Here is a 69796-nt window from a genome sequence, read left to right as displayed (position 1 = left end):
GATCTCGCCGGAAGCCTCAGACGCGGGGTTCGGATTGGGGCCATCTCAGTTGGGGGGAATCTTGCTTGGTGGTCAAGAAACAGGGGAGTTGTCAAGAGCGAGGTGGATGTTCAAGAGCAAGAATGGTCAAGAGGAAGGAAGTCGCTCAAGGGGAGGGGGTGAGCTCGGCGGAACTTAAAAACCACTCTGAGAATGGATTGTGCAGGCGGGCAGCCCCCCAACTCACTCATTCTAACCCCTTCCACAGCGAGCTCCAGACCACCTGCACCACTAACACCACTCGTGATTTGAATCCAAAGACACTAAAGTTTGGCGGCTTCAAGATGGATACAAAATCTCGTCAGCTCCAAAGATTTCTGTTTTTTCTTTGTACCCAAACCTTTGCTGATGATGATCCATTTTACAGAAAAAGTACCTGCTTTTTTCCATTCCAGATTTCGGAACAGAGACAGTCGGACGGTTTGGAGGTGTGATTTGTGTCAGGGGGGCGAATTTTTAAGCGTTCGTTATCACGCCTTGGGGAAGCTTCATTGGGAAAATCTTCGTGGGCACAACGAGGAAACCGCAAGGAAATTGCGTGAAAAATACGAGGCAGGATTGGAAGACAGCCCATCTCAGCCGGAGGTGCAAGATACTTATGGCGACTTCAGCAAGAATCGAGAAACTTACAATCATCAAGATGACCTGGACGCTATGGCTGCAACCGCACGACTTCAGGAATTGCCATTCTTCACGCGGTTGAATATCGATGACGAAATCAGCCTTCAAGATCTGATTGATGCGGAGCTGGAGGAAATCCTTTGCCAGGAGGATGCCGGCATGTTTGATGGTCCAGGACACCAGGAAGAGGAGGTCGATCCAGCAGAAGCGGCGAAGTGGTTCCCTTTCAATAATAAGATGGTCAGTACGCGTGTCTGAAGACACAATTGCCGCATAAAAGGAAACTGAAAATGTGAAAGATGGCTTACCTTATTTTCTGATTCAATACGCAGGAGCTTGTTGGTTCACTATTAATTGGTCACACGCACTCGATGATCTCGCAAGCCATATACAACAAGATTCGAGCGGCAATGACCATCTGTGACATCCGCCTGCCAGCCTGGGCAACCGTCCGTGGCGCCCGCATCCGCATCCGAAAGCTGCTCCAGACTCAACTGAAAACCAAGCAGAGTCCTTTTGGGACCCCTTGTTTTTCCCTCAGCCTCAAAGGAATTTTATCCCAGGTAAGGCAAGAGATTATAAGAAATTGGTTTTGTTGGTGTGGTTCCCCGGAAGACATTTAAATTATTAATTGAAAGATTTCAGACGACTAAGATTTATTGCTTAGTTAGAATCTGTACAACTTGGTTATATGCGTCTAGTAACATTTGATTGAGAGAGGCAATATCTTATTTACCTAAGAGCAGAAGAGAGGCCGCTCTCTACCGAGAATGAGAATGAGAAAATAGAAACTGTGTTGAAGCTGACTCTGATTGAGTAAGAGCAATCTATGGAGCAGTGCAACGCATTAGCCTTTGGAGAATTTCTCTCATCTGACGGTGAGACTCTAGAGTCCTTACGCTCTGCGACCTATTTGGTCCTTAGGGTCCGTCTGGTTTGCAACCAAAATTCCACCACCTTCTTCATCTTCCCAAATCAATTCTTTGATTTGGACCAGCAACTCTTTTTTCCACCAAAAGGTTTGAATCTTTCAATGGTGTATTACCAAATGCATCAATCCACTCAAACAGACAAAGCCCAGGACGAGATATTGCCATCACTTTTGATAATTATTATGTACTGCGGTTTCTTCTCTCCGGCGGTTATATGTATGATCATTCAACTCAGACCTATTCAACAGCCGCTGTAAGACTCAAAAGGTGTTGTGAGACCCTTTTGCTGAATGGCGAAAGGTATGGGTGAGGTGCAAGCTCTGCCTTTCTGTATATCAGAAAACAAGACCACCAAGGTAAGCTTGGCAATTTATTTTGTGATAGGATATGTTTGAAGATGAGATATATAAGAGGATTGTTGTCGATGTCTGAGGTTGATGGGGTTACTGATGTATGAGATAGGTGACGGTGACTTGATGTCTTGAGTGGGGCTTGAACCTAGGTCCTTGGCCTGGGGGTATATAAGTTCAGAAAGTGATGAGTGATGAGGATGAGAGGGAGCTAAGCTCAACCAGGAGTGGAACCGGGGACTGGCTACTGGTGAAAGGTGTGTGACTGAGTGGTGATATAAATTTCAAATAGAGTGTGAAAGGTATGTGAAACTGAGTGGTGATATGAACTGATAACTGTGATATGGATAGATGATAATATGAGTGGTGATAAGTGAGTAGGAAATATATACTGCCGGATGGCATGAGGATCTGAGGGGGAATGTCCCCTGATGGGATGAGGAGAAAACAACTGGCAGGCAGAGGCCTCCTTATATAGACAATGATGAGGGAATTTAGCTCCAGGGGAGCAGCTTTGAGGGAATTTGGCTGGTGGGAAAGTACAACTGAGGGAATTTAGCTAGACTATCTACAATGTGTCCCTTTGATATGCAAACAAGATCATATATATTCACACAAGGATTTTCCAAGACCATAGGTATGCAAATGAGAAACAAACATATGCAAAGAGAAAATAGGAGGTGAGGACTGATAAAAGGAAGGAAGAAAATTAATTCATGTGCCATATGCATTATGCCAAGTATGGTAGCCAAGAGTTGAGTCTGTGTGTGAACCCACTCGACTGGTGCGTGAAAGGGGTGATTTGCGTATCTTCTGATCCGGTAGAGATATGAGGGTGGTTTCAGTGGGTGGCTAGGGGTTATTTTGGTTCTAGATTCCATTTCTGATGTCCATATGGCTGTATCTTGAGGCGTTTTGTGAGTACACATAAAAGTTTGAATTTTTCTCCTACAAACACAGGAATAATGACCACACCGCTCAAGAAGTACTCCAGATTTTCCAAAACAATGATGTCATCTGCAAGTCTTTGGGTTACAACTTCTCCACTGCAAATCCGCTCCCGCCCCAGCAGTATCCTTTTGCGAAAAACACCAAAGTTCCTAAAGAAGACCTGCTTGAAGTACCTCAACAGTTAATCAAACACTGCTCAAGCAAATCAAATAAAACAACATGAAATGTTGCAGAGAGGATGTTTTATTGTGGTGAGTCACTTTTACATTTTTGGGAATTAATTTTGCATTTTAACCATTTACCATCATGTATTGATCCACCTGATTGTTACAGATTCCGCAACATGGCTCCAAATTACTTGTTGGATCAGTTTAATCATTGTGGGAACAATATTCAACTGTGAGGTCAAAGTTCTACATCCATTTTAATCATTTCAAGCTGATGGGAATCAATGAGCTTTATTCGATGCGGGAAATATGCCGGACAAAGACTAAGCAGTATTTCAATGTCAGAGTGAGTACTGGGATGTTGAATAATGAGGTTGTATCAAACAACTCACTTTTATACTTTTTTCCCAGGATGTGCAAGCTTGCATCAATGTTCAGCATAATTGCAAACGAGGAAACTGCCCAATCAAGAATACCCAACCAGCACAAATAGAGCGCCAAGAAACGGAAATCAAAATTGCTCAAGTTGAACACACCGACAACAGACACTTTGTGATCAACACCACATCATTTCATGACCCTTTTCAGCATCATCAAATTTCTCAAACTGATTTGCCCCAGATTTCCAATCAAGACATGGTTCAGTGTGTTTTAGATGGCTTAGAAAACTGGGGTCTACATCACTTTGAATTTGAGAAAAATAATGTGGGGGGAGAAGATGAAAATGATGTTGATGATCCTATTTAGCTTTAACCAATGTGATATTGTTCTTCCTATTTTTCCTTTTGGTTATAATGCTGCTCATAATTTGCGTTGACAAAGATGCGTGCAGTTTTATTAGAGGCTTGACTAGGTGCTGATTTTTTGCTCCAAAACATCCAAACATAACATAAAATAAGAATAATTACATGTCAAAAATTATTGGATGGGTGGGGGGGGCTCATGGTTGCTTTTTTTCAACTCACCCAAGCATTATCAATTTCATACCTCACAGAGGCCCAGTTCCGCTGAACTTTATCTATATTTTAGTTTCTCAAAAGAAGCGCGCAAATCTCTTCTTTCAAATGATGCAATTATTATAGGTTTCCGTGGAGCAGCGTAGTTTTTGCAGCGCTTTATTTCCAGCCTTTTGTTCTAACAGCAACACGCGCGCCTCCAATAGTCACTTGACCAAACTTCAAACCCTGAAAAATACACCTTCCCCTCAACATTATCCAATTATTATTAGCTCAAATTAACCGCCTAGATCTCATTTTTTGGTTGGTTGTGGTTACAGATAATTTTGTGGAGAAGCGCAGGTTTTATACTGGTTGTTTTCCTTTCTTATTGCGAAAGACAACTTCCGCTGATCCCTATACCGGTTCGGGAAGCTCAAAACACTCGCCTGGATCTTCCCTTTTGATTGATCTAGGTTTCAAAGAATTCTGACGAGCATAAAGGTTTTTACAGCGGCTTCTGTGCAGCCTTCTTCTCCTACGGCGGGGGGCGCGCCCCCACAACTTGACCAAACTGGGACACTCCTGCTAAGATGCCCGCGTTACAGGGTTGTTTGGTGTCCATTGGATACTCAACCAAGAGTGTTTTGTGTCCATCGGACACTTTGGATGGAGTGTCTGATGGATGCTCAACTTTCAGGACTGTGAAGATGTCCATTGGACACTCTTGATCTGGAGTGTCCGCTGGATGGTGTTTTTTGATGTCCAGTTGACATTGCTGAGTGCCAAGTATCACTTGGACGCTTCTGCAAGCGTCCAAGTGATGCTCAGCGCACCAACATCTGCTGGATGTTCCCTGGGCATCCTCTGGATGCTTCTCAATCAGGAACATCCACAGGATGTAGCGCCTTTCCAGAAAGGCGCCCCGTGGTGTACTTCCGCAGGTACCGACCCACAGGTACCTAGTACCCGCCAATAGTAACTAGGGGCAAGCAAAGCTGTGCAGAATGGCAATTTTGGCGCAGGTACCTGCCTGAATTTGGACCCAGACTGGACACCCACACCTGCACCCGGCAAATACCTGTGCACTTCCACAGGTACCCGCCCGCAGGTGCCAAGTACCCGCCAATAGATGATAGGGGCACTGCAAGAAAAACTCTAGAAACTGCTTGCAGTTGAGATTCAGCAAGCTTCAATCAACGGTGGGCCAGCTACACTAACCGTAGCGTTAGCGTGGCGTGGCGTAGCGGAATTCCGCTAAGTTTTAGCGTAACGTTAGCGGAATTGCGCCTTCTCTGCGCTAACGCTACGCGCAAAGGGTGCGCAGCTAATTTAGCTGTTAGCGTAGCGTTAGCGCAGATGCGCGCAATTGCGCTAACGCTACACATGCAGGGCGCAAAAGAGCGCGCGCTACGGTGCGCCACAGTGATTTTAGCTGAAAAAAGGCCTTTTTTCCGCTAAAATCGCTGTAGCGCAGCGTAGCGTAGCGTAGCGTATTGACTGTAGCGGCGCGCTAACACTAACAAACAATTGGCGCGCTGTTAGCGCCGCTGAAACATAGCGCAGCGCAGCGGCGCTAACAGCGCGCTAACGCTACTCAAAATGGGCGGGTGCTTTTTGCCGCTACGCTAACACTAAGTGGCCCTGTAGCGTAGCGGCCCACCCTTGCTTCAATCAAGCTTCAGCTCAAGCTGGAGTCAAGCACCCAAATTCTGTGCTGGGGCACCTTAAGTGTGTACCTTGTTCAGCATCTCAATGTTGAACATGCTGTAGTGCTGATCATGCAGTAGGCTGAGGCAAATGAGCATCCCCCTGAGCACCCTTTAATTTGCTTTTATTAAACACTCCATGAACCATTGAATCCAGCCAGAATAACATAAAAAGGGTATGTACACATGAAAGGGATATGTACAGATGAAAGAAATATGTATGCATGAAAGGGGAATGTGAGGAGGTGTATTAACACATAAAAGGGATATTTAAACATGATGAAAGGTGTATGTATGCATGAAAGGTGTATTTATGCATGAAAGGGGTATGTGCAGTAAGGTATTTGCACATGAAAGGGATATGTAAACATCAAAGGGGTATGTAAACCTGAATGATAAAAGGGGTATTAAAAGGGATCTAAAAAACTCAAAGGGGACATGTAAACATGAAAGGGTCATGAAAACATGATGAAAGGTGTATGTACACATTGTGAAAGGGATACATGCACATGAAAGGGATATACACACATGAAAGGGGTATGTGCACATAAAGGGCTACATACACATTATGAAAGGGGTGAATGCATACAAAAGGGATAGATGAACATTAAAGGGGTATGTGCACATGAAAGGGGAATTTGCACAGGTATCAACTCCTGTACTTAGTTTATTGTACCTTAGACTCACTCTTGCATAAATTAGACAATGTGCATGGAATCAACTGATTCTTGCATGAGGCACAGCTTGCCTTGAGCTCTTGCATCTCAACTGCAAGCAGTTTCTAGAGTTTTTCTTGCAGTGGGGCCAGCTCTAGAAATATATGATTCCCGTGGTAAATACCTTGTTTCTGCCAAGTATTTGATATTGCTTTGCAACGTATTTGAAAATGTGTTATAAAATAGTTCCAGTAATAACTAGAGTCAAGTTGGAGCTGGTTTTCAATTGAATTCAACTCCTTTCCAAAGTGCCTTCAGCTCAATTGAGCATAAGTTAAACATAAATTCATCATGAACTCAGAATACATTGAGGCTCAAGTTCCAGGATATATCTAGCAGGGTTCTTGAACAATATTGTGCAATGGCACTTGCATCCAAGTGCCAAGAAAACCCCCATGGTGTTAGGGCCCGCTTTTGCATGTTTAAGATGAGCCCCACACAAAATTTGTGAGTTAGGTGCTAACCTGGGGCTTGTATAGGGCAACTGATGAGTTAGAAAATGGCTAGTAGGACACTGTGGTATGCTTTAGAGATGGCACTTGGCACCAACACTGCAAGAGCTACGCTTCGCTACGAAAAGCGGCGCTTTTGCGTAGCGAAGCGGAAACACACTACTCTGGATCCAGAATAGCGTTAGCGCTAGCGGAAAATCGCTGCTTTGAGCGGTAGCGAAGCGCCAGAACCGCTACTGCAGTTTTGGCCTGCGCGTAGCGAAGCGCTTTTTTTGCCGCTTCGCTAAAGTATAGCGCAGCGGAAAAATTGACGCTTTTTGGCGCTTTTTGGCGCTAATAGTGCTTTTTAGCGCCAAAAGCGTAGCGAACCGGGTCGCTTTTGTGTCAAAAGCGTAGCGAACCGGGTCGCTTTTGTGTCAAAAGCTTAGCGGGCATCCCTGCCTTTTGGTGGAAAATGCCAGAAATAGTACACAAACATCAATCCTCCATCATTTTATGATGTGCAGTATTGATGTTTGACTGGTGCTATGGTAGCGCAGCAAAATTGCTACAGTAGCGTTTTTTCCGCTACTATAGCGAGAAGCGTAGCGAATTGCCGCTACTCTGCGCTAAAAAAAGCGTGCTATTTTCTTTAATTTTTTCCCCTTAAAAAATGTAGCAAATAGTGAAGCGCCAAGTCCGCTACAAAAAGCTTAGCGAAGCAAGGCTAAAACCGCTATGCTTTTGCTACGCTGCTGCTTTTTGTAGCGTAGCTCTTGCACTGTTGTTGGCACCCGCTGGTGGGTACCCGCCACACTTCAGCACATAATTCTATGCGCTTGCAGGTACCCATTTTGCGCGTGCAGCTCCCTGCATGTATTTTTACTAGAATGGAACCCCTGGCACCCGCCATGGGCGCCTGCAGGCGCATAGAATTATGTGCTGAAGTGTTACGGGTGCCAAGTGCCATCTCTAGTATGCTTTATGGTTACCCATCTAGCCCATTTCAAAATTTCCTTTTTTTTTTCTCAAATGTACACTCTGAAAACTCAACCAATATGGCGGCACCACTGGATTCTACGGCCAAAACTACACAGGAAACCATGGACAACACACCTTACACCCCTCTGGATCACAAGTTACAACCCCTTCTAGACACCATCAGTCAGTTACATGCACAAAAACACCATACTCAGGTCATGTAATCTGTTACATGAACCACACTTAATCAGGAACATGTAATCTGTTACATGGACCACTCTGACAGCTTGTCTACCCTTTACATGTATTTTACCTCATCAGCTTCACTGTCAGCGCCGGTCTCTTGTGTGACACGGGGCTGATAGGTTTTAGGTTCACACTGTAGCGGCTAGGTAGCGGCCAGCGGATAAGGGGTTGCACTATAGCTTTAAAGCCAGCGGAAAGAAACCTCACCTCGATGCTAGGAAGCGGAGGGGCTAGCACCCTTACTTAAGTAAGGGGACGGGGCAATAAATCAAGCCAAGCGCTGTTGCTCAAAACAAAGAATGAGCTACATCACCATAACCCTTAAGCCACCTGCTCAAAGTAAGCTATCTTTTGATACACCTCCACTATCACTACATTAAACCTTCCAATTGTAGATTGGGGGGCTTGTTTTAGTTTCTAGTGACCCAGGAAAGGCAGAGGTTCCCTCATACATCCCTTTCCGCACTCAGCAAAAGGTTCTCAGGAACACTTTTAAGCTATACACCTCTTGGTGTAAAGTGCAAGGTCTCTCACAACATCGTGGTTGTGTTGGTACAACGTCTTTCACCGGAGGAGGGAGTCTTTGGAGACCTTGTGGTCAAGGGTTTGATTTATTTTGGTGAGGGCTTGGCCTTGCACCACCATTTTGAAGAAGATCAACTTCATGTTGCGCAATTACTTCACAAAAACCATTGGATCTGCCCAAGCAAACAAATAAGTGAGTGGGGGGAGCCTGAAGAAACAGCCCAAATGATCTGAGGGCACACAGCTCACCAGTAGCGGTATGTATTTTGGTGGGTGGAGTTTTGTTGATCTTGTTGGTGGTGGAGTCGAGGGGCTCATGCTGGTCTGGAAAGTGGGCCGGGCAAAGGATGGAGGGGGTAGGGAGGTCAGCTGTGGAAATTGGGGGGGGGGGGGGGGGGGCAGGGGATGGAACTGCCTGCTCACCAACAGAAAACTTGCTTGGCGGGATGGTCTTGTGATGGTCTGGATGATGGGCAGCTGAAGGAAGGCGGAGGGGAGGTCAGTTGTGTGCTCCTGACAAAAAAACTGGATGGATAGGAGCTGCTCACCAACTGTGGAAAAATAAATGTGTTTGGCGGGGGGGTGGCTGGCTGGCTGGCTGGCTGGCTGGGTTGTGGGTTGGTGGGGGCATTGTTGCTGGAGGGGGGGGGGGGGGGGGTGGGAGGGAAGGAAGTGGAAGGAGGGGGAAGGTTTGGAAGGTCCAGTGGCGGAAGTTGACTTGCATGTTTGGTGGATATTCTGACTGCTGGACCCGCAAGCTTTCCTGGCCTTGCTGTATGTTGCAACATAAAGTACCCCCGCCGTGTAGGAAGTCCTCCATTCCCTAATATGAAAAATGAAGACATCACTAATATCCTTCTGGAGCTCGTAAATAGTTGAAACACCATCCTATCCAAATCAGGATATCCCCTCTTGACCTCGCTGCTACATATTTAGAAAAAAATTGCCGCAAGGGGGCTTGGTCTTATGCTCTGGGATGCCGGTGAATAGGAAGCAAAAGAGAGTGTAAGATTTTGGTCATCACAGAGCTAGAAGAAATGACAAGAATGAAAAAAGAAAGAAAACAAGATCAAAAGAACAGAGAAGGAAACATCACAGTACTTACCTGGGATGCCGGTGAATAGGAAGCAAAAGAGAGTGAGGAAAGAGAGTTCACTGGCACCACAGGAAGGAGTCTTTTAGAGAAACAGAGAAACAAGATAAAAGCATAATCTAACTACATACGCTAATAGTGAAACATAACCCAAATCCATAACACTTGGAAGTTAAGGACATCTTTGCTTATGTTTGATTGCTATGGTCAAGATTCCTGGAGGGTAAACCCCGATGCAAGCCAAACCATCGCGTTTATTTGTCAAACAAAAGGTACATAAATACATAGTCTGGGTCGGAACCGCGTTGATGTTTCGTAGTTGACCGGCCGTGTCCATTGTCAGTGACCAGTGTGGTGTGGTGCGGCAAAGGCGCGGCGCGTTCAGGTTGAGCTTGCTTCAGACTACTCGGATCAAACTCGACCAGGAACCTCCAGATATCTCCCCAAACCTCCACAACGCATCCAGAGCTTCTTCATCAACGATCACAGTCATGGCTTTTGGCCACAAACGAGGCGGGACGAAAGTCTCTGGAGCCAAACTCAAGCCAGCAATCCCACCGCCAGTCCCCTCTAATGGATCTAATACCGCGAAAGGGAACTCGAAGAAGGGCAAGGGAAAGGAAATGGGTCCGGTTCCCCGCGAAGTCGAAGAAGAAGAAGATCAATACGATCGCACGTTTATGGAGTCGCTTCGCAGGGATAAACCGCCTCTTACTGGATGTATCGTTTGTCTCAGTGGAATCTCCGAGCCAGTCCGGGTGTGTACATTTTCCATATTCCACACCCGACATGCAGTTACCAGAGGACTGACGACCCGTTTGAGGTTCTTCCATTTCACAGTCTCAAGCTATCGCGTATGCTGAGAAACTAGGCGCCAAAATTGAGAAAGCCCTGACGATGGACGTCACTCACCTCATTTGTGATAAGCCTGGTAGCGACAAATATAACGTGATTGATCATTTTGTTTGTATTGTTTTGTAAAAGAAAGCCTGACTGACTACTGCTGGCTACTTGCATGGTAGATAGGTTGCCATTAAACACTCTATTCGGGTAATGCTTCCTCTATGGCTCGAGACTCTCTATTCATCGTTCACCGAGGGGGAAGATATAAACCTCAATGATGTCAGTGGATTTTTTGCCTTTCTTAATTGCTCAGAAAGCATACTTATCCTACCGGCTTTCAGATCACCCAGCGGTACACAATGAGGCCATTACACAGTCTCAAGCTCGCTATCACTGGTAGGGCTTCTTCTTCTTCTCGCACACCGTTCATCAAGCTGGCCGAGGACAATGGGGCCACCGTGTCGATCGACTTAGAGAAGGATTGCTCGCATCTGATCGTTTTGTCATCGGTACCTCCCAATGAAATCGACCCAACAATATTTGAAATGGAGAAGGTACAAGCTGCCCGGAAGGCCCAAACAATCAAAGTAGTTTGGCAAGAGTGGCTAGAAGACATCGAACAGCGTCAAGGTTTTCTTCCTGAAAGTCCATATCTTGTCAAAGAAGACGTCCCTCGGCCTGGTCGATTGGTTCTCTTCGATTCAGAATCTGCAAATGCAACTATAGATCAGAAAGAACTCGTCCGTGCCATGCAGGCTGACAAATTCGAGACCGCGGTCACTCTCAAGAATATGAACACAGGAAGTCAGAATGCTATCATGGCGTCTATCATAGCCCAACAAGATTTGCCGATTCGCCGACACCCTTCCAATCTTTCATTCAAATCTGCGGACACCGAAAGGCATCGCAGAAATATGGAAGAAGAGCTCCCTCATATTTTTCTCCATAAGACAACTTTATCAGACCAACCACCTCCTTGCTCTCATGGTTCAGCAAATAACTCTACTGTCTCTCATTCTCTTTTGAAGGATATGTCAAAAGAGAGTGGGCCTGCATCGATCGTCAAGAAATTGCGATGCGCGAAGTCAGAGAAATTCGGAAACTCCGCATCATCTCGCGACCAAACTGAAGCAACCCACCGGATCGTTCCTGGTCTCTTTCGTGGTCTCAAGATTTCATCTATCGGCTGCATGCCACTTCATCAGCGAAAAATCGCTAGTACTGTGACCCAATGTGGTGGACAAATTACCGAGACGCATTCGACAGCAGACTATACTGTTGTCCCACTTCTCAAGTGAGTGCGCTGTTTACTCTTTTGATGACTCAATCATAGCTTACAGAGATCCGCTTCAAATCGTAGCCCGCCTGTCATTCCTCCTGGGTGTAATCCAGTCGGTCATCATTGGGTTGAGCAATCCTTATTTGAACGCAAGATTATCAATCCCGACAAACACTGGAGTGGCCGGCCCGTCCGGCTAGATTCTTTTCCCAACCCTGAGCAGTACTCATTCTCGTCGTGTGGTTTCACTGGTGTGGAAGAGCACATTCTTCAGCAAATACTGAAGAAAATGAACTTGAAGTATGTCGAGCACCCTCGAAGATCGGAAGTATCTCATTTTTTCATTGGACCGGTCGAAAATAGTTCGCGAGTGGACAGAGTCAAGTCGTGGCCTGACAAGGTCATTGTTGATTTCGAATGGTTGGTCCGAATGTGTAATGGTCGACGTATTTCAAGCAGTAGTCCACCACCACATTTAGCTCATGCAACAGGAACAACTCCTGATTCAATGAGCCGCCAACCCCAAGAAAGTACCGACGCCGCTGTTGATGATACAATTCTTTCGGAATGTGTGATATTCATGACCAGGAAGGCCTCGGTAAGCTTGTTTCGTGATCTTGCTTTACCTTGGTTTTCTGACTTGTGCATTTTCGGTATTAGCTTCATCCGGATGCAAAATTCCTAACTGATTGTCGTAACCTTGGCGCAAGAGTAGTCGATAAATTGAGTGACTCGGTGACACATGTGGTCCATGCCACTGAGAGATCCAATGATCCGCTAAGGGAATTGAAGTGGGCTCGCAGTAGGAAACTCTTCATCGTTCATCCTCATTGGCTGTTAGAGGTCAGTGAAAAAAATATGTGTCCCCTGGCCAAGTTTGCAATTGAGCTAATCTTACACTCTGATTATTAGTGCACGACTAAGTTGAATAGAGCTGATGAATTGGAGTTCCCTGCGACCTACAACCCAACACGGGCTTTATCATACTGCGCCCCGGCTAGCACTGAAATTACGATGGCGGATGTGACCTCTAATTCCATTCTGGCTGAGGTTACCACTGCTAATCGACGGGGACATGTATCTTCAGAACCGATTTTGGAAAACGATGAAACATTTTTTCAATCGCCTCGCTCGCGAGCCCCGACAGCACCTTTAGCAAACGGCACATCACCTGCCCCGATCATTGAGGACACTTCCGAGCAGATCGAAACGCTGGCTGAATCGGATGATCACCAAGGGCATCAACCACCCAGCTCGCATTATGCTGCCAGTCCTCAATCCAATCACTATCCCACCTCTTCCCCTTCGTGTCAACCAGAACCTGGGGTCGATACTCAACTGGGCGGGTTCATGGAAATTCTTCAGCAGCGCAATCGCCTGGTTAATCTATCAGGAAAATCCAAAGAGAAGGATGGACGACGAGGCAAGAAACGCGGATTAGATGATTCGACTCGAGGGAGTACGAATAACCAAGCCGATGATAGTCATCCATCCGCCGCGATCAGTAATGGGCTCAATCGAACCATTTCCGAGTTTTCGCATTCAAGTGCAACTGCCAGTCAAATCGGCGGGCTTCATGTTTTCGAAGAAAGCATGGATGTGACTTGGGAGGACCCGGCAGCAAAGCGAGAAATTTTGAAAGCAATCAGCGATCCGGCTGGAAAGGCGGCCGCTAGAAGGCCTGTTGTTGCTCGTCACCAACAACCTCAAAAATCCAGTTTATTAGATTCTCCTGCTTCGAGGACGGACAACAACATCGATGACGATCATTTGAAGAAGACTAAGCCTGGCTCTAAGAAGAAGTCCGATTTCATCGACGTCGATGATGACGAAAATCGCTGTGATCAGCATGACGTGAACGATGATGGCTCGGACGAAATAACGGTTTTACCTCCCATGAAGAAAAGGAGACCGCGGTTGATCGACAAATAAAACAGAAGTGTTTTATTATTTTGTGTATAGAACTTGTTTCTTATTTTTTATTGTCCCAATAGTGGAATTTTGCTTGTGGTTTGTCCAGTGTCAAAATGTGATTTGATTTCTTTTGATTGACAAAAGTTTTTTTCTAATGATTCTTTTCATCTCAGTAATCATCATCTCCCCTATTAGTTGTCAATACAGATCCATGTATATGTCCATTAGCCTGTGTTCTCAGACCTTTTTCTCTTGTCATTATCTGGTTGATTTTCTTGCACAGCTTTCATTCAAGACTCCTTCAATCAGTCCTTCAGTTAATTAAGACATTCAGTCCAGATCAATTGGTCAATTGTTGCTGAAGTTCTTGCAAGCAAAAAAAACAACATTGCTGTCTTACCAAAGCTCAACTCATGGCTTGAATATCTTGGCAGTCAGCAGATCCATATTTCTACTAACTTAACTAAGTCCCTCCTTATGTGGAGGGGGGACGCCGTCCCGCAGGGACCCTCCGAAGGAGGGACTTATGCGCTATGTCGGCCCTCATGCCTGAGAGCATCAGGAAAATCGGACCTTTTTTTGATTTGCTCTAGTGCCGCCATTTCTTATTGGCTGACTACAAAGTCACCCAGCACAAGGAGGGGCTTATCCAGGAGAATCCTTACGTCTCCTTCTTGAACCTGTGAAATGCTTCAATGTCTTGTTAATTGTGCCATTTGTTATTTTCATCCCTCCAAAGAGGCTCAAACGCCAAATCCAGTATTGGTTGCCACATCTTATGCAAAAAAGATTCCGCATGAAATACAGCAGTTCAAATGATTTAAAAAATATTAGAACCCTTGCAACATGATCATAACATGTTATATGTACTCATGGGCCACAGTCAATGAAACAGCATAGTATGTTTCAGCATTGAATACAGCTTTAATGCGTGGAAGCGCCTGGAATTCAAGTGCCATGCCCAGAGGAAATAAAATTTTTACACAGCAGGATAGTGAAGGCAGCTGACGGGATGGAGACAAAAAAAATAGTAGGTACATGGGGACTGCTTGTGTGGTCCCAGAAATGAAAACTAGAAGGAAAAGCGTCCAGAGACAAGTGTGTGAGGTTGATTATGAAAAACTGCCCACCAGAAGCTGAAATGCTCTCAGGCCACGGAGTTGACTTAGCACGTAAGTCCCTCCTTTGGAGGTTGCTGCGCTCCCCCAAGGAGGGAAATTAGCTAAGTTAGATATTTCTAGATACAAGTATAACAAAAACTGCTACCTATGACCAGTTCAACCACATTTAATTGGTGTTCAACATGGATCTTAGACCCATTTATCAAATATGAAAAACTTAAGAACTTCAAATCTCATTTTCTCCTAAACTGGGTGACTTCCTGTTGAGATCTGAGGGCCTCCCAGAAGTCATCTGGAGTCCTAAAAGCTAGATTTCCCTGCAAAAATCTATACTTTTTGGGTCAATATCCACAGATGTGAGGGTCCCAGATGTGACAGGAAGGCATCCACTACTGGGTAACTAAAACCTACTGGAACACATTATAAAGAACTATTTTGAATATATGAGTTTCATTTCCTGCATTCTTATCAGTCTAAATTTTCTTATCAGTTTAGGAGAAAACACTGTTTCAAGTGATTAGATTGCTCATATTTGATTCCTCCTACTTAGTACTGATTGGGTGATAACAGAATAAACAGACTTGCTGGCTGCTGAACTTAGGCGTATATTGATTAGGTCAGCCTAAATTTATCCCAAAGTTTTATTTCATGTGGCATCATTGCACACTCACATCTAAGTTCTTTGAGATTTGATGCAGGCATCCCAATGTATTTGGTGTAGGCAGGTGGGCACCCCTTCACCTTGGGGTCACAAATGCATAAATGCATCGCCATGTACAGTGGGTCATCTAATGTTTTTGGCACTACATTTTTCATTGCAGAAGCTCAGCCAACAGACCCAAAGTCATGGGATTGGCTGCAGGGGTGTAAAATAAGTTCCCAAGAATGATTAGGACAGAAAAAAAAATGAAAATGAAAAATATGAAAAGTGTGAAAATTTTCCAATTTTGTGCAAATTTCTCAGAATCTTTATTATTGCTCAAACCAAGGAGAGAAAATTACAGAGCACAGTACAGCTAGCCTAGAAGAGCTTGCGACTTTGGCCCCGGGCTCTGGAAGTTTGTGCCGCAGCGGTGAAAGTTTTGCGCAGCTGTAGGGACCGTGGTCGGGGGGTCACGGGGGAGCCCGCAGGTACATAGCGCCACCGATCCCCTCCCACCCACCACTGCCATCAAATCCCCCACCGCCGTTGCATCCACCACCGCCGTTGAATCCCCCCAAACGCCATCCTCCTCAGCCCCACACCCCTCCCCATTGCCCCCTGTAACCAAAGAGCAGTGCACGACTGAACAAAAAAAATACACACCCCACCACTCCCCCCAACTCAATCCCCCACCGCTGTCGCATCCACCACCGCCGTCACATCCACCACCATCCAGCCACCACCGCCGTCGCATCCACCACCATCCACCACCGCCGTTGTGGTAAGCCAATCCTGAATATGGCACCAAAATCAAAGTCTTTTTCCCTCAATATAACCCTCTCTGGAATACTCAAGCACCCACCTCCCTTAAGGATCAAGGCCAGGACAACTCATACCCATCAACAGGCCCCCCATTCTCTCTTCACCCTTTTTCCCCACCTTCTGGATACCCACCTACACCAACTCAATAATCCTCAAGCACCCAGCTAGGCACAAGTGGGAGAAAGTCACCCATCAGACAGAGCCAGACTATTAGGAAAGACCCTGGATATTCATCATCTTTTCCTCCCTTCCCAATCCAGTATAACAACCCCAATTTGGAATTAGCCACACATGTAATAACCATGGAGATCCCATCTTGGTTAACCCTTGTCCCCTTTGGTTTCAGCCCTTCCCTTTTCAGCCACTCATATGACATGTAATCCCTTTCTTCTGATGTTTCATTGTCTCTCCACATTTCAGCCTCATTCCAGAACTCTCCATCCCCATAGCAGTTTCAGCATCAGCCCCTTGATTGAGAATTTTCACTGTTTCATCTTTTCTTCCAACCACAACTCAGCCCCATAATATTTTGTATATAGTCTGCCCTCTTTGGCCCTACCTTTTGTTCCCCATCAGATCCTGTCCCAGCAATCCAGATCACTGGTCACAATTCACTAGCCTAGCTTATGCCATTAAATCAGAGTGGACAAGCTTCATAAGTCTATGCCAAATATATCAGGTTGGACAGACTTTACATTACCTTTACCTTGCTATTAGATTAGTATAAAGTAAACCCTTAGACATACCTCAAGAATCCTTCATAGCCACACCTTTCCTTAAGAGTCCATACTCTTATATTCTTTTTCTTGTTCCCCTGAGAGGCAGCCCTTCAAGCACCAAATCCCTCTCAAGCTCTATTCTTCCCTCAGATTAGTTCCACAAGTGGTGTCCCAACAGTGGCCTGAAGATCTTTAGTTTTCAGCCCTTACTTTTATTTCCTAGTCTAATATATTTAAAGGATTAGCTAGTGAACTCATAAAAACTTTATACTTAACAAATTACTTACCTTAAACTACATACTTTTAACACCTTATAAACCTACCACTTTCAAGAAAATACATTCATCAACTTCTTCAGAACAATCCTTTAGGCTATCTACTTTTAACAACCATATCATCAGCTTACAGACCAACTCCCCAACTCCTTCTATCCACTTACTTAACAATCAACCCTTAACCATGCCCAGACCTGCCAGAAGTAGCTCCCACACTGGATTAATCATCAAGACTTTGGAAGAAATGGTCATCCCTCCATTTAGACCAAAAACTCAACAACCTGGACCTGACTTGGAATCCAATACTGGAGGAGTCTTCAATCAGCCCAACCCCACCCACTTTGGAGGAAACAACTTACCTACAAACTTTGGAGCAAATGCTATGGAACCTAGAGGACAACCCAACCTTGGACCAACTCAACAACCTGAAGCCCATACTGGAGGATTTTTCAATCAGCCTAATCCCACACACTTTGGAGGAAACAACATACCTGCAAACCCTGGATCTATGAGAAATGGAAGTCCCTCTACTACTGGAAGCCCTGCTTTGGATCCTCTTCCTGAACCTTTTATACCCAGACACTCAGAATCAGCTCCCATAAATGAACCATCTTATCCTAGATCAGCTATACCTACTACTACTCATTACCTGGAAGGAGAACCTGCTATGCCAAGGTACTCTGGGGGAAATCACAGAGCAATCAAAATTAAACCACTGGATAAGGATCTTTGCTTTGATGGATCCAACATGCCCATAGAAAAATTTATCAGAAGATATGAAGCAGCTGGAAGAACTGATGGAGCCACTCACTTAGACCTGGTCACCCAAATTTCTCCTTTTATCAAAGGCATGGATCTGAAGGATGAAGTTGAAGAAATGACTGGCTATGAGGATCAAGACTGGGAATTGCTAAAAAAGGAGTTACTCAACAGGTTTGGATCTTCACTTCCTTTAGTCAGATATACCAGACATGATCTTAAGGACCTAGTGCACTCTGCCATTAAGGGAGGGGGTATTAGTACTACTGAACACTTTAAAATTTTTAGGACCAAGTTTGCAGCAATCACTAACTACCTGGTAAGAATGGGGTACAGTTCCAGTATTGAGGAATTCAGAGATAACCTTCTAGAAGCCCTTAGTGAGGAAATAGAGCAAGCTGTCACAAAGGAGCTGGCAACACTGGGTCGCTACGCTACGCTACGCTATTTCAGCGCTACGCGTTAGCGTAGCGGCAAAAAGCGCCCGGCTATTTTGCATAGCGTTAGCGCGCTGTTAGCGCCGCTACGCTACGCTAATTTTCAGCGGCGCTAACAGCGCGCCAATTCTTTGTTAGCGTTAGCGCGCCTCTACAGTCGCTACGCTACGCTGCGCTGCGCTACAGCGCTTTTAGCGGAAAAAAAGCCCTTTTTTCCCGCTAAAGGCGCTGTAGCGCAGCGTAGCGCGCGCTCTTTTGCGCCCTGCATGTTTAGCGTTATCGCAATTGCGCGCATCTGCGCTAACGCTACGCTATCAGCTAAAATAGCTGCGCACCGCGTGCGCGTAGCGTTAGCGCATATGCGTGCAATTGCGCTAACACTACGCTAAAAAATAGCGCATTTGCGCTGCGCTACGCTACGCTAACCGCTATGGTTAGCGTAGCGACCCAGTGTTGGAGCTGGTCAGAAACAATATGATGCTTACCTCCAAGGATGGTGGTGACATTCTTCCTGAAACTGAAGTTCTGCTCTCATATATCTATAAAGAAGTGCATCAGAAATCAGTAATGTCTAGGAGAAAGGTTTGGAAAGGCATTGACTATGTCAATCCTACTACTAACAACGGTGTAAAAAGTCCGATACACGTATTTGTATTGACCCTGTATTGCTGCAGAATGTATAGGCAATACATTGTATTTGTATTGCATCGCAAGTCCGATGTAATACATGTTGTACTCAGTTGGTGCTGCTGCGGATGCAATACAATACACCTTAGTGTATTGCATCCATGGATGCAATTACATGTATTTTACATATACAGACCTCCAGACCAGAATCTGCATCGCTGGAACCGCGGCATCAAGTGTCACATCCCATGTTCATCAGCTTTCATGTAATATGTGACGTCAATGGTCAAGTTAACCGAGATTGCTGGCGGCTCAAGCTCCAAACTCTAAGTCCGTAACCTCCGGAGTTCGATTCCCACCTCCTGATTCCTTTCCAAATCCACCGACTCCAAGGTAAGTTTTTTTTTATCTTTTTCCTCCAATCACCTCAAGATTCCGGAATTGATGTACTAATATCCAGCCTTTTTTCCCACAGAACTTCCTTAAATTTGCTGGCAACTGCTCCGGTGCGATTGTGCAATCGCTTCAATGGTTCGATCTTCCTCTCGCCGCCTCTCTGGTCAATCTACCCGAGCTTCCACTCCAGTCAATGCACGCCGATCTGTCCGACAAGAGGAACAGAGAAACAGCGAGTCCATCCCTTCGTGCCAGCCCACCCCTAGTCAGAAATTTCGGCCCCGCAAGCGAGTCTCTAGCACCTCGTCTATTGCTCGCAAGCAAGGATCCACGTCAGCTTTGATACCGCAGAAATCACGAAGGAAGTCAAAAAAATCAGCAATTGACGACTCCGAACCCGATGAGACCTTACCTTTACTGGACCTCGCTCGAGACTCAGACGAAGACAATTCTAAGGTTACTAAACGCACAAAAAAAAACCGAGCAGCTAATTTGACTGAGTTTGACGACATCAATATCTATTTCAAACTTCCAACATATGGGGAGGGTGAAGTAAGTCTTCTCTGAACACCTTACAATCTGTCATTTTGCTTTACTGACTGATTTACAACTTTTAGACTAGTGGGGAAAAGCTTTACTACAGGTGCAAATGGTGCGATCGTATCTACAAGAAGGGAGGGCGAACGAGGTCTAATCTTTACAAGCATCGTGATGGAGACTCTGGACGAAACCCTTGCCCTTCAAGAAACGAAGCGATCAAGAACGGGGCAAACCTACCAATTACCATCAAGGAAAAAATAGCTAATCAACCTGTTCCCTGCTGTCATGGATGCCGTGGTTACTGACGAGTTGGCCAACTATCTTGGCGGTAAATATAAATATCTTCCCTCCCAGGCAGACCAGTGCCTTGTATGGTGGAAAGTAAGTAGTTCCCAATGTTTTAAACAAGTTGATTCAGATTTATAGCTTTGTAACTAATCTTGTGATTCTTATCTCCATCTCTTTATCCCAGGAACACCACGACGAGTTTCCCATACTGGCCTCCTTGGCCAAGGATTACCTAGCTTGCTCGGCAACATCAGCAAGCGTGGAACGGTGCTTCTCCGCGGCGGCAGATGTTTGTGGACGAGATCAAGGGAGTTTATCCCCCAGAACGATCGAGAGATCAGTGAGTGTTCATCAATGGTTGCAGCAGGGATTTGAGGCGGATGGCGACTTTGAAACAGCTCAAGGGATTGTGTCTCAAGAATTGGCCAGCTTGGAAGATGATAAAACCAAGGCAGCTACTGCCAAAGGTTGATTTTCTTTGCTTTAATTTATCTTTCTTTATTTTTCTAGTCATCATGTCTTTTTCTCCTGGCTTTCCTTCCCCTTCCCCTCGCCTAGAAATGCAAAAAAAAACAAATGTAGAGAGAATACAAGGAATACTGTATCTGACTTGTATTGCATTTAGAATGCAATACAAATGGATTCTAATCTCTGTATCTGCAAAAATAAATACAATGTATTTATGGTGTATTGCAAATTTGATGCTATACAAAGTATTCATGGACTCATGTATTCAAAAAAGGCTATACACTGTATATGCCAATACATATACATGTATAGCACTTTTTACACCGTTGCTACTAACAATGCTTCTCCCAAATACAAAACACAGGAAAAAGAAGTTGAGGAACTCAATGAAGCGCTTGCGGACCGGCGGAAGTTGGTCGTTTGAAAGCTTTCGCGACTAGAGATAGCAAAACTTGATCTTTTGCAACGCATATCTTAGGAACTCATAACTCTATTCACTTCTCTTTCTTCTCTTGATTTCTCTAAGCCATTTTTCCTTCTAAAAATATTGTAGAAACCCAGCATCATTACCCAAGTTGGGGGTGAACAAAATCACATAAATATAGCAAGAAAAATTCAGAAAACCATTAAACTACTAAAAACATACATAGATAAATAGGAAAATCTATAGATAAGTCACTCAAAAATCATAAAAACATTAATAAAATTAATTAAACAATTCCTTATCTCAAAAACAATTTCCCCTCACTTTGTTGGCTTTTTCTGCTTTATCTTTTGGCTCCATTTTTCTGCTAAATATTCCTTTTTTTCCTCTTCTTCCTTCATTTTTCCTCCCATATCCAGTTTGGCTTTTTCTTTGGCTTGGATGATGGGGACATCATCAAAGTTGGGGGTGGATGTGGTAAGCCAATCCTGAATATGGCACCAAAATCAAAGTCTTTTTCCCTCAATATAACCCTCTCTGGAATACTCAAGCACCCACCTCCCTTAAGGATCAAGGCCAGGACAACTCATACCCATCAACAGGCCCCCCATTCTCTCTTCACCCTTTTCCCCCACCTTCTGGATACCCACCTACACCAACTCAATAATCCTCAAGCACCCAGCTAGGCACAAGTGGGAGAAAGTCACCCATCAGACAGAGCCAGACTATTAGGAAAGACCCTGGATATTCATCATCTTTTCCTCCCTTCCCAATCCAGTATAACAACCCCAATTTGGAATTAGCCACACATGTAATAACCATGGAGATCCCATCTTGGTTAACCCTTGTCCCCTTTGGTTTCAGCCCTTCCCTTTTCAGCCACTCATATGACATGTAATCCCTTTCTTCTGATGTTTCATTGTCTCTCCACATTTCAGCCTCACTCCAGAACTCTCCATCCCCATAGCAGTTTCAGCATCAGCCCCTTGATTGAGAATTTTCACTGTTTCATCTTTTCTTCCAACCACAACTCAGCCCCATAATATTTTGTATATAGTCTGCCCTCTTTGGCCCTACCTTTTGTTCCCCATCAGATCCTGTCCCAGCAATCCAGATCACTGGTCACCATTCACTAGCCTAGCTTATGCCATTAAATCAGAGTGGACAAGCTTCATAAGTCTATGCCAAATATATCAGGTTGGACAGACTTTACATTACCTTTAACTTGCTATTAGATTAGTAGAAAGTAAACCCTTAGACATACCTCAAGAATCTCCATAGCCACACCTTTCCTTAAGAGTCCATACTCTTATATTCTTTTTCTTGTTCCCCTGAGAGGCAGCCCTTCAAGCACCAAATCCCTCTCAAGCTCTATTCTTCCCTCAGAGTAGTTCCACACCGTTGAATCCCCCACCGCCATTGCATCCACCACTGCTGTTGATGTATGTCAAGTATACTGACGCATTCAAATACACTGTTGTTTGGGCGGCCCTGGATGGACAACCCCTTGCCAACATTAATGTGTCAAATGGATCCGAGGTCAGCTCTGATTCCCTCAGACGCTGGCGTATTCTCTACGAAGCGACTTGCTCCGTTGTCAACAACCCGGAAACCTACAAAAGAAGAGGTCAACCCTTAGCCCTCAGCAAAGAAGAACGTGCATTCCTCTTGGAGTTGGTGACCGACAACCCAACCATCTATCTTCAAGAGATCCAGCAGTCATTATTCAAACAATTTAACCTCCAAATCTCCCTACAAACTATCTCAAACAAGCTTCACAGACGCCTCCAACTCAGTCAAAAAACCATGAGAAAGGTAAACGCAAATCAAGACCCAACTCAACGAGCAAAGTACGTTCTCCTGATGGCCACCTTTGACCCTGAATGGCTTGTCTTCACTGGTGGGTTTTATCCTTTTTTTGTCTCTCCGTGTGATCCCAATCTCTTACAGTAACTAATGTCCCTAACACTTCTCTTTCAAAGACGAGAGCGGGGTTTGTCTGGATGCAGTAATACGCACTCAGGGCTGGGCTCCAGTGGGCGAGAGGACCTCTTGGCTTGTTGTAACCCAAGCCACCCATCAATTCAACTTGATTCCCACCGCGGACCTTGGCGGCCTTGTTGCAGTGATGGTACAGCCCGAAAACATCAGGCGCGTTGATTTTGAGTGTTACTTGGAGCACGTCTTGGTGAGTCAAATATTCCTTGATCCTAACCTAAGCTTCCATCCAAAGCTGATCATTTGATCTTTGAAGCTTCCTAACATGAACCCATTCCCAGGAACCCAAAGCATCCTTGTCATGGACAACGCCCAAATACATCACAATGGCAACATTGAACAGATTGTCAATGACCATGGCTGTCTCCTTGTGTATCTTCCTGCCTATTCCCCCAACAAGAACCCAATCGAGAAAGCCTTCAGCATCCTGAAGGCTACCTTACGGCGACATGGAGAGCTTGATGGAGGTGAAACCAATGGGGAGGCCATCAAGGCCTTCACCAGACTTGTCTTCACACCCGAACTTATGAGAGGCTTGTTCAAAGGCTGTGGTTACACAGAATGAACAATTGTCTCCTCTCGCTCTCATCTTTTCTTCTTTCAATTGATTCCTTTCTCTTTTTTCTTGCTCTTCTCTTTCCTTCTTTTTCAATTGATTTCTTTCTCTTTTATCTTCACCACCATTTTTTTATTCCCCCCCTTGTACTTCTGTACATTAAATTAAAGCAAAACAAGGTTCAGATAACAGTCTGTTTGTTGTACTTTCTCTTTTAACTTTCTCTTTGTATTTTCACCCTCTCCTTTCTTTAAATGCCGCAAGTGAATTCAAATGTACGAATATAATTTTGATTACAAAATAAATAAGAATCACTTGAGTGAAATAAGAAAACAAAAAAAGGACTTAAGATTACAAAGTATGCAAGTAAAACAAAAAAAGGACTTAAGATTACAAAGTAAGCAAGTGTGAAAATAAAGGACTTAAGATTACAAAGTAAGCAAGTGTGAAAATAAAGGACTTAAGATTACCAAGTAAGCAAGTGTGAAAATTAAAAAACTGGTGATTACAATGAGTGTGAGGATCAGAGAAAAAAAAAGAACTTATGAATACAAACTATTCTACTTGTTGGTTGCAACCCTCATCAAGTGATGGGAGTATTTCTTTGCGGAGGAAGCAATTGATCAAGCTGGGCCTTTGGGAATTCCTTTGCTTGCAAGCTTGTCTGCCTTGAACCATTTGAACATGGTCCAATGCGTGATGCCAAGGGCGCTCATCCTGTTGCAGACTTTGGGCGATTCCAGGTTGACATAAGCAAATTGTAGGAATTCTTCAATGCTGCTGTCGTCGTGGGTAGGGGTTGATGGTGACAAGGCTTGTTTTGGATGTTCTGGGGTGCCAGGGATTTTCTGACTGGTGCCCGCATGCATCAAGGGCGGGATGGCCATTGAGCTCGCAGGTGCCATGTGCATCGGGTTGAAAATCATCTCGTGGGGCATTGCAACTCCAAACGAGTTTGGGAATTGGAGTGCGGCCTCCAAAACGGGAGTCGGTGGTTGCGCTAGAACTGGAGGCGGCGGCGGCAGCATGTTGTCCTTGGTCTTGAATTGGAAGCTATCCAATTTTGGGGGAACCCTGAGGGTCACTTCACCGGGGTTGTTCCTCTATTACATGGATTCAGAGGCAGCAATTATCAGTATAGAGATCCCCAGGCACATGTTTCAAAGGAATTGTTAACTTACAATTGCTTTTGCCCACAGGGCAATTCTTTTTGGGGTCATGTGGAAGAACTCGTTGGGGTTTTCAGGATTGATGAAAACCCCCGTCTCGTGACTTCCAGTGAGGTGTTGAGCGGTTTTGTGGATACAGCCGAGCTCGGTAACCAAATCGGTGAGGGTAGCCACTGCCTGTGCACCCGCAGAGGGCCCTTCAGATGGGTCTTCTGCCGCGCTGGAACCTGTGTACATTAATCTGAGGTACTTATAAGCAGACTCTTTCTGAAATTTAAAACAAAATGTGGTTGATGAGCCATTCTGACTTGGTTGAGATAGATCAGGAAAATTCACATACCTGAGCCAAGACGGTTGGATCTTTCTGGACCAAACAACATATGATTTGACGGGATTCTGGAGTGGCCTCCGCAGCTAGGAGGAACTGCGTGAATGTTTGCCAAATTGAGTCGCTTTTTTTGGGTTGCAGTGAATGTGCGTCCATTCGGGATGATTGCATTCCAAACGATGTTGCCCTTGGATTCACATTCTTGGGCATATAATCCAAGTCCCTCATCTTCATTGTGTTTGATCAAAAGCATTGCAGCCTCCTTGAACCTCTCAAGATTGTAGCCGTGCGTGTCCCAGCTGATCGTCAGCTTTCCAGGCTCTGATTCAGCCTTTTGGTACTGGGGGCCAACAGGAGCAGCTCGGGTTTGGTGTTTGCGGGAGTTGATGGGAAGTGGGCTGGGTCTGGGGACAAATAGAAGGAACTCAATGGAAATTGGAACCTCGTGGCGGCCAAAGGTGGATCCTTGCCAATTGAAAGGAACCTGGCTGCATTGTTGAGACTGATTCACAGTTGATTGAGAGGGAGAGGAGCTCAAATGGCTGGATCGGGTGGTGGCCGGGGCAGCTGCGAGGAAGCCAAATAGGGATGGGTCCAGTTGCGACGCTCTTTGCTGACTTCTGATGAATGCATCACGGCGGCGGTTGCGCTCCGTGACCAGTTGAGCAGTCCCGTCAAACGGCAGGGGCACGTGTCGGTCCGCAGGTGGAGTAAGTGGGTGGTGGAGCCATTCACTGTAATCGGAGGGAGAAAGGGATTGTTCACGGTTATCCATCCTCAAGCTAGATAATTCACGGACGTTATCAGTAAGGCTTATGTGCTCCTGATAGCATCAATGATAAACAGAAAATACACACCTGTGTGGATCATTCCTATGGCCGGATGATTCTGTCTGGAGGCTGAAGTGGATTTGGGGGTGGTGGTCGAACGGGTGGATTCAACGGCGGTGGTGGATGCGACGGCGGTGGGGGATTGAGTTGGGGGGAGTGGTGGGGTGTGTATTTTTTTGGTTCAGTCGTGCACTGCTCTTTGGTTACGGGGGGCGGTGGGAAGGGGTGTGGGGCTGAGGAGGATGGCATTGGGGGGGATTTGACAGCGGTGGTGGCTGGATGGTGGTGGATGCGACGGCGGTGGGGGGAATGGTGGGGTGTGTATTTTTTTGGTTCAGTCGTGCACTGCTCTTTGGTTACGGGGGGCGGTGGGAAGGGGTGTGGGGCTGAGGAGGATGGCATTGGGGGGGATTCGACAGCGGTGGTGGCTGGATGGTGGTGGGTGGCAGGGGATCGGTGGCGCTATGTACCTGTGGGCTCCCCCGTGACCCCCCGACCACGGTCCGTGTGCACGGTCCCTACAGCTGCACAAAACTTTCACCGCTGCGGCACAAACTTCCAGAGCTCGCGGCCAAAGTCGCAAGCTCTTCTAGGCTAGCTGTATTGCATGTGACAGGAATGATGAAAAATGAAAAAACTGAGACCATTTTCAAAGATTTTTGTTGGATCAAATACATCTGGTCAAATTAGTGTTCATTTGGCCTGCAGGTGCTGGTGCCAACTTCTATTTCAAATGAGTGGAAACCTCATTCACCCCAAAAAAATTGAAAATGGTCTCATTTTTTCATTTTTTATCATTCCTGTCACATGCAATACTGTGCTCTGTAATTTTCTCTCCTTGGTTTGAGCAATAATAAAGATTCTGAGAAATTTGCACAAAATTGGAAAATTTTCACACTTTTCATATTTTTCACTTTCATTTTTTCTTCTGTCATGATCATTCTTGGGAACTTATTTTCCACCCCTGTAGCCAATTCCATGACTTCAGGTCTGGTGCCTGATCTTCTGCAATGAAAAATGCAGTGCCAAAAACATTAGATGAGTCATGACCCACTGTAAGTCACTGGACAGATACATTGGTACCCCCAAAAGCTCATTTCAGAAGGCCAACCCACAAACTTGAAGTCATGAGGATTCAAGAATTAGTGTGTAAAATGACTTCAGAAGAATAAATATAACAAACTAAAAATTATTTGGAACATCAAAAAATTTCCAAAATTCCTTGCATTAAATGATGATTTTGGAAAATCTTCAATACTACAGCCATCCTTGAAAAGCTTGCGGGATCAAGGCCAAAAAAAAGATTTTTTTTTTATTTCAGCCACAGGCCTGTACAGTGAAGCTGTACAGGCAGTCAAAACCCCTTCAGGCAGCTGTTTGGCTTGACAAGGGTGTCGCGCTGGCCACAGAGCAGGGGAGGGGCATACGGCAAAGGGTCCCATCAGTGTAAAATTGCTCCAGGATTCCGATGGAGCAACCCTTGAGGCCCCAAAGTTAAAAACAAAGAAAGTAGTGATTTTCTTCTAATCACATTACTGTATGCAGCCTGTCATACAGGGGCTATACATGCTTTGAGGCTGAAAATAGCAGTCCAAAATTTGGGCCTACCCAACCACAAGCTTTTCAGGACTGGCTGTATTCCAAAAAAATAATGAACAATCAGAATCAATAGACTGACATGTGTGAAGAATGATAATGAATGAAAAAATCAATTCCAAAATTCATTCTGAAATTTTGTGGGCAGTGAAAACACACCGGGGGGTACAAAACTGCACTGCATGCAACAAAAAACCAGTGTTTGATGTGTTTTCACTACCCATAAAATTTGAGAATGAATTTTGGGCCCAAATTTTGGACTGCTATTTTCAGCCTCAAAGCATGTATAGCCCCTGTATGACAGGCTGCATACAGTAATGTGATTAGAAGAAAATCACTACTTTCTTTGTTTTTAACTTTGGGGCCTCAAGGGTTGCTCCATCGGAATCCTGGAGCAATTTTACACTGATGGGACCCTTTGCCGTATGCCCCTCCCCTGCTCTGTGGCCAGCGCAACACCCTTGTCAAGCCAAACAGCTGCCTGAAGGGGTTTTGACTGCCTGTACAGGCCCGTGGCTGAAATAAAAAAAAATCTTTTTTTTGGCCTTGATCCCGCAAGCTTTTCAAGGATGGCTGTAGTATTGAAGATTTTCCAAAATCATCATTTAATGCAAGGAATTTTGGAAATTTTTTGATGTTCCAAATAATTTTTATTTTGTTACAATATTTATTCTTCTGAAGTCATTTTACACACTCATTCTTGAATCCTCATGACTTCAAGTTTGTGGGTTGGCCTTCTGGAATGAGCTTTGTACCAATGTATCTGTCCAGTGACTGTACACCAAAATGTTGGTGTGCATGATTTAAAACTTTGGGGAGCATTTAGGCTGACCCTCTTGATTGAGCTGTACATGAGAGGAGAAGAACCTCACTTTGCCAATGTTCATATACATACATGACTTTCTTCCAACATTATTAACTCCGAAAATTGTATATTTGCACTTTTGTAATTGCATTCCTTCTTGTGACTTAATGGAGAAGAAACTATAGACAGAGTATGGCTACTTTGAAAAAATGGATTGGATTGGTATCGCCCACTTCACACTTCATAACTTGACATGGCTTGCAACCTTTTTCGTTAGTTTGTCCTTGATGTGATCCAGGAATTGTTCACTGAGGGAGGAAATAAGGCGAGATCAATTCTACTGTGGTATTGTGACTCTTGTCTCTGCGAGTCGCTTTGCATGCGATTTTCGAACCTTTTTTGAGTGCGGGGAAAGAAGGGGGTAGAAAAACTCACGTGGTAACGTATTTCTTTGAATCCTTGCCCCAGATCGAGATAGCCAGATCTTTGGTCATGATCTGATCCTTATCCACAGATTCGACGCAACAGCTTTCGAGGATGTTGGAAAAGTCGACCAACGGTTGGTTAGAATCCACTTGGCCTCTGAATTTCAACCCGCGAGTCCAAGCATAGATTGATGCAATTGAATTGGTGGAAGTGGGATTACCCTTCACAAGTTGAGGTTTAGATCAGAAACAATCAAAGTCAGGTCTCTTCTGCAGGTGATACACAACAGTGCCATTCAAACCTTTTGGTGTTCTCGATAGTGCCGAGTGACGGTTCCATGAGCTGCTTCACTTTCCATAATCTTGCCATCAGGTGTGACTAATTCTGACGTCATCAAACCTAATGAACCGAAGCCCTAAGTAAAAACGAATAAAAATCGGCATTTGAGACTCGTCTCCTCAACTGGGAAACTCACTAGCCCATCGTGAATAGATGCGAATCTACTGACCTGTGCAACAATGTCCGATTGGACATCTCCATCATAGTTCTTCAATGCCATCAAGAACCCGCCGGATGATTTGATCATTTGTGCGACCATCTGCTCAGCGCATGGGAGAAACGTCAACAGGGAGAAAAACAGGGTCGTAATAGTCTAGAGCTTACGTCATCGATCAGTCGATGTTCGTACCAGATCCCCAGCTTCTCAAATTCGTCTTTATATTCTCTGAGGTCGATAAAACATTTCCAAGGAACCACCCTCCATCAGTTCACACGATTAATCGGATTGGTATATGAAGATGGCACATACTTGTTGTAGATTTCCTGGAACCGATCTTTCCACATCCCATCATAAGCTTTGAGGATCGTATTCTTCGTCGATAAGTACTGAGAACAACGACCAATCAAAACCAAAATCCCGACTGCATTCGCAGCAAATTTCAAGTTTTACGAACCATTGGAATTTTCTTAGAAATGGCCATTTTGAACGAGCTGTGGGCAAAGTCGTCGATCGACTGGTTTTCAGACAAGACGCAAAAAAAAAAAGACGGTTATTCAATAATTGTAAAATGGGCCAACAGATAAGTTGTAATGAGCTAGCCTACTTGTGCAGTATTGAACATCCCCAGGCCGACGCCCGATCCATTCGGACCAAATTTGTGAATCGATAGTCGTTGGGCAGGCTTGTTAGATTCTGCAGGAGTGAAGACTAACTCCAGCTCGCCCTCGCCTTCGACCTTGAGACCCTGAGAACGATACTGATCTGCATGAGCATGTCGACCGACGACGATCGGGGCCGTCCAACCGGGTACAGGCCGCTTGACGATTTGACATATGATCGGCTCCCTGAAAACTGTCCCATTAAGAATGTTTCTGATTGTCCCGTTGGGAGAGCTGAGAAAGGGGATGGTCAATGTGAGTCAGCGAAGTGAGACGGTTAGACATAAAGATTCCATCCTTGGATTGGCAATCAGAGAACACTACTCACGGCCACATCTTCTTCAGCTTGAACTCCTTCACGCGGGCTTCGTCGGGAGTGATCGTGGCACATTTGACGCCCACGCCATGCGTTTTGATTGCCTCGGCAGCGTCTATTGTGATTTGGTCGTCTGTCGCATCCCGATTCTGGATCGATAGATCATGGTAGAGTAAATCGATATCTAAGAATGGCCTACACAATTGTTTCGTGCACTTCGTCATTCAACCATTGGTAATCACGTTTGGCGGTTTTTGGGGTCACCAACCCTTTTCGGGAGCTATCAAAGTCAAGCGGCTTACAAGATGAGGTCTTGTCGGATTCTATGCCAAATGATGCGGGTCCTGGGTGTTTCAAGGATACAACAAACGAGTGGTCAATGGTGATCAAGAAGATTTCAAAAGAATACACAGAATCCACTCACATCTCATCCCCGTCAATCTCAACAAGCTTTCCCTGAACCTTGATTTTCTTGAAGGCTAAGATTAACAGAGGTTGTCTTATAAGCGCGGCTCTAGCCACATGTGTGAATAGATAAGTGATCACTGACCGGTCGCAGCCATGCTTGAGGAACTAAAGGGACGGTACTGGGGAAGGACCGGTTGATTGAGGGTGAAGGTAGGAGGTGGATGATGGAAGCGAGTCGCGGTTAGCCGATGGAGTCGGGAGTGGGTTGGACCGGCTGGAGTGCTGAGCAGGCGTAGTTTGTGTCCCACCGAGCTCGCCATTTTGTCGTGAATCGTGTTTATTTAAAATGTTGATTATGTACTCTTACGTTCCTGTTCCAAGCGAATGAAAAATGTTTGCTTGGCTTCCGCTTTCCTCCCAAGAGTCTATAATCGGGCCATACAACTTTTGACAACATGGGAGCAGCGACTCCTATCTGTCGCCGGCACCAGCGGGCTCTATTCTGCTTTCCAGCCGGGCACGGCTCCCGCGCGATCGTCTCGAAGCCTGGCTTTCTGGGCTCGTGCGCCGAGAGTATCACGGCCATGCGGACATCTCGCTGCTTCATTCATCCGGCGCATCCACGGGATCAAGGCTCCGGACCCTTTCGGTGCCGTTTTCGAAATGATCCAGTCAAGCATTGACCTGTAGTATTACTCGAGACACCAAAAGTTGCACAATAAAATGCGGGGACCAGGATTTCCCATAACCCGCACATCAAAGCAGTCCGCTGTGGCCCTCCCAGGCGGCTTGGATTGTGGATCATGGACTCCAGCCTCGGCATATGATTCCTATCGCCTGCAACGGTGGGCTCGGCAAGCTCTGGCCGGAGTCCCAAGCTTTCGCCCATTTTCCCCAAACCCGGAATCGCGCGCCGCGCGGAGCTCAGTATAAGAATAAGTTGATGTCTGCTGGAGCAGGAGATGCTTATAAGAGATTGGTGGCATTCCGCAGGGAAGCCTCTTTGGCAAGGCAGACCATATCACCCAGAATTGACGCGATCACTGCAACCCATACTATTTACAGGTAACTCATCATGGTAAGAGCCACTTTCTTGTTCTCTCCTAGTACAAGTAATATCTGACAGTTTATTTACCTTTTGATTGACGTTCCAAGGCACGAAATGAAGAAAAAGCACAGTCGATGCTGTACCGGTTTCGGGAGGCACAAGCAGCCGAACTGGGTATGTCCACCAAATCCGATCGTCGCCCACGATTAGCAAGTAGTTGTCAGGATCTTCGTCAGTGTGAAAGATGGAGAGGTGAAATCTTGCGCGAGGTCAGTCGAAAGGTATCCAAGATCCAAGACGGTCAGTTCCATAGATCATTTGAGAAAAAGCCCCCCATGAGTGTATCACCGAAATCCTGATAAAATCCATGGGTGGCTACGTATATCTGCCAATATCACCTTCTTCCCGATCACAGCCGGTCTCACCGATTACGAAGTGCGGGATCTGAACGATGAGATCAATAAGCTACTGCGTGAGAAAGGGCATTGGGAAAACCAGATCATTAATCTCGGCGGCGCAAACTATCGGAGGATTGGCTCGAGTACGTTCGATGGCGCCGGACGCAGTGCACCCGGCCAACGTGGCTACAAATATTTCGGACGGGCTAAGGAGCTTCCGGGTGTCAAGGAGCTCTTTGAAGGGGCTAGCAAGCAACAAGAAGAACTAGATGGACTCAAGAAAACCGACGATGTCTATCACATGTTCAAGAACCAAGGCCCAAGCTACTTTGGCGATCTTGACGAATACGGGGAGGAAGGTGAACAGTTACTCAAGTACGAATCTGCACATGAAAGACAGGGTGAGTCATATAAATACATGATGCGATCAAACAGATTTTCTGAAGGTGTGAAAATCAAATAGATTGGGAGGATACGTTTGAATCGATGTCGGCTCTGTTGGGCTTACCACCGGGCGAATCAGTTGTTCCGCCCTTCCCAACTGGTACAAGCCATGTCGATCTCAGCTCACATCTCGCCAGCGAACCTGCGGCCCAAACAAACGCCACGCGGGATAAGCGGAAAGCAGACAACGATTCTCCGGGTACACCGAGCAAAAAGAAGACCTCTAATTCTGACGAGAATGGGCTGCCCAGCGAGCAGGACAAAGAAGCACTACCCGACCCGATCGATTCCTCAAGCCAACCAGACAAAACACAAGCTCCTACAAAGCCGCCTTTGTCTGTCTTCGATCCCGCAGATCTACAGCCACCGCCGGTCCCGACGCTCGAGCAATGGGAGCAGATGATTATCCAGTTGAGTTTAGGATCCAATCACCCTCCATCAACAAGCTTCAAAACTGACCGATTCCTGTGCATTTTGCTTCTTTTGCCTATTTACTCTCTAGGTTACAAAAAGCCGCTTTATTGAAAGAATATATTGGCTAGCAAAAAAAATGCGTGTAAATTGGCTGTCTCTCCTGCCCAAATGCTTGAATGCCACAACCTTTCATGCGTGTATTTTCTAGTAGGATCTGCTGGTGAAGCCACATGAAAATACCAGAAGATGCTCTCAAAAAATAATCAATAGGATCATGTTAGACAGGTGTTGAAAACATGGTTTCTCACTAGTGATTCGAGGCTTGGCCAGCTCTCCTTTGCTGTTGATGCTTGGCAAGATCTTTTGAAAATTGAGGATAAGTAACTGACTCTTCCATAGTGGCCTAGAGAAATCACCCAAAGATACTAGGGGGATCAAACTTAACTAAGTCCCTCCTGGGCGCGAAGCACCCGCCTCCGAAGGAGACGAAGCAATGTAATTTTTTGGTGTGAGAGGTATACAGAAGTACACCTTCTTTGTTTGGCCAGATCTTTCCCAAAACTCATCCAACAATTTTCATAGAACATGTAATGAGTAGCCAAGAAGCTCAGCTACATTCTGCAATTTTTCTTTTATTTTGTAAGCAACTTGTTGCCACCAAACAACCAAAGGAATTGGAGTCTTGGTTTTTTCCCACGCGGAGGCATGCATTTTGCGGCCAGACAAAACTGCTAACTGATGGACTTGGGACGCCCATTTTGGAGGGAAGATGAAGAAGGATGTCCTCAAAATTGGCGAGGAGACAGGCAAGATGAAGACCTTTGCTCTCATCTTTTCCATGTCACTATACCTAGTGTGGTTAAAGAGGTTATTCAAGTTTTCAATTTTCCCCTGCCAAATTCAAAAAACTTGCCAGGCCAAAAAACTTCACTCATTCATAAGTCCCTTCTTCGGAGGCGTTTGCACCCAGGAGGGACTTAGCTAAGTTTGTAGGGGATTCACAATTGAATTTGACAAAACTTTGGAGGTAAATTTAGAGGTTTGGAAGAACAACTCCCAAAAATTGGGAAAACAACTTCCAAAAGCCATTTTACATTGCTGGGGCCATTTCTTGACCAGCTCCTTGCAAAGATTCCAGGGTAGAAAGATTTTGGGATTCATGGATATGATCCTTGTTCTAATTGAGGAGTTACTTGAGTATTATGGATGTCAACTGGCAGCAGTTTCTTGAGTTTTTTTCATAGTGAAAAAGTCTAGATTTTCACAGGGAAATCTACATAGCTTTTGGAGCACCAGATCACTTCTGGGAGACCCTCAGATCTTAATTCACCCACTGACTGGATGACTTCTTGACAAGATCTGTGGGCCTCCCAGAAGTGATCTAAAGCCCAAAAAGCTAGAAGACTTCCCGTCAATCTGCAGCACCCTGCAGAACCAGATCTGTAGCCAGAAAACTTTAATCTTTGCAAGGACATGCTGTCCCAGGGGCTGCAGATCTGGTTCTGCAGGGTCTGTAGATCTCGACGGGAAGTCCTCCACTTTCCCTGCAAAAATCTAGACTTTTCGGGTCTAAACCCACATCTTCGGGGGTCCCAGATTGCACGGGAAGTCCTCAGTTCGGGTTCGGTTAAGTTCGGAAACCCCCTATTTCCTCAAGACCGCCACAATCAGCTTTGGCTCAGTTTTGCCTAGCCATTTCCATCGCCTCAAAAAATGTGAGTATTCTTTCGATTCCAAAACACCGCAAGCCTCCCACCCTGCTGATGGAAACCTCACTGCGAAGGTTCGGAGGTGGAAGGAGATCAGCAGCCAATGACTACATTGAGTGAGTTGCAATCAAGCTTTCTACCTGTCCCGACAGCGAGCAGACAAAGAAGATGATGAGAGGAGTGTTGGGATCTGATGGTCGAATTATTCTTTGATCGCTCAGTCGTGAAGATACAAAACACTTTCCTACCCGCCCCGTCGATCGAGACAAGGCTGAAGCCGAACTGACACTGAACATCAAAAAAGCCACATCGCCCGAGGAGAGTGCCCCAAAGCAAAAGCACGTCCGCAGTTGAGCACATCGTTCACTTTGAATTATAAATCCACCCTGCTTGTTACCATGGAAATTGACTCTTTTTGCTCTTGTTTTGCGTGGACAAAAATATCGTCAGAATGCATTGTGTACACATGGGACTATCATAGCTCTACCTCGATATGGACCGGCCTCCGTGTTCAGCCCATCCTGAGTGATGAAGTTCAAACTTTCAAGGCCTTGATCATGGTCCACAAAGTCTTACAAGAAGGACACCCAGTCACCCTCCGCGAAGGTCATCAGCAAGCCGGATGGCTGGAAACCTGTGCCCGAACCATCGGCCATGACGGCATGCGAGGTCGGTTTCCTCACATCGCGTCTTCCCTCATAGTCAATCCATCAGATCATCTAACGATGATTTTGGAATAAGGCTATGGAGCCTTGATCCGAGCCTACGTTTCCACTATTCTGGCCAAACTCAGGTTTCATCGTCAGCATGCCGAATTCAATGGTCTATTCGAATATGAGGAATACACTTCGTTGAAAAACATAGATGATCCTAACGAAGGGTATTTACCTTTCTTGTGGCACCGTCTCTAATTCAATTTCAGGCGCTGATTGTTTCTCGTAATCCTTTTGATACCAGCTATGAGACCATCAACGATCTGATGAACTTGCAAGATCAAATCGATTCTTTTCAGAAATTGATCTTTGCTCATTTTCGTGGGTCCACTAACAATGAATGCCGTATCAGTGCTCTCGTACCACAAGTCAAAGAAAGCTATGGTATATACCGATTCATTACCAGCATGCTGCGAGCGATGCATAGACGTGCGTATAGATATTCTTGTTTACAGCCACATAACAAACTACCAGGAAATGCATCAGGAAATGGGAACTAATGACCATCTATATATCTCGTAGGGACGGATGCGATGGATGCATTGCAGCCTCTACGCGAACGGTTTAATGCTCAGCATCAAAATCTTCGACGGTTTTATTACGAGTGTAGCAATCTCAAGTATCTCACCGGCCTGATTAATGTTCCCAAGCTGCCGCAGGAACCGCCCAACCTGACCAACAGTGGCGAGGCGCCTGAGCTTCCTCGCCGACCGGCAAAAACACCGGATATCAAAGCACCACCCCCCAAGCCTGAAACACCCGCCCCCGATATTGCAGAGCAGGCGCGAATGCTAAAAGAATACGAGGAAAAGCAGGCTTTATTACAAGCTGAACGAGACGCCGAAGCTCGAAGGCAACTCGAGCTACAAGCTAAGCAGCAGCGCGACTTTGAGGAAATGCAGCGGATGCAAGCTGAACGCGAGCGGATGGCGCAAGATGATTTGATGAGGCAACAGATGGCTGGTATGGCTGCCGGGAGGGTGGCCGAACTCGAGCGAGAAATTCTTGCGATGAGGGGCCAATACGAACGGGACCAAATGATGCTCGAACAGTACGACCGACGAGTGAAGACCTTAGAAAGCGAGATGATGATGGTCCAGCAAAACATCAATGCCCAGCTGGCGTCGAAGGACGAGATGATGAATTCATTGCAGGACCAAGTGACTCTGTGGAGGAACAAGTATGAAGCACTCGCCAAACTGTACTCCCAACTGCGAACAGAGCATTTGGATATGCTGAGCAAATTCAAGGCCATGCAACTCAAAGCTAACAGTGCGCAAGAAGCCATCGACCGCATGGAGCGAATGGAGCGGGACATGAAATCGAAAAATCTCGAACTAGCAGACATGATACGGGAACGAGATCGTGCACGCTTCGATCTTGATCGTCTCAAATCGGTGAGTTGATATCATTACTTCACTACGACAGATCTGCGCCAGATACTAACAACGTGATACATCAATATCATCAGGCCCAGAAGGATGAGCTGGAACGTCTCAAACGTGACTTGCGTTTTGCCGAGGAAAGGGCCGAAGATGCTTCTCGTTCTCGCAGCTCTGAAACTTCGAGCGTGATTTCCAAGTATAATCGCCAACTTAATGAGCTGGAAGACGATCTTCAAGTGAGTTCGAAGTGATTACGTTATGCCGGAAGATAGAGGGAGCTTTTTTTTGTTGTTGTTAATCGCTCTACTCTCCTTCTGATCAGGCTAAACAAGACAGGATAGCAGAACTACAACGCCTCCTCGACGAAAAGACTTTGGAAGTCTCTCGTATAGCTGACGAGAAAGATCAAGAGTTGATGATCCTACAAGAAGGGATGGATTCAACTATCCGCCAAATGAATGATATGACCATCAACCAGGGCGACACCGACCAAGCTCTGAATGCTCAGATCGACAATCTGATCTTGGACAACCAGAAGAAGCTGAATGCGATTATTGATTCGATTATCCATGCGTGTATCCAACGGGTTGAAGACGCGATCTATGAGCTCGAATCCTCCATGCACCCCGGCAACGAAACCGCGACGCCCGAGTACACCCTCTCACTGATTGAGAAAACACAAACATCCGCCATGGAATTTTCGGCTGTCTTTGGCCTACATCTCGATGGCGCACCGGGGGGAGAACATGTGGAGGTGATCAAGACTGCGAATAGCCTGGCGACGTGCATCGCCGAGGTCTTGGTGAACACCAAGGGGATCACTCGGTTTGTGTCGAATGACGATGCGATGGAGGCGATGACGCGGGTAGGGAAAGACTCGGGGGATGTGTCGATCCGATTTTTCAATAGTCTGATGTCGTACCGACTCGGGGTGGTTGCAGCCAGCTCGCGGAAGCAAGTGGTGGTCCGAGGGAACGGCGAGGTGTGTACGGCCCTCCAGCAGCTGTCGTCGACCGTTGAAGGGTTGATACCCAAGGGGGCCAAGGATCTGTCGAAGGCGGATGGGGAGATTGGGGAATTGGTGGAGCAGGAGATGACGCTGGCGGCGCGTGCGATCGAAGAGGCGACGAAGAAGCTCGAGATGCTGATGTCCCGGCCGAAGAATGATCGGCAGAGCGCGATGGAGGTGCAGGTGCACGATGCGATCCTGTCGGCGTCCTTAGCGATCGCCAATGCGATAGCCCGGCTGATTGCGGCGGCGACGGAGTCCCAGGCGGAGATCGTGGGGCAGGGCAAAGGATCGTCTTCTGCGCAGGCGTTCTACAAGCGGAACAACCGCTGGACGGAGGGGCTGATCAGCGCGGCGAAGCAGGTGGCCTATTCGACGACGCTTCTGATCGAGACGGCCGACGGGGTGATCAGCGGGACGCACAGCCTGGAGCAGCTGATCGTCGCGTCGAACGAGGTGGCTGGGGCGACCGCCCAGCTAGTCCAGGCCTCGCGCGTCAAGGCCCAGCTCATGAGTCGCACCCAGGTCAAGCTCGAGGTGGCGGCGAAGGCGGTGACGGATGCCTGCAAGGCGCTCGTCAAGCAGGTCAAGGCGATTAGCGCGAGGAGCTTGGAGATGAAAGACCAGCACGACTATCAGAATATGCCGACTCATGAGTTCAAGGTGGGTGATCCCCTTTTTTTCAGGTGGGCTTGTAGGTGATTTGTTTGGGGTTTTTTTGTTAGGTTCGAGAGATGGAGGTGCAGGTGTCGATCGTTACTCTTGAAAAGGAGCTCACTGATGCGCGTCGGCGATTAGGAGAGATGCGCAAGTGCGTGCATGAGTCTGTATCCTCCTTCCATGAGCTGCTACGGATGCTGATGGCCCTTTGACTCTCGTTAGGGCGGGCTACCATACCGAGGACACGGTGTGAGCCGAGTGGATGGCTGAGATTGGATGGCTCTATACTGTAGTCTTTCCTTCTATTTATTTATTTGTTTTTTCGAGTGTGTTGTATCTTCCACTATGGTGTGTATGTAATCCAGTTCAGGTGCCGGTTGCTTAGGTAATCGGCCTTATTTATCTACATACATCTTTGGGTTCTCCCGATCAGAAGCCGAAGCCTGGAGGGCAATGGACTTCCTCTCTGGGCTCATCCGCCAGTGTTTCCTGCCCAACGCAACCCCAGACTCAGTCGAACTCGCCCTCATCAGACTCTACCTCATCACTGCAGCAACCCTCATCCTCACCCTCACCATCCTCCGCAGAACCACCACCACCACCACCACCACCACCACCACCAACAGCCAAACCACACTCATCGACATCTACATCGACTTCAACCACTACCACTCCCGCCACCACCACCACCCCATCAGCTTCTTCCTCGCCAAACTCAGCGCCATCATCACCCAGCACCAACACCAGCAGAAACAGAAACAGAAACTAGTCTTCTGGTGCTACATCAACACCCAGCGCAGCCAGCTCAGCCCATGGATCTCCCAGCTCGAAGAGCTCCAAGCCGAACACTCGCCCCACCGCTTCGTCCATCTCATCGACACCTCCCACTCACACGAACGGGTCAGTCCTTCATTCACGCCAAGAGAACCCTGCCTGCAGAACTAACCATCCATCTGAACACAGGCCAACCCCAAGCCACTGCTCAACGACCTCCTCAAGATCATCAACATCTCGCCCCCACACCGGCTCTATCTCCTCTCTACCCCCGACCCTGATCTCTGCACCGCCGGCCTCCAGCTGCTCCAGCTGCACCCCCACTCGCCCATCCTCGCCTACGTCCCGCCCTTCGGAAGCCCGCTGCCAGACTCGGCTGTCGCCGCAGACCTCCTCTTCCGATGGGACCAGGACGACTGCCTCCAGCCCGTCGACCCTACTCCCCTGCACCCCCGCCAGCCCGCCCCTCTTCTCGAAGAATTCAAGCCTCTGATCTTGCTCTTCAACGCCCATGCTCAGGCTGCCCTGCCGCTCGGACTCGTCAAGGATTATCTCAAGCCATGGGTCGCCAACCCATCCACTCCCAACAGCGCTGATGACGAGGATGATCGTGTGGCTGACCAGAAAATGGCCGAGTACATCGACGCTGCCGTCGCCCACCGTCTCATCTCGCTCTCCACCTCCACGCCCATCGAGGACGAGCATGATGGTACAGCCGAGAGCGTGACGATGGTAGCGCTTCTTGGCGGATCCCCAAGAGACGAGCGGTCGCCGGAGCGGGCCTGCGGCGACGAAGACAGTCTGACGACGACGGGGAGCGAGCGTGAGACCAAGCCGGCGTCCCCGCGGGCCCTCCCCGCGTCCCATCAACCACTCGTCGGCGTCGTCGACGCGCAGCCGTGCTCGCAGACGCTCATCAAGCATAAGCATCCCTCCTCCGCCTTGGACCCCGAGCCTGCTTTGGCCGGCGATCGGGCGCCCAAGAAGACGAGGAAGGCCGCCTCCCTCCGCCGGGCGCGGCCCCGGCTGTCCCCCACCCCCCGGCTGGGACCGGGGCCCGGCTCCCCGCGAAGGAGTCCCGTCAAACGCACCCATCGGCCCTCTCCCTCGCCCCTGGAGACCTCGCGCCCGGATCACTCCGGGCCAGTGGGCGATGACCACGGGGTCCTCGCCGGTCCATCTCAGCCCGACGGACATCAGCGGGCTGGAGAAGCAGCGCCCGTCCTGCGACTAGTCCCCAGCCGCGCTGCAAACGGCTCAGACACGCGGGCCTGCTTGTGGATCCATTGCTCGTCCGGCCTGGTCAGCTACCGCCGCCCCTTCGTCCTCCGCCTCGCGCTCCCTCCTCTGCCCCATCCGTCCCCCGTCCGGACCCTGGCTCGACAAGACCCGCCACCCAGCCACCCGTCCCTCTGCTTCCCTCCCCACCGCCCCCACAGCCCGCACCAGCAGCACCGTCCTGTGCTCGCCGTGCAGCTGCACTTCGCCCACACCATCCTGCCTGCCCTCGTCCACCTCTCCGCCCCCCACTTCCCCCCGTCGCACTATCTCTGCGGCCCCGTCCGCCTCCTCGACCGCCATCTTCCGCACGCCCCCTCCCCATCGTCGGCTGCCGTGGTCGCTGACATCGACGACATCGACTGATCTTCAGCCCCCCGTCTTCTCGCTCGTCTCTGGCTATCACCCTTGCATATCGTCTCGCACTTTCTCTCTGAATTGTACATACGCAGTATACACATATATTTCGCTCGTCTCTCGTTGCTCGGTCTGTATATATATACATGTTTCTTTCGGCCCGTGCCTTGCCTTCTCTCTTGTTCCCCAAAAACGCAACCAGTCACTCGTTAGACAAACCCATCAGCATACTTCTCTCTTCATTCCTTCTTTGTGATTTATTTGGTTGTACATGTTCAAGCGACGCTCTTTTGGCAACTTGTTGGCCGTGCAGCGCGGAGTCTGGTGGCGTCCTCGCGATCTTTCCTGCGGATGGTGATGATAATGGCCGGCTGTGAGGACGGCTTCTCGGCGAATGGGCATGTTTTCTGGGCCTTGAACCAGCCTATTTGCTGGTTCAAATCGCCAATCTATGGTCGCTTGACACGCCCCGACTCACCTCGGTTGAGCAAACCTGAAAGGTGATTTCAGGAGCCAACACGAACTTATCAAAGTCCCTCCGAGGGCCCTCCTGGGCGCGACCTCCTCGGAGGGACTGCGTTAAGTTCGGAGCCAACACCTAACTTCAAACTAATTCCCGCTTCAATTGGAGGTCGGCGCAAGGCACCAAGTGATTTACATACCACTCTGCGGGCAGGAGGGAGGCACTTTTTTAGTTGAAGTGGGGCCACACCACCCAGGTTTAGTGGATGAACTCCCCATCCACTCCGGGACGCTCGTAAAGACACGGATTAAAGTGTCGAGCTTGGCTGGCAAACCAAGCCCTTGATTCAGCCTACAGTACATAGGCTCCAGAAACGGACTTGGCATTTGCCGGGGAGTCGCCCTGCCCGAGCTGCCAGGATCGATTGGTCAGACAAAGCAGCCCGATCTTGAAGGCCGGACAGACACGACTCTGAGTTGCTCCCCACTTGCGCTGAGCCAATATCTGGTGGACCAAGGCAACCATCTGCGGGACCTCTTTTTTTATATGAACTTTCGGTTGGAGTTTCTCAAGGCAATATGTTCAGGATACCGCAAAGAACTAAACGGTGCTAATGCATCAAACACATGCCCGGCCGACCATCCGCCCGGGGAAATGGATTAGGTAGATCTTGTGTGCAGGGTTTGCGGTGGGTTGTTAGGGAAACATTAGCGATTGCCCGTTGGCACATGGATGGATAGTGACAGTTTCCGAAGAATAGTGGACGCCGAGGATGGAAATCAGCTTTCATTATGGGGTTCGCGAGCTCCTTGCAGTCACCAGCTGGCGATGCTTGGTCAATAGATTCATTGGCGATAAGATCACCTCTGCGGTCGCCAGTTAACATAATGGTGAGCAGTTGGCTACGTAATGAGTCCTTAAGACGCCCCCAACATCCTCTCTCGGCTGACCCTTCAACCAACTCCACCCTTCCTCCGATCGACTTGACACTGCGCGCAGCGAGCAGTTCTTGGTCTTGGGCTCCCTTGGAACATAAGCTTGTCTAAGCTACGGTTGAGAGCAATCCTCTCGACTTCATCATACGTAACTGCCTCAACAGGTCTCATTACATGGTCCGGTAGACCAGGCTCGAGATCCATGCCGATAATAGATCGCGGCTCGGAGTGTATTCAGTGGACCAAGCAACGGGGTCCTCGGGAGGGTTTAAAAGGAGTGCCTTCGTTTGTTCCCAAGAGCAGCTTTGTATCACAAACCAGCCTCTTGCACACCACTTTCGCAGATAACTAGGTACACTTAATTAAACGCTTGCAGAAAGGACTTCCAAAGCCATTTTTTTTCCTCGCGTACTTATCCAATCTCTCCTCTCAAAAACTCTAGTAGTTAGCGACCGTGTCACAAACTTCAGTATACCTCTCTACATACATCTCCGATCAGGTCCAAGCGAGGATGATTTACTCTAGACTTTTCCAATGTCTCGTGCTTGTCATCTTATCAGTTACAACCATCCCCCAGGCACTGGCCGACCCCAATCCCCAGGGAGGCGCCCCGCAGCCGAAGCCCGCCCCGCAGCCGCAGCCGAAACCCAGTCCACAGCCGAAACCTGGTCCGCAGCCCAAACCTGCCCCCAAGGATAACGGAAAACCATGCGCAAAGGATGCAGTGCCGGTTTGCATCATCAGTTTAGATTCGCCATTGGCTGGTGTTGAAACACGTGGGTGGCTTGCTTTGAATGATGGGTATTGTTAACTGGGAGATTGAAGTGAATTTTCCGTATCCAGATCACGAAGTTCAACCCCAGCCGAACAAGGAGATGAAATGTGATGGTAGCAATAGAAATCCTAAAACACCCGCGACGGACTTCAGAGCCTGTTGCGGCAAAACAGCTATTCCTGAAGCGAGAAAGAAAAAGACAAACAAAAAGTGGAGGGACTTGTGCGCAGCTCCAGGGGACCCAATTCCCAACTTCCAGGCAAGGACGCCAACATCACTGAAACCCGCTCCTAAGCCAAAGGGGAAGTGATCTGTGAATCACTGGCTTCGTATAATGATGATATTTGCATATATTCAAGGGAGTGTCTGAAATACAATTACCTAGTAGAATACAATACTCTGGCAGCATGGCAAAAGTATTCCTTAATCTGTAGGATGATCACATCCATCGCATTTTTTTTTTAAAAAAAAACAACTTCATTACTCCGGCAAAAGTATTCCTTAATCTGTAGGATGATCACATCCATCGAATTTTTTCAAAAAAAAAAAAAACAACTTCATTACTCCCATTCAAGTTTGCTTTAAACCTTTTCTTTTTTTCATGAGCTGGCAAACATATTGTAGATAATGTGCTGCATAAATGTAAGTAAGATAAACTATGTAAAATAGATCAAAAATAATTGAATACACAAAAAACCAAAAAAAAAAAAAAAACCTACCACAGGCATCCCTTTTATATGATTTTCTCTTGTCCATTTATCAGATACTTCTATGATCTTTATTTTTGTGTCTGCAGTAAAGAAATTGACATTTATTCCTGGCACTTTCATTTGCCATAACAGAAGTATTGACTGATGTAAATATTAAGAGGTTGTTATAGTAGACTGGCACATGATTTAAGGAAATTGTTTGGGAAAATTCAGTTCCACAACTCGTCTCAGAAGGCTATCTGGTCCCAGCAGGACAAATATCAAGGCAGCATTTTCTTTTTCTTCAGAAAGTTGATGAGGATTTGTTCTGCCACTGAGTGGGCAGTTCAGCTCCCATTACTCTCAGTTCAACTTGTTTGTGGGGCGGCCATGAAAGCCCCTTGAGGCCACCAAACGGGGGTGCAACTGTGCTGAAACTGTATCAATCAGCTGGTTCAGCCTGTCGCAGTTTTTCACGGAGTACTTCCCTGTTCATCAGCAAGCTGGGAGAGGTTACGCCCGTTTGCCGGGCCAGGGTTATAGGACTAGGGCTCTCATGGTGAACTGGTTTCTGGATTACGGACACAGTCAAGTTGATTTGGGTACACTCGACCAAGTTTGTGTTCAGAACATGGGATTGTGGTGCGCCTGGAAGTCATATCCAGGTTTATCAGGTAGTTACAAAACAATATGGAAGGAAGTGGAAAATGCTGCTAGAAGTACACGCAGAAGTCACAACAGTGCGTCGATGAAAGGGATGGAGATGAAAGATTGATCCAAGAGCAAAGTCGCCAATGACACAATAAATTGGTTCACTTGGTATGTTGAGCAACAGCATCTGAATTTTATGAGTCTTGATTGGAATCCCGTAGTCGTGAAATATAGCCTCAACGCCGACGGCCGGAGAACAAACTAGCCAACAATACTCCGCCAACAAGCGCAGCACCACCCGCCAAGCTAAGACCGAGGTAACCTTCTAAAAACGAGTCATATAATGTTAGACGTTTGCCAAAATGGGAAATGGGGAAAATGATTACCTTGAGTGACCGCCTTTTCAATCAGCTGAGCCAAGGATTTCGCTTGAAGGTTATGAGGTTCCTTTTCCAACAGTAGATCTACGAGAACCGATTCAAATGCAAAATTTCAATCAAGTGAAAGTAATCTGTAGGATACAATCCAGCTGTGCGACGAACCATTGAAACGTTTTGCTTCACTATAATTCCCCAGTTTGTAATGTCCCAATGAAAGGTAATAAAGACATTCTCGGCGGCGAGTTGCATCAGTTCGATAGACATCTAAATCAATCAAGATAAAAGAGGTTTTTTTCAAGAAAAAACATGAGTGAAGTCGTTAAATGGGAGGAAGTTAAGCAGAGGGTGAGCGTACCCATTAGTATAGCGATTCCTTCAGAAACTTGTCCTTGTCGTGGGTTTCCTTTTACGAGTCCCCAAGCGAGATTAAATTTGGTTTGAGTTGATATCCATCCCTTGGCTTGTTCGTTCTGGTATTGCTCCCTCAGGACCGTTAGTTCCTCGGGAGACAGTCCAAGTGAAATGTCGGCTGCGTATGGTAGCTTATCAGTCGAGGATGTTGACGAGGTGACCATGCTGGTTCTGTTGATGAGAGTATCTGTTTTCTTTCTTGTGATGTTTGAATATGATCCTGAGCGATGGCTGAATTCGCTGGCTGTGGTCGGTGGTCAACAAGGAAATTCGGTTGCGTTTGAAAAATGACTTGATGGACAACGGCAGTGGCAGTGTCGACTCGTGGATTTCACATGTATTTAGGTGACAGGTGCTCACATGAGCATCAGAGGTGTCACACTTGTTTCACACCGTGTCTCTCCGGACACAGTTTTCATCAGTTTTCCGAATCGCCGGTTCAGACTACCACGATCCAAGAAATGAGAGCATTCTCAAGCCAGAAGCGAAAACAGGAATCAAGCTTGGGATTGGAAGAATTATCATCTGAACAACTCATCGAAAGATTTGCCGACCGTCTTCGCCATCAGCAGGAGGAGCTCTCTGAATTAGTTCGACCACTCGATCGACAGCTGATTAAACTAATCAGATCCAGGTTACCTGTGAGTCTCCATAAATTGAATCTTTCCGTGCAAAGTGTACGAAAAAAATTGATTCGGTTGTGGATGGCTCAAGTCAATTCGGAGGGATGATTTAGATTCGCTCGTACAAAGACAACTCGGTGGAGACCGTACACTGGCGGACTTCCTATCGAATTATTTGACGTATATCCTGCTGGTTCAGTTTGAAGAAGAACCAAGGGCTATCAACCATGCATTCTCCAACTATCAAACTCAAACTGAACCCATGATCGATCATGATAATAATTTCAACCTCCTCCTGAACGCTTACAAGTCAGCACAAGCTATCCTGAGTTTGCTCGCGAGTCTCAGTAAATCCCGATGGAGGAACTCATCCTATCTTTGAAAATCACAGCCCGGCCTCCAACATCTTCCGCCGCTCGGATGCCGCTTTTTTCACACGGTCTATCCAACAATTGTCTCATGGTTTGGTTCACTTTGCAACCAAGGTCAATCATACCCTCCCCAACATTACGCTTCAGAGCCGTAACTCAGACTGATACGTCCCACGTCTGATAAAGGCAGACCGAAAAAAGCGATCTACTAAGAAGGAAAAGGCAAGCGAAGCGGCGCGTCAAATGACCACTACCTTGGGCGTGGCTTGCATCGACAGGTACTTGGGGTGTCTCACTCTCCTGGCGTTTGGCGTGATTCTTTTGGATTTTGACTTCAGCATTCTATCACACAACCTTTAGAACCCCCGAAGAACCTAGCAAACGACGGGCAGCTTTCAGTTTGGCGAACGGGCTATTCAAAATATATTTCTTCGTTAGTTAGTCCACATGTTCGCGTGAAACTGGAACTGAATCTGGCCGGCCCAGCTCAGTGCGATTCCTATCGTCAACTTTTAACAAAAAAACCCTAAACCCCACTTGAAACAGCTAAACAACATGAGATTATGCGACACGGTTGTGAAGAATATATCCAATGTGCTCAACCAACTAGAAACTCATTATCCAAAGGCCGAACTGGTTACGTTTCATTACTACCTGGGTCGATTAGCTCTTTATCAGAGGCGACTTCACAAAGTTCAGTTCTCCTCATATCATATCCCGAGTCTACGTTCTTCAATGATTTACTGATGACTTCTAATTAGGCACGAGAATCCCTGAAGAAAGCATTTGATCTCTGTCAAACGGACAGTTGGCGTAACAGGCGGTACTCATCTTGTCTTACCTGCATCACCATTGGCACATGTCGAGTTCATGAACTGTCTTGCTTTTTTATCCGATTTGCTAGCTTGATTTTGACATACTTGATCGTGGCTTCTTTACCGCTCGGGATTCTTCCTCGCCCAGTATTACTTGAGCAATTTCAACTACAATCCAAATTCCACGAGGTTGTTGGAAGCCTGCGGGTAAGCCATTAATGAATCAAACCAGTCGGATTCTCTGCTGCACAATTATCTACACCTACGACACCTAATCTACATGTTAATTCATAAAGACGGGCAACTGGCCAGGAGTAGTGAATGGCCTCGAGAAAAATCGAGATTGGTTTCGTTACAAAGGAATCTATATCCTGCTAAGAGAGAAGCTGGAAGTGATATGCTGGAGGAACTTCTTTGTAATCACGTGAGTTTTTAAAAAGGTTATATCTCTTAATCATCGCTAATGCAATATACCGATGCTTGGTGTAGGGCTGGGCTAAAAAATGGAAACTCAGGCATGAGGTTAAGTTTAACACAGTCGGTTGAGGCCGCTAGGAAAGTCTTCTTGGAACCGTCGATTGATGAAGATGATATTGTCTGCATGGCCAGCAGCCTCATTGATCAAGTAAATGCAAATCCGCAGAATTTTCCTCGAGTAACTAGGAACCAGTCAAAATTTAACTTACAGTTGATTGATTTCTTTTGCAACTGCGATCAATTCGGCTAGGGATACTTGAAAGCATACGTCAAGCTCGGAGAGATGATTGTTTTTGGCTCCGTTCTACCTCAAATATCGACTGTTGGGGAGCACATGAACGAAGGTGGCACCGAGGCCCTTCCCGCATTTTCGGAGAAGACTATTTCGATGAGCATTCAACCCAGTAGCGATAGCGATGCTCCGATCAAATCAAATCGGCACCCTTTCAGCATTAGAGGCTCCAAAAAAATCAACCATACCAGGAGATTTGCCTGAGCGTCATTCTTTATATGTGTGGATAAGCTAGAATAATATCATCGTGGCATGTGCGCATGGAATTTAGCAATTAAGTATTGCTAGAGTTTATCTATCTTGGTTGATTATAGTTTATGTGACCTACTCGTATAGGATCCACGGTCCCAAGTTCCTTTCTTATAAGTTCTGAAGGTTGTAAAATTCATTACCAGTTGAAAAGGCTAATTTACAGTTCTCAACAACAAGCATCTTCCACTTTGGTTTGAGAAAATCATCTGTTCATCCCACTCACGGACTGTATTATGATCTTGTGATTTAGGGTTCTTCAAAGTTGAAAACAATGTACAAATCTCAAGCTTTATGGGCACAAGTTCCCTGTTGAAAAACTGATATGGACCAATCTGTAGAAGGATGATAGTAGATCACATTGCACAAAATTCCATATCAACCTTTTGACATTTAGTCAAACATATATGATGATAGGGTTTATTTATGGTGTTCAAAGTTGGTTTGCATAATTTTATGCATGCGTAAATCATAAAATCATAAAATCATCTTTGCAGGGGATATGACTGTCTGATTATGTAATACAAAATTTCCTTGGCAAATTATTTTTATGATTTTATGAATTATGCATGCATAAAATTATGCAAGCCAACTTTGAACACCATAATTGTCACCCAACTTAGGACCCTGATTTTTTCAATTGGCTCATGTCTTCTGATTCATTTCTTGGATTTCAAATGAGAAGCTTAGTAAAGAAGTGTGTTTGTTTCGGGTTTAAACTTCTCAAGCGGAAAGGAAACGGGAAGAAAACAGAAAATCTGAGACAAAGTTGACAAACTTTAGACGCCAACAATCATGAAAGAGGCGGCATTTGTGTCTGAAAAAAGTTGCCTGTTTTTTTGGGGAAAATGTCTAATATTTGAACGATCAAGACAAGTCATGATAGGTGGATGATAAGCAACTTGGAGGACCTGAGGTCTCATTCATACAGAAGGATTGTAGATGAAGTAAAAGAAAAGGAGCGCGAAGGGCAGTCTACAAGAAAGAGTAGCAAGTAATTCTTTCCTTCGCCGGGGTTTTTAAAATATTTTCTAAAAAGGTTTGCCATTGGCGGTCGGGTTTCTCTTGGCTAGCTTGAGTGGTACGGCGCCTGGGTAAGCCCGTTTCATGATCGTTTTGACCTGCAAGAATGTCGAATAAAAACACGCTTATGTTAGGCATCTGATGTGACACGATATGCATCGACGTCATGAAGGAAAAGAGTAGGGGAGGCAACTTACATTTGGCGACATGGCTGGTGAAGCAGTAACATTCATAATCAAAGCGACCAAAAATACCAAGAAGGCGCTAGCTGCTTTGACGTTGGCCATTTGTATGTCGTAGAAGTCTCGATAAGGTAGCGTGGGCTAGTGCTGATAACCTTGAGAGGGATTTGCGAGGTAGTTTATAGCTGGACTGTCTGAGCCGAAAGATGTTGAATCGGGAAATCGATGAGTTCGTAGGATTCTGTAGAGATTCGATACGGCAACGTATATTGAGTGTCTAATCTAGATGCTCTCGAGGATTGGAGACAGCGAAAACTTAAAAGAACACCGACTAACAAGGATAATGATCAACTGAGAGTGAGTGGGGGTTAGGGGGACTTGGAAAGTTGTTCAATGTGGTTTAATAAAGGGCTAGGGAGTAGTTGTAGACAGGAATGATTGTTAGGCTGGATGTAAACCTATTGGTTTGGAGACTCTGATGACTGATGATGGATGAAGACTTTATTGTTTTGATACGACTATCAGGACGATGTCAGACCACTCTACTTATAGACAGGAGGGGAGCGCCACAGCCACCTGATTGCCTTTAGCCTACATATAAAGCCGGCTTTCGCACGTGTTGGAAGGCGCCGATGATCCACAATGACTTGTATGTACGTCTGAACGGAAGCGTGGGGGGCGCAGGACTCAACTGACTTCGTTGAGGCAAGCCGCAAAACCCGCTGAATACTGGGTGTTCACGTCGGAGCCCGACTCCGGTCTGTACACTGAACATTTTTTGTCCTCGTCTAGACAGTGGACACAACATCGTCAATTCTCCCCTTTGGAGGAATGGCTCGGGATCCATGTTCCTGCTGTTGCTAAAGATTTGTTGCGGGCGCACTCCTATACCAACGGCTCCGTCGCTCCGACATTCTCTCGATCGTATGCACAGCACCGACGATTAAGGGGTGTTATGATTTAAGTTGCTAGCATGAAAACCGTTCGACCGGCTGATGGCATCCGACCTCATGCAAACCGATATATATTTATAGTTGGGTTTTTCGCCTCACGACCTCGGGTGTCAGCAGCCGGTACTGTTTTCTTTCTGGGTGTCGATGTGTGCAATTTGAAAGAAGCAAAGTGCCTCAATGAAGCTCATGACATAGCTTAGGCTTGGGTGCTTTTGGACGGATTAATCTGTTTCTACTGAAAGAAGGAAGTTGCCACACTACATCGATGATCCAGTGATGTAATTGAGGCTGTACTGACAGACTGTTTTCGAAGACAACTCTTGTGTAAAATGGAACAATATCTCAGGTGATTGCTCTTTAGGATAGACTCCACCAGACTCGACCCCATTATTGTTCAGGCGCGCCGAGAGGACGTTGAACTCTTGCTCGCCATTCCACTCTTCCCAATTATTTAACCGTTTCGAGCGTGATTTGGTTCACTCCATGAATAAGGAGTGAACATGTGACTACTCAACCCATGCCCTACCAATATGTTGGAGTGCAATATTTTGCACTTCTTCAACATTTTTTGCTCTGGAAAGTTATAAAAAAGACAAAATTCACAAGCATCTTGAGTACTCCTTCAGTCTCAGAACCCAACTGCAGTGGTGCTTCCGCCCATATCTGGTTGGGTTTTTGTTGCAATTTGTTTGGATGAAAGTAAACATGAACACATCAGACTAATGCGATAGATGCGACAAATGTACATATAAGCTTGGATCACGCACCATAGTATCGGTCTTCAAAAGCTTTCAATCGAGAGTCATCATTCCAGGAGACGATCTCAGTGGGATTATCCCATTTCGGGACGTCCTCGGTGGGCTTCAGACCTGGGTTTTTCCATTTGATATCTGCACAGATAGCTGTGTTTCCACCTCCCTGTGTGCAGATTGAAGGCCAATCAAAAATAAGGTCCAAAGAAAGAAAGACGTAGCAGCAAAGCCAAATCTTCTCACGTGCAAAAACGGCTGGAGCCCTCTTTCCAACGCTGCTCGTCTCCGAACGGGAGGTGGGGCATCCAAGATTGCTCTCCCGGTTTCATCAGCATTGGCCAACATGTCGGCCTCTATTCCATAATCAGCCTCAGTTTCGTTCCCAATCAGTTTGATGTTCACGGTTCTGGTTCGTTTAAATCTGAGCAAGTTCAGAGAAACATATTTCAAGGTTAGTTTCCTAGAATGATTAGTCCACCGAATTTGAAAGCCACGAGACCAACGTTGTTCCTCGGGTTATTCCACTTGGGATTTGCTTCAGCAAATTCATGTGAATGAATAAAGCTGGAAGAGGAAAGGTGTATGGAGAGACGTTCAGCTCTAGGGGAACTGAGATGTGATAACAAGAACTTCAAGTCACTTACGCCGGCCCATGACGTCGTGCTGCAACATTGTATGACCACAATACCCAGAGAGTGTGTTCCATGAAAGTCCAGCAGCACCCAGATATCTACCGGGCAAAGCCCAGCGCTTTCGCAACGCCAGCATGGCGTATCTGAACACGTCTTTGTCACCATCAGAGATCTGGAACCAATACTTCCAGTCTTTCAACATGTGTTCCGCCAAAAGCAACACGTCCAGATGCTGGGATTTATCAATCAGCATTTGTCCAGCTTCTTGTTCCCATTCATCCCTGACGTCAATCATCGTTTGATGCCACAATCAGTCGCACTCCATTGCTCCGACTTGGGGTGGACGAGCTACTCACCGACATTGAGTACCGATCAATAACCATACCGGTACATCTGCGTGAGTCTTCCAATAATCTAAAAACACAGATTTCACATTCAAACGTTTCGAGGCCAATTAACTCGCTTTCTTCACGGCTTTATAAGTAATACAGATAGAGCTGAAAGTCTCAAGAAAAATTTGTCTTTGAACAGACCTGGCCAGAATAATGCCCCGAGTTTCTTGTAACCTTTAGATTCCCAAAGTGACTCAAGCGTTCCTGGTTCCAAGACAGCTGGCAAATTGTCACTTTTGAAATCGCAGATAACAAATCAGGAAAATGTAAAAAACCAATTTCCGATCGATGTGAGGAAAACGACGTTACCTATCGAGATACAAAGGTTCTCGGAAAGAACAGGCGACCAGCGCAGAAGCTTTGATGTGCTGAGAGGTGGTCCCAAAAAATTAGCAGACCAGGCTAGAATGTAAATCCAGCGCAGGATTATTCTACTCAACAAAATTCTTGTTGCGGTGGACATCTTTCTCGGCCCATTCGACGGTCAGAAACTTCACATGGAGTTTCTCCATCGCCTCCCGGGTATCTTGATCTGGCTTCTCGGAAGGGAAGCTAAAGACTTCGACGGGTAATTGGCATTTCATGTGTTCCCTCAACATTCTTACTGTCAAGAAGACTCGCGAATAAGTGTCCTGTTTTGGGGGGGCACGCGTGCGACATTTATCAGGTACTTTGCCTGATCAGATTGGTCACGTCAGTTGAAGAGGAAACAAAAAACTCCTTACCACGTTTCCAGCTGTGAAAACTATTCCCCTCCCTTGGCCATAATGATCTTCGTTCATCAACCCGAGTCTTTCGAATTCTTCTAGACTTTGAATCATTTCTTCGCGTTTGTTTCGCACATGAGTTGAATTCATCGTTGCCCACATCAGATGGGCTCTCTTTGATGATCAATATTTACACAACACATCAATAAATGTTTTTGCCGGATTCAGTCCAAGTATTGATGAGGCGTTTTCGGAATTCCAACGGAGAAAAAAAGTTCAGATTTCAGCATCCTTGGCAAGAAAAAGAATGGGGGGGCAGTGGGACCAAACCTTTAGCAAATCATAATTGGCGTTCTTTCCAACGCGGTCGTCCGGACAAGTTTGGAGATTGAATTGGACCCAGAGCGCGGGCTCAGGGATCGGCGCCGACTTCCAATCTTGAAGTCGTAGGTACAGTGGAGAATCAGATGGTAGAGGGGGTGTCGGGGATTGCCAATGGGCTGGACTGTCGCCTTTCAGGGAGTGAGTTAAATCCGCGGCTAGACTTTGATACTTTGAGAACCATGTTGAGGATGACGGTAGTTGCCAAAAAGTCCACTTCCTCGTGGATTGATTCGATGACTGATGGTCTCCTGATTTTGATGATTGTCGGTTATTCCCTGGATATCCAAATCGATTGGCTTGATGAGCTTTTGTGGCTGTCGTTTTTTCCGCCCGATGGAGCTGGCTCGGGACAGTTCCATCGACATCAGCTTGAGTATTTTGAGAGTTCATGGAGTGAAATTTGTAGACGATAAAGCAGAATGAGATCGATAGAATGATGAAGTATTTCCTATTCCGCGCCGAGCCAGGACTGTGACCACTACTTCCGCTGTGGTGATTGAAGATCGGATTAGATTTGGTCAGTGCGGAGTAAATCGAGTTGGACATCGTTGGTTTTCTCAGGTTCGACTCAGTGTAAGAGGAATCCATGTTGTTGAGCGGAAGCATCCTCAAAGTAGAGATGGATGGAGATGGGATGTGCTATGATGGTCCCCTTGTCGCTGTTTTTTCTTTTTTCTTTTTTTTTTCTTTGAGGAATCTAAACAAATGGGGAAGAAAGCTTTGGACCAAAAAGGGATAGTTGCAGAGGCTTTCCAGGTCTGAGCATCTTTAATCTTCAATGCTTCCGAGAACTTAGAACGGACGGTTTGGTTCCTTTCATCACGAAGCTCCGTCTGAGTCTGACGGATAGATAGACGTTTACTTTATAGGCTTGGCTAGCTTGCTTTGACTCTGAAGCTGCCCAGCACCGATCATCACCCTATAACCATGGGCATTTCCCTACTACCCCAACCTAGCCCAACACTTGGGCAATCGCAGGAGACTGTAGGGGAAATGGTGGTTGATTGGCAAAAGCCTTCTCGATTGGTAGGGTAGGTCAAACAAATCTGAAACCCCCAGCTCTTGTTGGGCAAAAGTGTTACACATTTATGTTCACATGGAGATGTATTTAAATATGTCGACTCGAGCATGCCAAAAGAGCTTTGACCCAACGCTGTGGTCATCAATGTTCTGTCTGTGGTAAGGTTCCGATCCGGTGCCTGGGAGCCGGATATCACCTGGCCTGCACCCTCACCCTGGTCATATCCGAGCTCCGTTCGGATTCATCCGGATTTTATTGGCAATTTTCTTGATGTAAATGTTTAGGGGCTTGGAGGGCTTGGAAAAATGACTCCCAAGTACTACTTTATCTTCTTAAGACATTTCCTTCACTTTTGAATATCCATTGGGGGCTTGCAAAAGACTCCCAAAGTTGGTTGAAGTCTGCGCAACTCATGTCCCTGACTGCCCTACAATGGTCGCGTGAAGCAAATCTTGTGTTGCGGCTTTTTTGTGAGTTGTTTTCCCATTTGCGCATCCATCCCTGGGAGTTGTTGAGATAATTTGATAAGATGGACAAACTGGGACAGCAGTGATGAGAGGAAGTGGCACCATGAAAAACCTGAGGGGACTAGGTGGTAGGTGATGTGAAGCTAACTCCAGCCTTAACTCCAACCATAAACTTATGGAAAAGTGGTAGAACCCCCTGATAATGACAAAGGGGCCATTGTTATTCAAGGGGAGTAATGCTGGAGTACCACTGGAATTCCAGAACATTTCACTGAATCTCACCTGACACCTATTCACATCAATTTTTTCATGGTGTTGAATGATGATTCATTGCATAAGTAATGAAGAGAGGCTGAAACATAAAGAAAGAAGAGGGAAAACAGAAATGAGAGAGAAAATGTTATGAGTTGCACGCGCTGTGAGAATGAAAGCTGGTTAGTCGGTGGAAATGTCCGCTGACCGCCTCCTTCAAGAATATTAGTGTCCGGGCTGTGTGATTGTTGGTAACTTGGCTCCGCACTGCTACTTTCCATTAGCCTTCAGTGCTCCTCTACTGAGCCTGATCTATAGCATAATAATCCGCAAGCGAATGAAGCTCTGTACTTAGTAAGCACAAAAATCCGCAAGTAACTCTCAAAGTAAAGATAAGATCCCAGATAATCTCCTAATAACTCTAGTACGTCCGTAGTTGTGAGTACAATGATGAGTAAAAATCCCCGTAAGAATGATAGGATAATCCAATGTGTAAGAGATAGAAAAATCCTCTGTCCCCCTTTTCCCATCCTTCCCTCCACGCACATCGCCGTTCCCACCCAATTCCGCACGTCTGACGCTTTCCTGCACTAGTCCTCCAGCTCTGCCCGCTACCCCGCTTGTCACTTTCCCAGACTCCGCTCCTCTCCAACGCTTGACCTCCCACCGTCCTCTGTCTAGCCCCTGTCAGTCGGTCTCTCGCCACCGCCTCCACCCCGGTTCCACCTGCTGGTGGAACCCGCTTTGGCTGTTGTGGCTCACCCGCTGATGCGCCGCTGCTACCAGTCCATGTGTGTAGCCCCGCCGCAGTCCAGCCCTGTCTTTTCCGCTCCAATCCGAATACCCGATCCAAAATCCGCAATCCGTGCATTCCAGTCCGCGCGTGACTTTCCGTAAGCTTTCTTAGCGTGCTTTCCTGACATCATCCTCAGTGCTTATGTCACCGGAATGCACTCTGCCTGAGCGGCTTTGTGCCTTCCCGCCCGCGCTATCCCCGCGTGGACATTCTACCGCGCTTACCTATATAAATCACCACATCCGCCCCAGTGTTGAAGTCCTGTCCCCAGGATCTTCCTACACATTTGCCCGCTCCCACACTCGACACATATCCCATACCCATCACCCCTCCTTTCCCACACATCACCTCCCTTTCAACATGGTAGCTTGCAATTGCTGCACTTGACTCGGACTCCCCTGCGTCTACTCCCACGCTGGTTGCGCTTGTAACAACTGTCGAGATTCAAAACGCTGCTGCTCCACCTTCACCCCTAAGTCCAACAGCTCCCGCAGACACCGCGAATCACAAAACCGTCTGCCGCTGTCTGGATCGCGAAGCTCTTGTGCGGAACGTTCCCCGTCTATTATCTCGGTCAGTTCCCGCACCAAGTCGCCCTCTGCACACGGTGAAGACCTTATGACGCCTCCGCCGAATTGTGCCGACTAATCAAGCGCCAAGGACTACGTCCAACAAGCCCAGGCGTGGGCCCGTAAACACGGTGTCAACAAGCCTCTAGTTGACGAGCGCCTCAAACGTCCTCAAGAACCCGCAGCAACCTCTGCCGCTGAACCATTGTCGGCTGCCAGGCCTTCTCCCACTACTGGTTCAAAGCGCCCCTCAGCGGATTCCTTGGATTGATCCCCGAAGCGTCCATGTCCCGCCGGTTTGCAGACTCTTGGCCTTGCAGCTTGCTTTTCCGCTCGTCCGCGTGACCCAATGCCAATCCTTCTCTCTCCAGAGCCCACGTTTCCCCAGGCCCCTGGTAGGTAACTTTCCACTCTACTTATTGTGTTACTGCTAACCATTGAACGCTTTTCCGCTTCAGCCACCCCAACAAGAGACACCGAGATGGCACCAAACAACCCGAATCATACCCCTTCCGGTTCACCGCCCAGTTCTCCCCGGTCCATTCCGCACACCAAAATCCCGGAAGCCGGAGCCACCTGCGCCTCCTCAATCCATACGTTGAAGTCCACGAATCCACCTTCTCCGCTGGCTGATACCACTCCAAAGGCACCTCGACTCCTTGCCCTGCCAACTGCTACCGTCCGAGCCGCGTCCCCTGACTCTCCGACTCCACACCCTTGAGCCTTGTCAGTACCTACCCATCTGCCGCCGCCTGCCGAGCCAGCTGAGGACACCAAAGCTGGGTTGCTAAATCACCAGATCACGCAGATTTCCTGCAACCTACGCGACACCTTCCCCGAAAATCCCCTCTGGGAGGAAGCCGTGTTCCCCGTCGCCGCCGTACTTGAATACATAGCACTACCAAGATGGATGAATTTGCAATGTTGTATATTGATCAATTTATATTGATCAATTTTTTTTATTGCTGTTGATACCTTTGTCTGTGTTCCATGTCTCCTGAATAATCTTCTATAATCTCTTTCCTTCTCGCTGTGTTAGCTTCAAGCCACAGGTATATTTTCTTTTATTTGCCTGATAACATTCATAAATTTCTACATACACCATTCAATCCTTCATGAAAAAAAGACATTGCAAGTTTTAGGTAGGATTAATCCAGGGAGGCTGAGGGGTCTCAATTTTTTTTTCTTTTTTTTTTTTACTTCAACAATTGATGTTATCAGAATTCTCCAAATCTACTTTTTTTCAAAAAAGGAAAAACATTGACCCCTGACCGCTCTCATGATATCATCCTGCACAAATTGTTAATTTGGTTGGTTGAACTTCCTGAAGATATTGCACATCATACTTGAAGTGCTACATGCATAGAAGGCCTTTTTGAAATTGGTTTACCATGGTTTAGCATATTTTTTGCGGGTTCTTTTTTTTATCTACTTTTGTTATCAATCACAGATTAATGAGGAATATTTCAACATGAAATTTCATTGGACAATTGTTCTGCATATAAAACCCAGAAATATTGTGTTTTGGGTCACATCCATTATGCAGCAGCTACAATCTAATCAGTTGCCAAATATCACTACTTTGGTAGTTTCTTGGTCTTTCTACCGCTATATCTCTTCCCAGCATGGGAATTCTTCCAAGATATTGTTACAAAAATGTTGAAAAGCCCCCAGAGTTTCATTATGTACCTTTACTGACCACAAAACCCCCAAATGCAGCAGCTACAGTCTGATCAGTTCCCAAATATCACTACTTTGGTAGTTTCTTGGTGTTTCTGCCACTATATCTCATCCCACCGTGGGAATCCTCTTGCAAGATGGTGACCAAGATGTTCAAAAGCCCCTAAAGTTTCATTCTGTACCTTTACTGACCACAAAACCCCCAAATGTAGCAGCTACAGTCTGGTCAGTTTCCAAATATCACTACTTTGGTAGTTTCTTAGTGTTTCTGCCACTATATCTCATCCCAGCGTGGGAATCCTTTTGCCAGATGGTGACCGAAATGTTTACATGCCCCCAAAGTTTGATTATGTACCTTGACTGACCACAAAAACCCCAAATGTAGCAGCTACATTCTGATCAGTTCCCAAATATCACTACTTTGGTGGCTTCTTGGTGTTTCTGCCACTATTTCTCATCCCAGCGTGGGAATCCTTTTGCCAGATGGTGACCAAAATGATAACAAGCACCCAACGTTTCATTATGTACCTTTACTGACCACAAAACCCCCAAATGTAGCAGCTACAGTCTGACCAGTTTCAAAATATCACTACTTTGGTAGTTTCTTGGTGTTTCTGCCACTATATCTCATCCCAGCGTGGGAATTCTTCTTCCATACCATTACCAAATTTTTTAGAAGCCCCCAAAGGTTCATTATGTACCTTGACTGACCACAAAACCTCCAAATGTAGCAGCTACAGTCTGATCAGTTTCCAAATATCACTACTTTGGTAGTTTCTTGGTGTTTCGGCCACTATATCTCATCCCAGCGTGGGAATCCTTCTGCCAGACTGTGACCAAAATGTTTATGAGCCTCCAATGTTTCATTAGGTACCTTGACTGACCACAAAACCATCAAATGCAGCAGCTACAGTCTGATCAGTTTCCAAATATCACTACTTTGGCAGTTTCTTGGTGTTTCTGCCACTATATCTCATCCAGCATGGGAATCCTTTTGCCAGATGGTGACCAAAATGTTTAAAAGCCCCCAAAGTTTCATTGTGTACCTTCACTGACCACAAAACCCCCAATTGTAGCAGCTACAGTCTGATCAGTTCCCAAATATCACTACTTTGGTAGTTGCTTGGTGTTTCTGCCACTATATCTCATCCCAACGTGGGAATCCTTCTGCAAGATGGTGAACAAAATTTTTACAAGCCCCCAAAGTTCCAATGTGTACCTTTACAGACCACAAAACCTCCAAATGTAGCAGCTACAGTCTGATCAGTTCCCAAATATCACTACTTTGGTAGTTTCTTGGTGTTTCTGCCACTATATCTCATGCCAGCGCGGGAATTCTTCTGCCATATGGTCACCAAGATGTTTACAGGCACCCGGGGATTAATTACGTACCTTTAATGACCACAAAGCCCCCAAATGTAGCAGCTACAGTCTGATCAGTTCCCAAATATCACCACTTTGGTAGTTTCTTGGTGTTTCTGCCACTATGTCTCATCCCAGTGTGGGAATCCTTCTTCCAGACGGTGACCAACATTTTTCCAAGCCCCCAAAGTTTCATTATGTACCTTTCCTGACCACAAAACCCCCAAATGTAGCAGCTACAGTCTGCTCAGTTCCCAAATATCACTACTTTGGTAGTTTCTTGGTGTTTGTGCCACTGTATCTCATCCCAGCGTGGAAATTCTCCTGCCATATGGTTACCAAAATTTTTGGAAGCCCCTAAAGTTTCATAATATACCTTTACTGATCACAAAACCTCCAAATGTAGCAGCTACAGTCTGATAAGTTCCCAAATATCACGACTTTGGTAGTTTCTTGGTGTTTCTGCCACTATGTCTCATCCCAGTGTGGGAATCCTTCTACCATATGGTTACCAAAATTTTTACAGGCGCCCAAAGATTCATTATGTACCTTTAATGACCCCAAAACCCCCAAATGTAGCAGCTACAGTGCGATCAGTTCCCAAATATCACTACTTTGGTAGTTTGTTGGTGTTTCTGCCACTAGAACTCATCGCAGCGTGGGAATTCTTCTGCCATGTGATTACGAAACTGTTTAAAAGGCCCCAAAGTTTCATTGTGTACCTTTACTCACCACAAAACCCCAAAATGCAGCAGCTACAGTCTGATCAATTTCCAAATATCACTACTTTGGTAGTTTCTTGGTGTTTCTGTGACTATGTCTCATCCCAGCGTGGGAATTCTTCAGCCATATGCTTACTAAAATGTCAACAAGCCGGCAAAGTTTCATTATGTACTTTTAGCTTTGGGGTCTTGTAAACATTCTACTAACCATATGGGAGAAGGATTCCCAGGCTGGGATGAGATATATTGGCAGAAACACCAAGAAACTACCAAAGTAGTGATACTTGGGAACTGATCAGACTGTAGCTGCTACATTTGGGGATTTTGTGGTCAGTAAAGGTACATGATGAAACTTTGGGGACTTGTAAACATTTTGGTCACCATCTGGCAGAAGGATTCCGACGCTGGGATGAGATATAGTGGCAGAAACACCAAGAAACTACCAAAGTAGTGATATTTGGGAACTGATCAGACTGTAGCTGCTACATTTGGGGGTTTTGTGGTCAGTAAAGGTACATAATGAAACTTTGGGGGCTTGTAAAAACTTTGGTCACCATCTGGCACAAGGATTCCCATGCTGGGATGAGATATAGTGGCAGAAACACCAAGAAACTACCAAAGTAGTGATATTTGGGAACTGATCAGACTGTAGCTGCTACATTTGGAGGTTTTGTGGTCAGTAAAGGTACATAATAAAACTTTGCGGGGTTGTAAACATTTTGGTCACTGCCTGGCAGAAGGATTCCCACGCTGGGACGAGATATAGTGGCAGAAACACCAAGAAACTACCAAAGTAGTGATATTTGGGAACTGATCAGACTGTAGCTGCTACATTTGGGGGTTTGTGGTCAGTCAAGGTACATAATGAAACTTTGGGCGCTCGTAAACATTTTGGTCACCGTCTGGCAGAAGCATGAATAGTGAAAACTGAGCAGAATCAATGAAAACTGAGCAGAATCAATGAAAACTGAGCAGAATCAATGAAAACTGAGCAGAATCAGAAAAAACTAAGCAGAATAAGTGAAAACTGAGCAGAATCAATGAATACTAAGCAGAATATGTGAAAACTGAGCAGAAGATATGTGAGCAGAAGATGTAAAAACTGAGCAGAAGATGTGTGAGCAGAAGATGTGTGAGCATAAGATGTGAAAATTGAGCATAATATGTGAAATGTGAGCTGTGCCAGTGGAAAATGCATTATTTAATTACCAGTGAGCATGAAATATACAGGCAAAGTAGGAATGGAATAGCTTTGGAGCCTAGCTTGACTAAGCCTCTCAAACAGAGGGTGCAGGGGACCCCGCCCGGAGGACTCTCTGCAGGAGAGGCTTACGCCTAATGTCTTAAGTCTGGCAGGGAAAGGAAGGATATTTAACCCCAAAATCACTAAATAATTATTTAAACATCAGCAAAATATGTACAGAAAAAACTGAATAGACCGTTTCATTGGCAGTGCTGATGCACACCCTCACCCAAAACTTTGATCAAAAATCTACAAAACTGATTGAAGGAATCTGTTTTGAAGGTCAAATGAATTCTGAAGGATATTACATTGCTCTGAAGATCCATTTTTGGATTTTCTGATAATATGCACAATTGAATTCCCTATCTGCAACAAAATGCAACACTACATTTGTAGGATCTGCGGGTTTGCGGATCCAGGATCCACCAGGCATGAGGGTTGCACATCCTTAGTTTACATTTCTTCATGTTTTTCTATTTTTAAAACATTAGTACAGTGCAAATGGTTTGGATTGAGGAGATGAGACCGGTGCCAAATGAAAGCTGAGGTCCAGAAGTATCTTTTGGCTCTGGGGCAGGTCCACAGGACCCAAGGGGGAGACTGGCTGAGGCTCAATATTTTCCCTCCAGCCATTTTGTGATTTCTTTCCCAGCCAAAATTTTGACATTACGCGCAAGTCCCTCCCTGCGGGAGGGGCCGCTTCGCAGCCAGCCACAGCAAGCCTCTCACCAGGGGGGACTTGTGTTAAGTTAGCTTTGGGGCCAAGTTGCAGAATGTCACTTGTCATCAATCGACTATTATTTTTTGCTGGGGCACCACTACACTTTCAGAATGGAGGATTGCCCTGTTTTGCAAACCAAATCTCTTTCCAAATAGTGTTTTTGACTCGTTTTTTGTCAAAGTCTTTTTCTCAGGTTTATTCTTATGTTTGAAAATCAAGTTTTCTCGTGGTTTTAACATGCCAGGACCCACCTGAGCTGGTCCAGCTTGGGAGTGAAAAATTGCTATGAAAGTGGTGAAACCAGCGTGAGCGACAAGCTCAAGCTCACGTGGTCTTCCCATGTTCCAGGAGTGAGTCCGTGGCCTCCCCGAGCTCAGCAGTGAGTTTTGTGGAAGCGACGAGGGAAAAGCACGGGTTCGTCGGACCAATGGTCTTACCCAACGCTTACCGAGCCCACTCTCGTCGCCTCCACGGGCTTATTGTGTTTCATCGTATCCACAACCCCGCTTGGTAATAAGTACCCCCGTCGAGTAGTTTTTCTTTTCTGCAATGACACACGGATTTATTTGCTTCCTCCTGTACACTGAACTGAGTTTATCAAGTGCAGATTCCTATTCGGAGGAAGAGGATGAGGTTGGTAGAGGTTTACGAGGGGGTAGCGGCTTAGGGAGTTGGTCGGTGAGAGCGAGTGCGGCCGCCCTCCTCCTCCGGTTGACCTTCCACCATGCCGGATCTGACTTAGCTTTGGGAGGGGTAGTCTGGATGGGGGTGGGGGTGGGGGCAGTCCACCTGGCAGGCAGGATCCGATGGGGAGTTTTCTGGACGACTTCGGCCCCCCGCTCAAGTTTCTCCGTCCATCCCTGGGGGTCCAGCATGATCGCTCGGCCGGTTTCTGGAGACAGGGAGAGAGTGGTTCAGTCTCCTGTTTATGATCTGTGCTTCAGAAACACGGTCGGCTTACTGGTTACTGAGGGCGGTATCCGCAGTTTACCGTTATCTAGGACCTTGGTGCCCAGAGGCAACAAGCCTTTCGGATCGGGTGCGAATCCCGGATCAGTGTCATGATGATGGTGATGATGATGATGATGATGATGATGATGATGATGATGATGATGCTGTGTGGTTTATATGGGCATACCTCTTCTCCGGAATCTTGACAGGATACCACGAGGTCCTCGACGGGTGGAGGCGATCGCGACGCGCAAAGGTATGCGTGGTTTAGTGCCGCGTGCAGTGGTTTTGGTTCGCAATAGTTTCAAGTCTTTGGGATGGTTGACTGAGATCATCGAGGAGAGTCAGCCTGAGATACGGAGGGGAGTGCGAAAAGACTGACTGATGCCGCCGGCCTGGAGCAGTCTGAGGGCGCTTTCGGTCGGCTGGGCGCCGACGCCGAGCCAATACCTGATCCGGTTGACATCCCATCTGATTTCTTTGCGCGAGAGGATCTCCCCGCCGCTTGCGATTCCGTTCTTGATCCGCTGGAGGGCTGCAGGGTCCTGGGTGGCCCGGGCGAGCTCGAGGCTGTGGACGAGCTCGATGAGCGAGGGCGGCTTGACTCTGAGGATCGGCTGGGGACTGTAGACGCCGAGCTGCTCGAGTGCTTTGGCGTCCCGTCGCTTGGGTGCTTGGATGGCGACCAGGCTGAAGAGGGGGTGGTTGCGTGGCCCTGTCCGGGAGAGTCGGATCCTGATGACCATGTTGTTGGGAGTTGAACTTCAATCCTGGCCGGCGTTTTTCCAATGGGGCGACCTGTCACAGCCGCGCAGGCAGGGGCTGTCACAGACTGCACTCCACTGGGCCAGAGGCTGAGCGCCTCCAACGGTCTACACCACCGCTCGAATTTGAGCTCGGGTTGACGATGGCCCAACGGCGCGGTCGGCGAAAGGTTGGCCCGGGTGGGCGCCAACCTGCCCGCCCAGACTTCGACCGCGGGATCGGATTCCGTTAAAGATTGGTCGGGCCGCCCTTGACCCGACCCATCCAGCACCGCGGGCGGTCGGATGGGTCGGCCGTGTCTAACCCAGCCAACCCATGCCGGCTCTGATCAGCGTGCCCACGGGGGAAGCTGGTTGGGCATGACAAGAGCCCAACCAGCTTTACTCAGCGGGTGGGCCAACGAAATCATGGCTGGCGCTGAGCAGCGCGCCAACGTTGTACTCTGGTTGAGCCCGCGTTAGGCCAACCAAGAAATGATTTTTTTTTTAAAGAGAAAAACCATGTATTCTGAGCCTCTTTCCATGTTTGGAAAAAGGCTACATAAGTGAGAAATTACAAAAAAAAAAAAGAAAAAAAAGAGTCTTGTCCAAATCCGCAGACTTTGTCTGACAAAATTTGGAGAAATGGGGTCGATATACAGCAAAAGCGAAAAAGCTTGCGGTCCGGCAGGCCCAATTTTGGAATCTCAGCCACTGCCCTTCAAGCCTGTATAGGTCCTGTATGTCAAGCTGCATACAGGAATATCATCGGAAGAAAAATGCTATTTCCTTCATTATTAACATTGGGGTATTGAGGGTTGCACCATTGGAATCCTGGTGCAATTTTACCCCCATCGGCCGCTTCGCCTGGATTGGCTGCCCCACCCAACAGTCGGCCCGACACGCAAATCAAGCTCAACCAGTCGCCCGGAGGCAATGTGACATCCTGTACAGCGGAGCTGTACAGGTGTGTGGCTGAAATGCAGCAGGCAATTTTCGGCCTCCCGCACCCGCAAGCTTTTTTGCTTTGGCTGTATCACAATAAGCCACTAGGTAGCATAGAAATGTCTGATGTCTTACACTGCGGGCATCTCGATGTCGCTGCGGACCGCAGCGACATCTGACGATTCAGTGGGGATTCGAACCCCGCGCGACAAGTATTGCAGCAACACTTGGCCGGCTGTCCATCAGCCGGCCACCGGGCAACGGTGGGCCGCTACGCTACACTACGCTACAGGGCCACTTAGCGTTAGCGTAGCGGCAAAAAGCGCCCACCCATTTTGAGTAGTGTTAGCGCGCTGTTAGCGCCGCTACGCTGCGCTACGTTTCAGCGGCGCTAACAGCGCGCCAATTGTCTGTTAGTGTTAGCGCGCCACTACAGTCACTACGCTACGCTGCGCTGCGCTACAGCGCTTTTGGCGGAAAAAAAGGCCTTTTTTCAGCTAAAAGCACTGTGGCGCACCGTAGCGCGCGCTCTTTTGCGCCCTGCGTGTGTAGCGTTAGCGGAATTGCGCGCATCTGCGCTAACGCTACGCTAACAGCTAAATTAGCTGCGCACCCTTTGCGCGTAGCGTTAGCGCAGAAAGGTGCAATTCCGCTAACGCTACGCTAAAATTTAGCGGAATTCCGCTACGCTACGCCACGCTAACGCTACGGTTAGCGTAGCTGGCCCACTGTTGCACCGGGGTATGTACACACAACGCACCTCTCGATGGCCGGCACAACGACCGGTCACCGAGAGAAGTATGCACTCCTCTTGATGGCTGGCCCAAGGACCGGCCATCAGGAGCAGTCCTTGTGCCGGCCGTTGAGAATTGTCCACACTCCTCTCAATGACCAGCATAACGACTGGTCATTGGGAGGAGGAGTCCACACTCCTCTCGATGACCAGTACAAGGACCGGTCATTGGGAGGAGGAATCTATACTCCTCTCAATGCCAACACAGGCCGGTGTCAAGAGGAGTACATGCACCTTGATGCCCGGTCTGTGCCGTCCATCGAGGGAAGTGTGTATGTACTCCTCCCGATGACCGGGCCTTGGGCCAGCCATCGAGAGGAGTGCGTACTCCTCTCGGTGACCGGTTGTTGTGCCGGCCATCAAGAGGTGTCTGTACTCCTCTTGACGCCAGTGTGTGCTGGCATCAAGAGGAGTGTGGACTACTCCCAATGACCGGTCCATGAGTTGGTCACCAAGAGGAGTGAGAGGAGTGTGTAATCCTCTCAATGGCCGGCACAAGGACCATTCATCGAGAGGTTGTTATGTACGTACTGTGGTGGCCAGCCGGCCAGATGTTGCTGCAGCTGACGCTGCATTCTGATATGCAGCGTCATGATGTTGCTGCGGGCCGCAGCAACAGCGAGATGCCCGCAGTGTTAATTGGCAAGGCCGGTGCCTCTTGATTGAGTGTACTGAGCTGTAGCTCAACGGCCCTTGTGGTGCGGTGATGTGCTGGGTTCGACCCTGGTACCAAGCTATATTTTTGTTACGCGCTCACCAGACCCCGACCGCAGTGCCCACAGCGGGCCAACTTCTAACTTAACACAAGTCCCCCACTTTGGAGGGCCCTGGTACAGCCTGGGCTGGCGCGAAGCGCGACCTCCGAAGGAGGGACTTGGGACTAATGTCCACTTTTTGGCCTGAGGGTTTGAGGCCTTTTGGTGGGTGTTTTGTGCCATCCAAATTTTGACTGTCTTCCCAAACAGCCCCACACATGCCTTTTGGACCAAAAGATTTGTCTGGATCCTCCCCATCTTTTGCTGCTACCCCCATCCCTGAAGGCCCAACCCTTCTCTTTCCATGTTCCGTCAAACTTTTGGTTTTTGGGGTATTCTGGGCTGCATGACATGTGTGGATTGAACTGGCCTTGGAAAACAGTATGCTCATTCAATTCAATTCCACAGGATCCAAGCTCTCCAAGCTCTGGTCAATATGCCTTGGCCAATCCAGCTCATGCATCCAATCCTCATTATGAGGACATGGATATGAAGCCAAGATGGTCAGCTATATTGACCCTTCAGGGCTTCGGCAGAGGCTTGTCAGTTTTTGCTGTGTGGAGGTTGAAAGGAAAAAAGGGCATAAAAAGCTACAAAAGCCCCAAACTCTCAGGCAAAAAGTATGACATAAGTCATAAGCCTCTCCTACAGAGAGTCCCTTCAGGATGTGGGGGTCCCCCCCCTCCGTTCAAGAGGCTTAGTTAGGCTAGGGCCAACTTGAGGAATTCGCCGACTGCGGGCCCCGCACGTGGGAATCATGTGGGAGGTCGCGCCAACCGCGGGTGGCGATCACTCCCGCTCCGGGTGACACCAAAACTTCAGGGTGGGGTCGCGGGGGTCGTCTCCACATCGCGTCCAACGTCAAACCGTGGTTGGGGGCGCTCCGTGGTGTAGGTGGATTGGCTCACCTTTAGCAGCCTGCAAGCGGATGTCCCAAGCTGTCACTGATGTGTCACAGTAGTTGATATTACAGACAGTTGATGCGGGTGGGGGTAGGGCGGCTTTGGTCCACCCCTGGCAGCTCCAAATGCCTTCTGGACCGCCAAAGTTGGACTCAGGTCGCGCAAGTACAGCGGCTCCGTTGGAGATACTCTGCTGTGGTTGTTATTTTTTTGTGGGCAGAGATTTAGGCCCCGTTTGGTCCCAATGTAATTGGTGAAATAATCACTAGCAATATAATCTGTGACATGTTATTTATTACACCCAAAATAAAAAACAATCAATATTGTGCTCAGTGTTTGTCAGTACATGCCTCATAGGGTGGTTCAAATAGGATAATAATAAAACTTCAGAGCCAATTTTATTTTTTCTTCAAAAAATAAAGAAGTTTCTTGGTGTCAGGGGACACCAACGGTGGGCCAGCTACGCTAAAATTAGCACTAGCGTAGCATAGTATTAGCTTTTTTAAGCTACACTACGTTGGAGCTAGTGTTGGTGGCGGGATTTGCCCTCTAACACTACTAAGATAGAAAAAAGTGCTGGTGTAGCGCTAGCGTAGCATTAGTGGTTGTTTTTTTACCGCTGCTAATGCTAAAATTTTGTCTGGATGCCATCAGTGTCTTCCAATATATACCTGAGCTCATAGGCCTGGTTTCTCCAAAATTCCTCATCCCTCCTTTGCCCCAAGATAGAATCAAATCCACTTTTTTGACAAAATGTCTTGGAGTAAGGGTGCAACAACTACACTAGATTTAGCGTAGTTTTCAGCTAAATTAGAGTAGTTTGTGCCACTAAACTATTTTGTAGTTTCAGTGCCTGCTGAGCTACAGCTGTAGTGAACCGCTAATTAGATTTAGTTTAGTGTATTTTAGTGTTAGTGTGATTTAGTGGCTCCCCACCTCAGCTACAGCTAATAGCCCCAAATGTTAGTGGGCATCAGCTACAATTTAGTTTTAGGGGAGCTAATGTGAAAGAGCAGCAGCACACTGAAATCAAAAAGGATTTATGTCTGGAAATGTGCTGGGTTTGTGTGACTTCAGCATGAAGTTCATCAAGTCCCCCTTTCTGCACTACCCTTTTATCTTGCTCTACACAGGCTTCCCTCTGTTGAAGTCTTTGGATGTGCTCCTTGCTTTGGGTGTGCATGTAGCCAACCAAAACATGAACTGTTTTGTCAACAGAATCTCCCTTTTGACTGTGTGAAAGCTAGTTAGTTGGGCTATTGGCTGGTTAATTCTGATGATCAACTATTTAACCCAAAAGCTTGGGGTCAGTGGCTTGGGTCTGGATAAGCAATTTCTAATCAAGTGAACAAGATCCTTTGCCGGCTGCCCACAAAGAGCCCAAAATCTTTTCCAATTTAACTTGGGATATGGGAATCCCCAGAACTTCCTTGCATTTTGATGCACCTATACAACAAAAAGAAAATATGTGTAAGAGCTTTTGAAATTGACACAAAAAGAGGCAATCAAATTACAGCTACATCTTAGAATATTATTTTTATTTGATCTCTTCTCACATTCCTTTCCTCTCTGTCACATTCCTTTCACCAATATTTCCTCCTCCTCCATGTTACATATGCATCCCCTTATACATGTCATAAAACCATTGTCTGAACATTGTGTATTTAGTACTTGTATTTCCTCTAATCAATACATCATCAGTCCTGAACCTAATTGATCATTGAGTACAACATGTTAGCCTCACTCTCAAGTCTCATTGGGCCAATACTTGTATAAAAAACTAAGATATAAGTTTTGAACTATCAAACTCTGATTAAACTTGGGATCCCAGCAGCTTTTCTCTGCCTCTCCAGCTGTTATTTATTTACTATATATCTCTCCCAGACTTCATCTGAAGCAGTGAACTTGCAAAATGTTTCATCCCACCCAAACCCGCTGGATTCTTTACAGGCAAGGAAAATTTCATAGTTACATTTGAATGATTGGTTCAGCTTTAATTTGCATTTCTTATAGTTGAGTAGGTTTTTGGTTTCTGGGAACTACTCCCTCAACTGTTGTACCACATGTTGGTGAGAGGTATTTTGGAAACTGTTATCTGCTTGTTTTCCTTTCTTGACCTCTTGGAAATAAATTTCTAACAGCATCACCCTCATTGGAGGACTTCCTGTCACTTTTGAACAGATCTGGAATTTCAGATTTTGCAGGGAAATCTGAAATCTGGAACTCTGTATCACTTTGGGGATCTTTGGGGACCTAGATTTCCCTGTGCAATCTGAAATCTGGCCGGTTGGATCTGACTTTCCAGATCAACAGGAAGTCCTCCATTGGTCCAGTCCATTGTAGTTTTTTTAGGCTTTTCTGGGAGGCAGTTGGAGCAGTAAGTGTTGGATCTTGTGGATCTTCAAGGTCTCCCGCTGTACCACTTGCTTGAGATTCTTGAGATGGTGGACCAAATTTCTGGATCTTTGCTTTAATGGCAGCTGCATGATCCCAATGTGACAAATTTATCCTCCAGGAAAAAAATGGTGGGCCAGTTTGCTAAACTATGCTAAATGGCCCAGTGATATAGCATAGCGCCTTGAAGCTTTGTCTTCTGTGGCCATAGTGCTAGCAGACTGTTAGCCGCGCTACATTATGCCGTTTTTAGTGGAATAGACCGTTAAAGAGCGGCATAACTCAGCATAGTAG

At 46.7% G+C, this 69796-nt stretch overlaps 10 protein-coding genes across 10 annotated transcripts in view; 5 read left to right on the top strand and 5 right to left on the bottom strand.

Annotated features, from left to right (window-relative positions):
- Window positions 1–44, bottom strand: part of PtA15_6A290 (uncharacterized protein) — a gene marked incomplete at both ends in the record, with an annotated part of 5956 nt that extends 5912 nt beyond the window's left edge. Inside the window, one exon of the mRNA XM_053169980.1 lies at window positions 1–44. This exon is cut by the window's left edge and continues 38 nt beyond it. Within this exon, the coding sequence (XP_053021217.1) occupies window positions 1–44 (44 nt within the window).
- Window positions 45–9929: 9885 nt separating this feature from the next.
- Window positions 9930–13750, top strand: PtA15_6A289 (uncharacterized protein; the record flags this gene model as incomplete). The annotated part of the gene is made up of 8 exons (XM_053169978.1): window positions 9930–9968; window positions 10047–10454; window positions 10537–10644; window positions 10723–10818; window positions 10881–11833; window positions 11900–12416; window positions 12479–12661; window positions 12731–13750. 8 exons carry the CDS (start codon window positions 9930–9932, stop codon window positions 13748–13750), a joined length of 3324 nt encoding a protein of 1107 aa, XP_053021216.1.
- Window positions 13751–19663: 5913 nt separating this feature from the next.
- Window positions 19664–20098, top strand: PtA15_6A288 (uncharacterized protein; the record flags this gene model as incomplete). Its single annotated transcript, XM_053169977.1, has 1 exon — window positions 19664–20098. One exon carries the CDS (start codon window positions 19664–19666, stop codon window positions 20096–20098), a length of 435 nt encoding a protein of 144 aa, XP_053021215.1.
- Window positions 20099–28774: 8676 nt separating this feature from the next.
- PtA15_6A287 (uncharacterized protein) lies at window positions 28775–31161 on the bottom strand (the record flags this gene model as incomplete). Its single annotated transcript, XM_053169976.1, has 12 exons — window positions 28775–28841; window positions 28969–29180; window positions 29261–29374; window positions 29468–29557; window positions 29623–29683; window positions 29768–29844; window positions 29913–29972; window positions 30063–30351; window positions 30446–30628; window positions 30736–30777; window positions 30858–30912; window positions 30984–31161. The coding sequence occupies 12 exons, from the start codon at window positions 31159–31161 to the stop codon at window positions 28775–28777; spliced, it is 1428 nt and encodes a 475-aa protein (XP_053021214.1).
- A 755-nt stretch (window positions 31162–31916) lies between these two features.
- Window positions 31917–33273, top strand: PtA15_6A286 (uncharacterized protein; the record flags this gene model as incomplete). Its single annotated transcript, XM_053169975.1, has 5 exons — window positions 31917–31919; window positions 31997–32189; window positions 32305–32688; window positions 32751–33141; window positions 33234–33273. The coding sequence occupies 5 exons, from the start codon at window positions 31917–31919 to the stop codon at window positions 33271–33273; spliced, it is 1011 nt and encodes a 336-aa protein (XP_053021213.1).
- A 1635-nt stretch (window positions 33274–34908) lies between these two features.
- Window positions 34909–43513, top strand: PtA15_6A285 (uncharacterized protein; the record flags this gene model as incomplete). The annotated part of the gene is made up of 14 exons (XM_053169974.1): window positions 34909–34970; window positions 35076–35203; window positions 35305–35523; window positions 35596–35734; window positions 35812–35996; window positions 36090–36964; window positions 37039–37188; window positions 37275–38624; window positions 38687–38772; window positions 38844–38870; window positions 39341–39521; window positions 39585–40697; window positions 43123–43204; window positions 43272–43513. 14 exons carry the CDS (start codon window positions 34909–34911, stop codon window positions 43511–43513), a joined length of 4839 nt encoding a protein of 1612 aa, XP_053021212.1.
- Window positions 43514–44779: 1266 nt separating this feature from the next.
- Window positions 44780–45498, bottom strand: PtA15_6A284 (uncharacterized protein; the record flags this gene model as incomplete). The annotated part of the gene is made up of 4 exons (XM_053169973.1): window positions 44780–44868; window positions 44930–45007; window positions 45086–45187; window positions 45279–45498. The coding sequence occupies 4 exons, from the start codon at window positions 45496–45498 to the stop codon at window positions 44780–44782; spliced, it is 489 nt and encodes a 162-aa protein (XP_053021211.1).
- Window positions 45499–45561: 63 nt separating this feature from the next.
- PtA15_6A283 (uncharacterized protein) lies at window positions 45562–48116 on the top strand (the record flags this gene model as incomplete). Its single annotated transcript, XM_053169972.1, has 13 exons — window positions 45562–45583; window positions 45644–45671; window positions 45747–45975; window positions 46049–46266; window positions 46349–46442; window positions 46515–46606; window positions 46689–46761; window positions 46875–47021; window positions 47090–47151; window positions 47233–47350; window positions 47440–47567; window positions 47633–47768; window positions 47871–48116. The coding sequence occupies 13 exons, from the start codon at window positions 45562–45564 to the stop codon at window positions 48114–48116; spliced, it is 1593 nt and encodes a 530-aa protein (XP_053021210.1).
- A 2831-nt stretch (window positions 48117–50947) lies between these two features.
- On the bottom strand, window positions 50948–53792 carry PtA15_6A282 (uncharacterized protein; the record flags this gene model as incomplete). The annotated part of the gene is made up of 11 exons (XM_053169971.1): window positions 50948–50982; window positions 51087–51237; window positions 51315–51492; window positions 51575–51635; window positions 51716–51984; window positions 52060–52117; window positions 52237–52328; window positions 52405–52463; window positions 52536–52727; window positions 52821–52976; window positions 53133–53792. The coding sequence occupies 11 exons, from the start codon at window positions 53790–53792 to the stop codon at window positions 50948–50950; spliced, it is 1911 nt and encodes a 636-aa protein (XP_053021209.1).
- Window positions 53793–62630: 8838 nt separating this feature from the next.
- On the bottom strand, window positions 62631–63716 carry PtA15_6A281 (uncharacterized protein; the record flags this gene model as incomplete). Its single annotated transcript, XM_053169970.1, has 4 exons — window positions 62631–62911; window positions 62981–63046; window positions 63158–63295; window positions 63353–63716. The coding sequence occupies 4 exons, from the start codon at window positions 63714–63716 to the stop codon at window positions 62631–62633; spliced, it is 849 nt and encodes a 282-aa protein (XP_053021208.1).
- Between the last annotated feature and the right edge of the window lie 6080 nt (window positions 63717–69796).

This window comes from Puccinia triticina, chromosome 6A (genome assembly GCF_026914185.1).
Source record: "Puccinia triticina chromosome 6A, complete sequence".
NCBI lineage: Eukaryota > Fungi > Basidiomycota > Pucciniomycetes > Pucciniales > Pucciniaceae > Puccinia > Puccinia triticina.
This window is presented reverse-complemented; position numbering and strand designations above follow the sequence as displayed.